Source organism: Triticum aestivum, chromosome 7A (assembly GCF_018294505.1).
Source record: "Triticum aestivum cultivar Chinese Spring chromosome 7A, IWGSC CS RefSeq v2.1, whole genome shotgun sequence".
In the NCBI taxonomy this organism is placed as follows: domain Eukaryota; kingdom Viridiplantae; phylum Streptophyta; class Magnoliopsida; order Poales; family Poaceae; genus Triticum; species Triticum aestivum.
This window is the reverse complement of record NC_057812.1, coordinates 112,144,851-112,216,939: the sequence shown is the minus strand read 5'-3', so window position 1 is coordinate 112,216,939 and position 72,089 is coordinate 112,144,851. Positions and strand designations below refer to the sequence as shown.

Genomic DNA, 72,089 nt, shown 5'->3' with positions numbered 1-72,089 from the left:
TTGAATAATTGCTTTGCTGCTGTTTTATTCACCTCATATTATTTAAACATTTTATAAAGGTGTGGTTTCTCCACCATAATTATCTATGCAATATTTGGTTCACTCCGAACATTTTAGTTTTAATATTGGAAAACGTCTATTGTTTGCTTGATTTTGAATTAGAATTTGAATCGGTTCCGAACTAACACGAGATTAGCGACAGTAATCGAAGTGACGTGGCATCATTAGCAAAGAATTACTGTAGCTTAAATATCCGGGCGTCACAATTCTCCTCCACTACAAGAAATCTCGTCCCGAGATTTAAGAGGGGAGGTAAGGGCGAAGGGATTTGGTTGCGAAATTCTAACGAGTCTTCTCGGTCTTGGTTGCACTTCTCGAAGAGATCGATCCATTACATTGATGTCTTCATTACTCTGCTTCCAGCCATCATGATGAAGTTGTCGCCCTACCTTCAGGATCTTCACCGTACTTATGAAAGGGTGAGAAGGGAAAACTCTATGGGGACGGATTCTAACAAGATCGAGCATCAGACGATTAACTCAGGGGAAGAAGCATAAGTATCTCTCGAATTGAAACTTAAGAAGATATCGAGAGCAAAGTAAGAAGATACCATGAGAAGTTTCAAATGAATAGGCAATGGTTCGATGCCTAATCAGAAGGTGAAAGGGTTACAGGGCAATGCGAATAAGTATGGCGTTTGATACCAGAATAGATCACTAGGAAGGTGGCCCGTGAATTACATACATAGCCATGTGTGAGGATTGACTTTAGAAACAGGGGTGTATAGGAGAGTCGGTTTCGATCCTGTGGAACTGTGGGTTATGGGCCCACCATGTGGGTTAAAAGTAGGAAGGGCGTTGACATCTTGCATGGTCATGTAGGCAAGGCATGTCAGAGGTTAGTCTGTCGGTTATGTCGACAACAACATCGGTACCAAGGGCGAGGGACGAAGAGAACCATTTCTTGCTCTTTGAAATGAGGCGGGCCAATAGGCAAAGTTCTCGTCCATCGGTGGTTACCAGGATGTCATCAACAATAGTAACAGGGCCTTGCTGACAGAATTGTACACCGAGGGGTTTACATATGCAGGAGAATATTACTGCTTAGATTATATAGACCTCAAGAAAGGTTAAACCAAGCAATGGAAAGGAAAATACGATTATCAGATCTAAACAGGACAATGGAACACATATTTCAACGGTATATCCTCCCAAGGACAAGCAGAGCATGATATCCATGACAGGATAGAAAGTAGAAAACTCTTTAGGTACGGGAGAGAATTTTCATGCCATTACCCATACAGCGGTGTTTGGATAATTGATAAAGGGAATTTAGCATTGTGCTTCAAATGCTCTTATTGAAATCGGAGTACCACAGACATGCTCGAGATAGCAATAACATGGTCATTGGGTAAAGATCAGACTTTGGATACACAAAGGATCCATCGGGAACAACTTATAGAGTAAGTCTTACAATTTCCTCATGGAAGAATAGATAACCTTGCTAAAAGAAAACTATAACAATAGGTCCTTCGGCCAGGTGTGCTAGGATGAAATCACCTTATCGGTTCGTGTAAAGACCAATGTTATAACTCTTGGAAATATGTCCCAACCATCACATCTGACCGAGATTCAGATCTGATTGGTGTCAAACTACCTCAGACTCAGGATGCATGAGAAGAAAAGGTGCAACACAATTTGACGAGATGACATTGTGAGATTCTTAGAAATGATCTATGGAGTGATTTCCGTTAACAAGAGTTCATCATTAATCCAAGGAGAGGACAAGGAGGTGTCTGGTGAACTCACGGCAATTCATCGAGGTTTCCACAAGATGGATTTCCACAATTAAGTGAACAAGGAGATAACATTTGTCATATTAGATGACATAAGGAGGTATGCTTGAGGAAAACATACACAATTAAACATTTGTTGAAAGGTGCACCCGAATTATGGGGTTATGTAGCATGATCAATGTTAGAACGGTGGTTCAGCAACCGATAGTCTAAGAATGAAATTTCGATCATTAACTTCAAAGCAATAGGGTTGCTAGAAGTGTAGAATCCATACCCCACCATTCACTTGTGGGTACCCCGGTTGGAATCAACACGAGGACCAAGAAAGAATGGTGATGGTGAGAAGTATCATTATAGCAAGAATTCTTAAGAGGTGGAGCAATCCTCACAACCTTCTTGACATTAAATATGGTAATACTCCACGGTAGAACATATCATAAGTCGGATAGCAAGGAACTCAAGGTACAACACACATCAGGAACAAGTTTTGTGTTGGAGGGAATACAATAATGTTGTCAATGATAACCCAAATCATCAAGGGCAAAGGATGCTATTTCTCATCAAGAATTCAATTGATATCCTGGAAACACTCAGAATGTTGATGATGATCACGACACTTTTGTGGAGAGGTTTCATGAAGATGTAATCAACCAGCGACGACATCAATTCAAAGGAATGATGAAGCGAAAGGTTATTGGAACCATGGGTACGGCACAACTCGAAATCAAGCTTGTTGTTCAAGGCAAAATGATATGATGAGGAAAATCGACGTAAGCTTAGCTCATTGTCAAATAATTGTGCTACGGGAAGAAGGACCGGGTAGCACAGTTAAAATTTAACATGGTAATGATATAGCCGATCAGGCTAGGAGTGACTTGAAGGATTATTAAACTCATAAGCAATGGAGATTAACTTATTGAGTCGGAGTGCGGAATTGATTCACTTGTCGGTGTCCTTGAGGGGTTTTAACAACTCAGAACCCGTTGGAAAAATGGAATCGATGAGAATAATAGTTGATGAAGAACTCATAAGAAGTTATGTAGTTCCGTGTTATTCTCGAGACACCAGAGGGTAATACTCGAAGGTAGATCAGAATAAGGATTGGACAGGTATAATGAACTGTAGAAGACAAGTACTTTAACTTGTCCAAGAAATGGATCAAAGGAAGAAATTTTGGTCGAAACCACATCCAAGGATACAAGATGATCTTGTAACAAGGGGATAATTATTTTAAGAGAAGCTTTCATGATCAGGTATACATCGTGTCCATGGGCATGAACACAGGGTTCAAGGTCGACTCCCACTTGTTCAACGCATAACCTTTCATGCACCTCTTGTATTTTGAAAATGACATTAGTTGTTGAAAGTTTTACCTGGTGCAATACCAGATAAGTATGACTCGTGAAAACTTCTGAGTTCACACAGTTTAGAGAAGGCATATGCTCAACCCATAAGGGCTTCTTAGAAACATATACCACAAGTTTCAAGAGTAAATATCACAAGCTCGAAAAGTAGAGCAATGTTGAGAAAGTAGATGATACCATTTACCAAAGGCATTATGTATCCGACGGAAGGATCACAAGGTTACTGAATATGAAGGACGTTGTCGGATAAAATCCATTAAAGGATCTGCCGGTCCATAACAGAGTTGACGTGAGCATCAGCACACAACCAGAGGAAGTAACAATGCAAAGGCATTGGATTATGGAAACAACAGACTAATGCAGAGCTCAAATGCAAAGGAATTATGATTTTCAAATCAAGGGATCAGAAGCAATGTTCTGATTAGGGATGGATAAGTTGAATAGCCTTAGGGGTACAAATCGACGGCAATTGGATTTGTTGAGAACCAGCTCATGTTTAAAATGACGTCTGAGCCGGAAAGATAATTTAAAAGGATCAACTGATGATTGCGTGCATTCACACTCATGTTGAATCAAAGGGATCAAAATGACGGCGCCTAAGGATACTAACGAATATTGCCAGACATATGGAAAGCATCCATCATGCAAGCAGACAAGTATTGTAGAGCAATAAGCTACTAAGGATTTTTGGAGGATCGAATAGTATTTCGATGACCATTGTGAAACACATGAACAACTGGGGGATGAGCGGATACTCGATAAGTGCGACAATTATCCATAGGGGTATTCAGGTGACAAAGAACAGTAAGGCAGTAAGCTCAAAGGATTATCGAAACAACGACGAGTATTTCAGGGTATCTTGTAATAACAAGACCAACTGGGAATAAAAGTAAGAACGACAGGTGTAAGTATTTATCCATAGGGATTTTTCAATGGTAGGGAATTGCAAAAGCAATGGCACAAAGTTTCAGGAGAACATCGGAGAGTATTATCAGAATCTTCTGTTAAAGCAGTCGATCATCTGTAATGAAGGGCTCTCCGGGAGAAGTGATAACGAGATCCTAATGTTAGATTTTAGCAAAATTCATTTAACCCGAATAGGAGAGATGTCAGAGTCCCAGAGTATAGGTTGGGAAACAAAGATCCTACTACCACCCAATGGCGACGTGGGCCCATGGGCCGCACAGCCATGTTAGTAAAACATTTTTCATCGACTAGACTCAACTTCGGCCAAGGAGTGTGGAAGGGGGATTCCTACAGGCAGTCGGCTCTGATACCAACTTGTGACGCCCCCGATTTAATCGTACACTAATCATACACGCAAATGTGTATGATCAAGATCAGGGACTCACGGGAAGATATCACAACACAACTCTACAAATAAAATAAGTCATACAAGCATCATATTACAAGCCAGGGGCCTCGAAGGCTCGAATACAAGAGCTCGATCATACATGAGTTAGCGGAAGCAACAATATCTGAGTACAGACATAAGTTAAACAAGTTTGCCTTAAGAAGGCTAGCACAAACTGGGATACAGATCGAAAGAGGCGCAGGCCTCCTGCCTGGGATCCTCCTAACTACTCTTGGTCGTCGTCAGCGGCCTGCACGTAGTAGTAGGCACCTCCAGTGTAGTAGTCATCGTTGACGGCGGCGTCTGGCTCCTGGACTCCAGCATCTGGTTGCGACAACCAGAAAGAAAGGAAAGAGGGAAAAAGGGGGGAGAAAGCAACCGTGAGTACTCATCCAAAGTACTCGCAAGCAAGGAACTACACTACATATGCATGGGTATATGTGTAAGGAGGCCATATCGGTGGACTGAACTGCAGAATGCCAGAATAAGAGGGGGATAGCTAGTCCTATCGAAGACTACGCTTCTGGCAGCCTCCGTCTTGCAGCATGTAGAAGAGAGTAGATTGAAGTCCTCCAAGTAGCATCTCCAAGTAGCATCTCCGGTAGCATCGCATAGCATAATCCTACCCGGCGATCCTCCCCTCGTCGCCCTGTGGAAAAGCGATCACCGGGTTGTCTGTGGAACTTGGAAGGGTGTGTTTTATTAAGTATCCGGTTTTAGTTGTCATAAGGTCAAGGTACAACTCCAAGTCGTCCTGTTACCGAAGATCACGGCTATTCGAATAGATTAACTTCCCTGCAGGGGTGCACCAACTTACCCAACACGCTTGATCCAATTTGGCCGGACACACTTTCCTGGGTCATGCCCGGCCGCGGAAGATCAACACGTCGCAGCCCCACCTAGGCACAACAGAGAGGTCAGCACGCCGGTCTAAACCTAAGCGCACAGGGGTCTGGGCCCATCGCCCTTAGCACACCTGCACGTTGCGTAGGCGGCCGGAAGCAGACCTAGCACCTCATACAAGGAGTGCGTTACGCAGTCCAATCCGGCGCGCGCCGCTCAGTCGCTGACGTCTAGAAGGCTTCGGCTGATACCACGACGCCGGGATACCCATAACTACTCCCACGTAGATGGTTAGTGCGTATAGGCTCGTAGCCGACTCAGATCAAATACCAAGATCTCGTTAAGCGTGTTAAGTATCCGCGAACGCCGAACAGGGCCAGGCCCACCTGTCTCCTAGGTGGTCTCAACCTGCCCTGTCGCTCCGCCACAAAGTAACAGTCGGGGGCCGTCGGGAACCCAGGCCCACCTCTACCGGGATGGAGCCACCTGTCCTTTCAGCCCCCTCATCAGAATCACTTGCGGGTACTCATCGAGCTGACCCGACTTTAGTCACCATCTGTATAGTATGTATGTATGTATAGTATATACCCGTGATCACCTCCCGAGTGATCACGGCCCAATAGTATAGCAAGGCAGACTGACAAGAATGTAGGGCCAATGATGATAAACTAGCATCCTATACTAAGTATTTAGGATTGCAGTTAAGGTATCAACAGAGGTAGCAACAATGTCAGGCTATGCATCAGAATAGGATTAACGGAAAGCAGTAACATGCTACACTACTCTAATGCAAGCAGTATAGAGGAGAATAGGCGATATCTGGTGATCAAGGGGGGGGCTTGCCTGGTTGCTCTGGCAAGAGAGAGGGGTCGTCAACAACGTAGTCGATCGGGGCACCCAGCAGCGGCGCCGGTCTCGGTGTCTACCGGAAAGAAGTAACGGAGGGGGAACACAATAAATAACAGAGCAATTAAAGCATCACAAAGCGTAACATGGCAATACGCGGTGCTAGAGGTGACCTAACGCAGTAGGAGGTGATACCGGTGAAGGGGGGAAACATCCGGGAAAGTATCCCCGGTGTTTCGCGTTTTCGGGCAAAGGAGCCGGAGGGGGAAAGTTGCGAGTTCGATAGGTTAGGGGTGTGTGGCGGACGAACGGGCTGCGTATCCAGAATCGTCTCGTCGTTCTGAGCAACTTTCATGTACAAAGTTTTTCCATCCGAGCTACGGTTTATTTTATATTAATTTTAAAAGATTTAATTCATTTTTAGGATTTATTTAATTATTTAAATTCAACATTATCCAGAACAGTGCACGCTGACGTCAGCAGTCAACAGAGGCGTTGACTGGTCAACTGACGTGTGGGTCCCGTTCGTCATTGACTGATTAGTCTAATTAGGGTTTAATTAAACTATCTACTTAATTAGATTAATTAAACAAGATTAATTAACTTAATTAATTCATTATTTTAATTATTAATTAATTAATTATTCATATATTTATTTATATTTCATTTAAAAAAACGTTTTGGAGTGGGGCCCCATTGTCATAGGGCCACTGGGCCTTAGCGGGTTCGGGTGCTGCGGTTGCCGCGGGTGCGAGCGCAAGAGCGACGACGGGCAGGTGCCCGTTAACGGGCGAACCCGGGCGGCCGCTGCGGGCGCGCGTGCCAGCGCCGGCGAGGCGGGCTGGGCGCCGGCTGCAGGTGAGAGGGGAGGCAGGCCATGGCAGGGCAGGGAGCTAGCGGCAGAGGGCAGCGGGGAGGCGCGGGCGAGCACACGACGATGCGGGGAACAAGGGGCGTGCGCGGGCACAGGAGGGAGGGCGCGTGCTGCCTGGAGCGCGAGCTCCGGCACACGGCCGCGGCGATGCGGGCGATGGCCACGACGGGGAGCACGAGCGGCACGACGAGCAAGACGCGGTGACTACGGCGACGGGCTAGGGACGCACGTGCGAGGGAGACAGAGAGGAGAGGGGAGTTTCGCTCACCCCCGATGCAGGGGTTCGCCGGCGAGGCTCGACGGAGTCCGCCGGGGAGGAGGTCGGGGAGGCGAGCGTCGACGGTAGGCGGCGGGGCGTCCATCCAGCGGCGAGGTGGCGGGGCGTCCATCCAGAGGCGTGGTCGCGGGGCGTCGGAGCCGGCGAGGGAGAGTCGGGGACGGGCAGTCCGACGGGGAGGTACGGCAAACGGGAGGGAGGGCGCCGGGCGGCGTCGGGCAGCGCCAGGCGGGGAGATCGGGTCGATCTCGATCTGGATCACGGGAGGGGAGAGGAACGAGCGAGAGAGAGAGTGGGGGTCGTGGGGTAGTGGGGGGAGAGGGGCTAGGGTTTCTGGCGCCCGAGGGGATTAGTAGCGGGCGCGGTTGGGCCGGCCTGGCGGCCCTGTAGCCTGCTGGGCCGGGGCCCAGCTCGGGGGGGGGGGGGTCTTTGTCTCTTTTATTTTTTTGTTGTTTATTTTCTCTTTTCTTTTATTTATTCTTTTAGTTCTTATTTGTTTTATTTTAGTTTCCAAAAATACAAAAGTGGCACCTAAAATAGTGTTACAATTCATGCCACTGCCACAAACCGTTTAGCACTGAAATAAAAATAGTTTTAAATTGTTTATTGTTTTAAAGCATTTGAATAATTGCTTTGCTGCTGTTTTATTCACCTCATATTATTTAAACATTTTATAAAGGTGTGGTTTCTCCACCATAATTATCTATGCAATATTTGGTTCACACCGAACATTTTAGTTTTAATATTGGAAAACGTCTATTGTTTGCTTGATTTTGAATTAGAATTTGAATCGGTTCCGAACTAACACGAGATTAGCGACAGTAATCGAAGTGACGTGGCATCATTAGCAAAGAATTACTGTAGCTTAAATATCCGGGCGTCACACCGCTGTCCTATGATCCATTCTTGGATCACTCTTGTACCCCTTGACTGACTCATGGCAAGGCACACTTCAGGTGCGGCACACAGGATAGCATACTGTAGAGAGCCTATGACAAAAGCATAGGGGACAACCTTCGTCCGTCCTCTTTCTTCTGCCGGGGTCGAGCTTTAAGTCTTAACTTCATACCTTACAACTCAGGCAAGAACTCCTTCTTTGACTGATCCATCTTGAACACCTTCAAGATCATGTCAAGGTATGTGCTCATTTGAAAGTACCATTAAGCGTTTTGATCTATCCTTATAGATCTTGATGCTCAATGTTCAAGTAGCTTAATCCAGGCTTTCCATTGAAAAACACTTTTCAAATAACTCTGCATGCTTTTCAGAAATTCTACATCATTTCCGATCAACAATATGTTAACAACATATACTCATCGGAAATTCTATAGTGCTCCCACTCACTTCTTTGGAAATACAAGTTTCTCATAAACTTTGTATAAACCCAAAAATCTTTGATCATCATCAAAGCATACATTCCAACTCCGAGATGCTCACTCCAGTCCTTAGAAGGGTTGCTGGAGCTTTGCATACTTATTAGCATCTTTCAGGATTGACAAAACCTTCCGGTTGTATCACATACAACCTTTCCTCAAGAAAATCATTGAGGAAACAATGTTTTGACATCCTATCTGCAAGATTTCATAAATAATGCAGTAATCGCTAATATAAGTCCAACAGACTCTTAGCATCGCTACGAGTGAGAAAGTCTCATCGTAGTCAACTCCTTGAACTTGTCGGAAAACATCTTAACGACAAGTCGAGCTTTCTTAATGGTGATACTTACCATCATTGTCCGTCTTCCTTTTAAAATCCATATGTACCTAACAGCCTTACGACCATCAAGTAGTTCTTCCAAAGTCTACACTTTGTTTTCATATATGGATCCTCTCTCGGATTATATGGCCTCGAGCCATTTTGGAATCCAGGCCCGCCATCGCTTCTCCATAGCTCGTAGGTTCATTGTTGTCTAGCAACATGACTTCCAAGACAGGATTACGTACCACTCTGAAGTAGTACGCATCCTTGTCATCCCACGAGGTTTGGTAGTGACTTGATCTGAAGTTTCATGATCACTATCATAAGCTTCCACTTCAATTGGTGTAGGTGCCACAGGAACAACTCCCTGTGCCCTGCCACACACTAGTTGAAGAGACGGTTCAATAACCTCATCAAGTCTCCACCATCCTCCCACTCAATTCTTTCGAGAGAAACCTTTCCTCGAGAAAGGACCCGATTCCAGAAACAATCCCTATTGCTTTCGGATCTGAGACAGGAGGTATACCCAACTGTTCTGGGTGTCCTATGAAGATGCATTTATCCGCTTTGGGTTCGAGCTTATCAGCCTGAAACTTTTTTCACATAAGCGTCGCAGCCCCAAACTTTTAAGAAATGACAGCTTAGGTTTCTCTAAACCATAGTTCATACGGTGTCATCTCATCGGAATTACGTGGTGCCCCTTTTAAAGTGAATGTGGTTGTCTCTAATGCCTAACCCATAAACTATCATGGTAATTCGATAAGAGACATCATGGTATGCATCATATCCAATAGGGTGCAGTTATGATGTTCGGACACACCATCACACTATGGTGTTCCAGGCTGTATTAGTTGTGAAACAATTTCCACAATGTCTTAATTCTGTGCCAAACTCGTAATTCAGATATTCATCTCTATGATCATATCATAGATATTTTATCCTCTTGTCACGACGATCTTTCAACTTCACCCTGAAATTAATTGAACCTTTCAATAATTCAGACTCATGTTTCATCAAGTAAATATACTCAGTATCTACTCAAATCATCTGTGAAGTAAGAATATAATGATATCCACTACATGCCTCAGCACTCATTGGACTGCGCACATCAAGATGTATTACTTCCAACAAGTTGCTTTGTAGTTCCATTTTACTGAAAACGAGGCTTTCAGTCATCTTGCCCATGTGGTATGATTTGCATGTCTCAAGTGATTCAAAAATCAAGTGAGTCCAAACGGTCCATTTGCATGGAGTTTCTTCATGCATATACACCAATAGACATGGTTCGCATGTCTCAAACTTTTCAAAAACGAGTGAGCCCAAAGATCCATCAACATGGAGCTTCTTCATGCGTTTTATACTGATATGACTTACGTGGTAGTGACACAAGTAGGTGGTACTATCATTACTATCTTATATCTTTTGGCATGAACATGTGTATCACTACGATCGAGATTCAATAAACCATTCATTTTAGGTGCAAGACCATTGAAGGTATTATTCAAATAAACAGAGTAACCATTATTCTCCTTAAATGAATAACCGTATTGCGATAGACATAATCCAATCATGTCTATGCTCAACGCAAACACCAATCTCGATGGTAGAGGGAGCGTGCGATGCTTGATTACATCAAGCTTGGAAAAACTTCCAACACATATTGCCAACTCACCTTTAGCTAGTCTCCGTTTACTCCACAGCCTTTTATTTCGAGTTTACTAACATTTAGCAACCGAACCGGTATCCAATACCATGGTGCTACTAGGAGTACTAGTAAAGTTACCATTAACACAATGTATATCCAATATACTTCTATCGACCTTGCCAGCCTTCTCATCTACCAAGTATCTAGGGTAATTCTGCTGCAGTGGCTGTTCCTCTTATTACAGAAGCACTTAGTCTCGGGTTTGGGTTCAACTTTGGGTTTCTTCACTAGAATAGTAGCTGATTTGCCGTTTCATGAAGTATCCCTTCTTGCCCTTGCCCTTCTTGAAACTAGTGGTTTCACCAACCATCAACAATTGATGCTCCTTCTTGATTTCTACTTTTGTGGTGTCAAACATCGCGAATATCTCAAGGATCATCATATATGTCCCTGATATATTATAATTCATCATGAAGCTCTAGCAGCTTGGTGGTAATGACTTCGGAGAACTATCACTATTTCATCTGGAAGATCAACTCCCACTTGATTCAAGCGATTGTTGTACTCAGACAATCTGAGCACAAGCTCAACAATTGAGCTTTTGTCCCTTAGTTTGCAGGCTAAGAAAATCGTCGGAGGTCTTATACCTCTTGACGTGGGCACGAGCCTGAAATCCCAATTTCAGCCCTTGAAACATCTCATATGTTTCGCGATGTTTCAAAGCGTCTTCGGTACCTCAACTCTAAACCGTTTAACTGAACTATCACGTAGTTATCAAAATGTGTATGTCAGATGTTCGCAACATCCACAGACGACATTCGAGGTTCAGCACACTGAGCGGTGCATTAAGGACATAAGCCTTCTATGAAGCAATGAGGACAATCCTCAGTTTACAGACCTAGTCCGCATAATTGCTACTATCATCTTTCAACTAAATTTTCTCTAGGAACATATCTAAACAGTAGAACTGAAGCGCGAGCTACGACATAATTTGCGAAGACCTTTTGACTATGTTCAGGATAATTAAGTTCATCTCATGAACTCCCACTCAGATAGACATCCCTCTAGTCATCCAAGTGATTACATGATCCGAGTCAACTAGGCCGTGTCCGATCATCACGTGAGATGGACTAGTCAACATCGGTGAACATCTTCATGTTGATTGTATCTTCTATACGACTCATGCTCGACCTTTCAGTCTCTTGTGTTCCGAGGCCATGTATGTGCTAGGCTGGTCAAGTCACCCTAAGTGTTTCGCGTGTGTAAATCTGGCTTACACCCGTTGTATGTGAACGTAAGAATCTATCACACCCGATCATCACGTGGTGCTTCGAAACGACGAACTTTCGCAACGGTGCACAGTTAGGGGGAACACTTTCTTGAAATTTTAATGAGGTATCATCTTATTTACTACCGTCGTTCTAAGCAAATAAGATGCAAAAACATGATAAACATCACATGCAATCAAATAGTGACATGATATGGCCAATATCATATTGCTCCTTTTGATCTCCATCTTCGGGGCTCCATGATCATCAACGTCACCGGCATGACACCATGATCTCCATCATCATGATCTCCATCATCGTGTCTCCATGAAGTTGTCTCGCCAACTTATTACTTCTACTACTATGGCTACCGGTTAGCAATAAAGTAAAGTAATTACATGGCGTTGTTCAATGACACGCAGGTCATACAATAAATAAAGACAACTCCTATGGCTCCTGCCGGTTGTCATACTCATCGACATGCAAGTCGTGATTCCTATTACAAGAACATGATCAATCTCATACATCACATATCATTCATCACATTCTTCTTGGCCATATCACATCACATAGCATACCCTGCAAAAACAAGTTAGACGTCCTCTAATTGTTGTTTGCATGTTTTACGTGGCTGCTATGGGTTTCTAGCAAGAACGTTTCTTACCTACGCAAAAACCACAACGTGATATGCCAATTGCTATTTACCCTTCATAAGGACCCTTTTCATCGAATCCGATCCGACTAAAGTGGGAGAGACAGACACCCGCTAGCCACCTTATGCAACTGTGCATGTCAGTCGGTGGAACCAGTCTCACGTAAGAGTACATGTAAGGTCGGTCCGGGCCGCTTCATCCCACAATGCCGCCGAATCAAGATTGGACTAGTAACGGTAAGCATATTGAACAAAATCAACGCCCACAACTACTTTGTGTTCTACTCGTGCATAGAAACTACGCATAAACCTGGCTCATGATGCCACTGTTGGGGAACGTCGCAGAAATTCAAAATTTTCTACGCATCACCAAGATCAATCTATGGAGTAATCTAGCAACGAGGGGAAGGAGAGTGCATCTACATACCCTTGTAGATCGCTAAGCGGAAGTGTTCAAGTGAACGGGGTTGATGGAGTCGTACTCGTCGTGATCCAAATCACCGATGATCCTAGTGCCGAACGGACGGCACCTCCGTGTTCAACACACGTACAGCCCGGTGACGTCTCCCATGCCTTGATCTATCAAGGAGAGAGGGAGAGGTTGAGGAAGACTACATCCAGCAGCAGCACAGCGGCGTGGTGGTGGTGGAGGAGCGTGCTGACCCAGCAGGGCTTCGCCAAGCACTACGAGAGACGAGGAGAAAGAGAGGTAGGGCTGCACCAACAGGGAGAGCAACTCGTGTGTATTGGGCAGCCCAAACCTCAACTATATATAGGGGAAGGGGAGGGGCTGCGCCCCCACCTAGGGTTACCTCCCTAGGGGCGGCGGCAGCCCCCTAGATCCCATCTAGGGGCGGCCAAGGGGAGGGGAGAGGGGGAGGCGCACCAGGGTGGGCCTCAGGGCCCATCTTCCCTAGGGTTTGCCCCCTTCCCCTCTTCCTTGCGCCTTGGGCCTTGGTGGGGGACGCACCAGCCCACCTGGGACTGGTCCCCTCCCACACTTGGCCCATGCAGCCCTCCGTGGCTTGTGGCCCCACTTGGTGGACCCCTGGGACCCTCCCGGTGGTCCCGGTACGTTACCGATAAAACCCGAAACTTTTCCGGTGACCAAAACAGGACTTACCATATATAAATCTTTACCTCCGGACCATTCCGGAACTCCTCGTGACGTCCGGGATCTCATCCGGGACTCCGAACAACATTCAGTAACCACATACAAACTTCCTTTATAACCCTAGCGTCATCGAACCTTAAGTGTGTAGACCCTACGGGTTCGGGAGACATGCAGACATGACCGAGATGACTCTCCGGTCAATAACCAACAGCGGGATCTGGATACCCATGTTGGCTCCCACATGTTCCACGATGATCTCATCGGATGAACCACGATGTCAAGGACTTAATCAATCCCGTATGCAATTCCCTTTGTCCATCGGTATGATACTTGCCCGAGATTCGATCGTCGGTATCCCGATACCTTGTTCAATCTCGTTACCGGCAAGTCTCTTTACTCGTTCCGTAACACATCATCCCGTGATCAACTTCTTGGTCACATTGTGCACATTATAATGATGTCCTACCGAGTGGGCCCAGAGATACCTCTCCGTTTACACGGAGTGACAAATCCCAGTCTTGATTCGTGCCAACCCAACAGACACTTTCGGAGATACCTGTAGTGTACCTTTATAACCACCCAGTTACGTTGTGACGTTTGGCACACCCAAAGCACTCCTACGGTATCCGGGAGTTGCACAATCTCATGGTCTAAGGAAATGATACTTGACATTAGAAAAGCTTTAGCATACGAACTACATGATCTTGTGCTAGGCTTAGGATTGGGTCTTGTCCATCACATCATTCTCCTAATGACGTGATCCCATTATCAACGACATCCAATGTCCATGGTCAGGAAACCGTAACCATCTATTGATCAACGAGCTAGTCAACTAGAGGCTTACTAGGGACATGGTGTTGTCTATGTATCCACACATGTATCTGAGTTTCCTATCAATACAATTCTAGCATGGATAATAAACGATTATCATGAACAAGGAAATATATAATAATCAATTTATTATTGCCTCTAGGGCATATTTCCAACAGGAAGAAGATGTGGTTGCAATTTTCCGGTACCAGACAAATGGGGCATAGACCATCCCCAGGTCCATAACGCTTACGGGCCTCAGTGCCTGAGGAGAGGCGTCCTCTAACCCATTGCCATAAAAATATACGAATCTTTAGGGGGAGTTTGATCTCCCAGAGCATCGTGAGCTCCACTGGACCAGGAGTAAATGTGCAATGACAACAGTTTGCAACCGTTTGCAGGTCTGAGGTGGGCGGATGTGGCTGCGGAGGAGGACCTCGCGGATGCCGCCGCGGCGGCGGCCGGCGCTCGCCGCCCTCTCCGGCGTTTCGGTGACCGACTGGCTGAGGCCGTCGCCGCTGCTCTCCCAGCTGCTCCCCCGGCCGATGATGCGATCCCCTCTCCCGGCCCCGTCCCCGCTGACCCCCATCGTCCCCCTCCCATCCCCCTCCCCATCCTTTGCAGCGCGGCGACTCCCGCCCATCTGCACCACCTTCCCCACCTCCCCCTGGCGCTGGCAGCGGTGCCAGTTGTCAAGGGCGTGGGGCCCGGTCCTTGAACTGGGGGGTGGCCGGACGGGCCAATCTTGGCACGGCGGCGCTCTTGTGGCGGTGCTCTGCTGGCACTTGTCGGTCCCCGTGGCTGGAATTGGCCCCTCCCTGCTCGGCTCCGGCCGTCGCAGTGCGTGGGGGCCCAAAATTCTGCGCTTTCCGGCCGGTCGCGGCCGTGCCGTGCTCCCCGTCGGCGCCGGCGGCGCTGTGGTCGCGGGTGGAAACCCTTCCCTCCCCCCACGCGCCCCCGCGTGTTGGGCTGGGCCGACGTGGGCCTTGTGGGCCGGCCACGTCGGGGGGTCTCCTTCCCTCTCCCTGGCCTACCTTGGTTGGGCCGGCCCACGCTGGGCCGAGCGGGTCTCTCCTCTCCCCCGGCCCAACCCAGCTCTCCCCTTTAGGATTCTCGCAGGACGCTGGCTCCCCATCCCAGCCCCATCCCGCATCCCCCTCGCCGCCACCCCACCTCTCCTTCACGCCCTCCCCTGCATCGCTCTCCCTGCCGACCACCTCTCGTGCTCCGATCCCCGCCCCCATCTGCCAGCCCTCCATGGCCCGCGATGCCGGTGACGGCGAGCCGCGCCCGAAGCGCCGTGTGCCGGGCCGCGATGTGGCCCCTCGGCCGTCGCCGGACGGCTCGCGTCAGGAGGCCGACCTTCGGGAGGCTTTGGTGCGCGGCAAGGACGCTGCACCGTCCGAGGGTGGCGACTGGCGTGTGACCCGCCCCCGGGAGCGTTCCCCCTCTTCTTGGCGTGGTCGCGGCCGGGATCGGGATCGCCCGTCTTCCCGTCGATCACGGTCACCGTCCCGGTCTGGTCGGTCTGAGGCCTCTCCGCCCCGGCGCTATGACCCTCCCTACCGCTAGGCCCAGTTTCCTCCAGCTGGCCCCAACAAATGTGACAACCGCAATGGTCGTGGCGCGTTCACTAAGAATAAGAAGAAGCGCGGAGCGCAATCTCAGCTGGGTGGTCCGGCCTCCTCTGTCACCCACCCGCCCGTTTCGGCCGTCCCTCCGCCTGCTGTGTCGGCGGCTACCTGCTTCAACTGCGGGGTGGCCGGGCACTGCCAGGTCGATTGTACTCAGCCCCTGGCCTACTTCCGCTGCTCGCGGACTGATCATCCCGCCGCGCTCGGCCCCGAGCACCAGCCCATTGGGGCGCTTGGGCTGTTCGGTTACGCGCTTGACAATCTGGGCTTCTTCCAGATGGACCTCCCTGAGACCCGGGCCGCTCCGCCCATGTCTGCTCTCATCTCGGTCTTGGACGGCAAGACGACGTCTCCGGCCATCATCTCCGACGAGCTTCGCCACCTGTTCAACCCGGACTGGGATTGAGAGGTTACCCCGATCTCAGACCGGGAGTTCATGGTGATCTTCCCCGACCCTGTCAGCTTTCGGTATGGCACCCATAGCGCCAGACTCACACTCGCCCTCAACCAGCTCCCAGTCCGCATCTCAGTCCCCTCGGTGCACCCTCTCACCGTGGTCACCCTGTCCACGGCCTGGGTGCAGATTCGTGGGCTCCCCGCTCCTGCCCGCGACGAGGGTGTCCTCCGGGGCTTGTCCCGCCTGCTGGGCAAGTTTGTGGCGGTGGACTATGCCTCTCTGCCCAAGGGCCCGGCTGTGCGGATGCAGATTAAATCCCCCGACCCTTCCAAGCTCAAGACGACGATCCGCATGTTCTTCAACGACGTTGGCTACGACTTGCACGTCTCTGTTGAGGGTGGGACTCCCACTGACCCCCTCAACCCTGAGGCGGGAGGTGGTGCCGCTCCAGGATCCGATGGGGGGGGGGGGGGCTAACGCTCCGGGCTACCCCCGAGATCCCCCTTGCCGCTCTCCCTGCTCTGAGGCCTCTGACGACGACTCGTCCGATCCGGAGGATGATGGGCCAACTGCTGGCTCCTCCCACCCCTCGACCACCCACAGTGTGGGTCTCGGCGCCTCCGATGCCGATCCTGCAGACGATTGTGAGGACATCACGGCGATCGCGGCCATGCTTGACGAGGCCGCCACCCTCCCCCCTGGTGCCACTCTCCCTCCTCCCTTCCTGCCTCCGATGTCCGTGTCTGAGGAGGAGGAGAGCGAGGTCAGCCGGGTAGCATGGAGGTCCGTCCTCCATCCTTCCCGCGGCTGGTGTCCCCGATGCCAGGCCGGGAAGACTTCTTGGTGCCGTCACCTCCGGAGTCTCCCGTGGCTCCGCCCCCTCCCCCGTCTTCCAGGCTCCCCAGGTCTCGGGGCCATCCTTGCTCGGCCTCTACTCCGGTTTCCTCTGCCAGGAAGAGTGCCAGGCTTAGGGCGGCGTCGGGTCTTTCCGGGGCGTCCCCGAACACGGTGGAGAAGGCTTCACGACGTGCCGCTATCTTCAACCTTGACCCAGGTCTGTCTGCCTCCCAAGCCCCTTGCTCTGATTCCGATGATTTCTGTGATGCATCCTTTTCCGTTCTTGCTGGGGTTCCTCTTGGTCACCTTGCCAAGGTAGCGGCTGATTCGGCTATTGTGTTCCGTGGTGAGAAGGGCCCGGCCCTTGAGCAGCTTGCGTCCCTCCAGGCAAAAGAAATCCTGGAGGGCCACCTCGCAGCCACTAGGGCCTGCGAGGCGGCATCAGCTATGGAAGCCCCCACCCCTCCACTTCACCGTCCCCGTGGTCGTGCCCACCCTGAGGCCGACCCTGGTGAGGTTTGTGGCCATACTCGGTCTCGCACTGCTCAATTACGCCGTGCTCTTAGCGCTGCTTCCACTTTTGGGTCCAAGAAGGACCCATTAGGCGAGTGATCATGCGCGCTCTTTTTTGGAACCTGCGGGGCTTTGGTCATGATGTTTGTCGCAGGCAACTCATAGAATACATGCGTGAGGAGGCCATTGATGTGGTGGCGATCCAAGATACAGTGCGCACTGAGTTCTCTCTAGTGGAACTTGAGCGTCTTAGCAGACACCTTTTGGCCTGGCACTGGTTGCCATCTAGTGGGGTGATAGGTCACTCCGGTGGCATCCTTTTAGGTGTGAAGGATGACACCTTCGAGGTGGGCTCCATGGACCGTGGAACCCACTTTGTTAGTATGGAAGTCTAGGAACGTGACGTAAACTTCAAATGGGAGATCATAGTGGTCTATGGTCTGGCCGATCACAGTCGATCTGCCACCTTCTTGGCAGAGCTCCATGCCAAGATCTCCTCCGCGACCCTCCCGGTTGTGGTTGGAGGTGACTTCAATCTCCTTCGATCCGCTGAGGAGAAGAATAACTCTCGGGTGGATTTGGCCGAGATGCGTCGTTTCAATGACTGGGTCGCGGATCTGGGTCTCCGTGAGCTAGACAGGGTCGGGGCGCGTTTTACCTGGACTAATCAACAGGTCTCCCCGACCCTTAGCATGCTTGATCGGGTGTTTGTCTCCCCGGACTGAGAACTTCGATTCCCTTTGGCATCTCTTCAGGTCATTACCTGTATTGGTTCTGACCATGTCCCCCTCCTCCTAGCTTCTATGGATGAACGGCCGCGCCCTCCCCCGCGGTTCCATTTCGAGAACTTCTGGCTTCGATAACTAGGCTTTGTGGAAGCCGTCCAGACTCACTGGGTCTCGGCTCGCGCCGAGCCCCATAGGCAAATGTCTATTCTCGATGAATGGCATCATCTGTCCAAACGATCCCGATAGTTCATGAAGGGATGGGGGGCGAACATTGGAAGAGATCTTCGTATTCAGAAGGCTTCCCTCCTCGAGGAGATCCGGGACCTTGACCTCTGTGCAGATATCGTAGGGATCTCCGTGGAGGAATGGATGCATAGATATAATTTGGAGGACTCCCTTATGGAGATTTACTCCAAGGAGGAAGAGTTTTGGCGCCAACGCGGCTCCATTAACTGGGTGCTATTTGGGGATGCCAACACTGCTTACTTCTAGGCCATCGCTAATGGCCGTAGGCGACGTTGTTCCATCCCTCTCCTTTGGGAGGGTGGACAGTTGTTTCAAGACCCTCAGGCTATCCGCCTGCTAGTTGACGACTTTTACAAGTCTCTATTTCAGGGACGGCAGCGGAATGGTGTCGCCCTGGCCGACCATATCTGGTCACGCGACCAATAGATTTCCCCCGCAGAAAATGTAACCCTGCTAGCCCCCTTCGATGCTGCGAAAGTGGAGACCTTTGTCAAGGCTATGAACCCGATGTCGGCCCCTGGCCCCGATGGCTTGCCGGTTCGCTTTTTCTAGGCCTTCTGGCCGATGGTCAAGGATATCATCCTCGATTTGTTTAGCGAGTTCTCTAGGGGTACCCTAGACATGTCCCGACTTAACTACGGGATTATCTCCTTGATTCCCAAGGTACGGGGAGCGGCGGACATTAGAAAATTCCGTCCCATCATAGTCCTCAATGTGATATTTCGGATCCTCGCTAAAGGGTACGCCACTAGGGCGGCCCTTATTGCTCCCCGGATTCATCACCCGAACCAGTCGGCCTTCACAAAAGGGAGATATATCTTAGATGGGATCCTTGCCCTCCATGAGATTATCCATGAGGTTAAGAGCAAACACCTCCATGCGGTCTTTTTCAAGATCGATTTCCATAAAGCCTATGATACTGTTCACTGGTCCTTCCTTCGGGAAGTGTTGCTGAAACGTGGCTTTGACCCCCACTGGGTAGACCGGGTGATGCAATTAGTTACGAGTGGCCGGGCGACTGTTAACATCAATGGGGAGGTTGGCCCTTACTTCATGACTGGCCAAGGGGTCCGGCAGGGAGACCTAATCTCCCCATTCTTATTCAACCTTGTGGTTGATGCGCTCGCCTCGATTCTGGACTTGGCCAAGCGTGTGGGTCACATTAGAGGGGTTTGCCCTCATTTGGTGACACCTGGGGGTTTGACCCATCTCCAATATGCGGACGACACCATTATGATGGTGGAGGGATCTGATAAGGATATTCAGAACCTCAAATCCCTCCTCCTTTGCTTCCAGGAAATGTTGGGCCTCAAAATAAACTTTGCCAAGAGTGAGGTAATGGTCATGGGATATTCCCAAGGGGAGGCCCAGCGGATTGCCAATCGTTTGAACTGCCACTTGGGTTCCTTCCCGATGACTTATCTTGGCATGCCCCTTAGTGATGCACGACTCCTGGAAAAGGATTTCCGTCCAATAGTCGCCAAGATCCAACCTAGAATGGAGCCTTGGCAAGGGAGATGGCTTTATAAAGCCGCTCGAGTGATTCTAATGAACTCCTCCCTTATTAGCCTACTGATGTATATCATGGGATTCTATAGCCTACATGAATCCCTTCATTAGGAAGTTACCAAACTACTCTCCCGCTTCTTTTGGGCGGGAGAGAACAATAAGCAGAAGTACCATATGGTCAAATGGTCTGAGATCTGCAAACCTAAGGACCAGGGAGGCTTGGGGGTCATCTCCTCCAAGCGTATGAACATTGCCCTCCTGTCCAAACGGCTTTGGCGGATCCAGACTGAGGAGAGCGGCCTGTGGCTTCAGATTATCCGTGGGAAGTACCTTCGCGGGCAACCATTAACGTTTGCCTCTAGGTCTGGAGGCTCCCAATTCTGGCAATCGGTGATGTCTTTGTTACCGGTTCTGCGCATTGGGACCTCCATCCAGATAGGCTCTGGGACTGCCACCCTTTTTTGGCTGGATAGATGGGCAGGACCCCGCCCCTTTGCAGAGCATTTTTACGCTCTATTCTCTATCTGTGTTTGCCCATAGATCTCTGTGGCCGCGGCACTAGAGAACCTAGGCGCGATTGCCTTCCGCCGCACCTTCGGGGCGATTGAACTCTCGCAATGGGATGAATTACTTGAATGCATTGCCCTTCATCCTCCTTCCCTGGAACCGGATTCGCTCTCCTGGCACCTCGAGCCAAGCGGTAGATTTTCGACTAGATCCGTGCATTACTGTGTTATTAATAAAAAAAGAATCAACGGGGATTAGAATTTAGAAGCACGTAACACTTTTGTAGAAGGGGTACATAGGAATAGGATTTCTGGAGAACGACTTGATCGTTTGACATGATTATACAAAACTTTAGGGTTGCACAGAAAAAGTACACAAGCCGCCGCCTCCCAACCCTAGCCACCCCCTCGGCCCCCCTCACCTTCCTTGTTCGACCGCCCGTTTGCGGCATGAGGAGTGGGGACCTATCCGTCTCGTTTAATTTTTCTTAGGTTTTTGCTTCTCCAGCGACATCGACAAGGTGGTGGCAATGATGACGTGTTGTAATGAGGTCTCTCCAATCTCTCCCTATCTCGACGACGATCGATCCGGCGCTGACGAAGGACATGCGAGAGTTTGTGTCCCTAGAACTATTGGTTCTCGTCAGCTCTTGGCAGTTCGTGTGTCTTTCAAGGGTAGCTTTTGGCCAGCTATTGGTGTAGCGACTACGACATCTTCTTCTGTGTTTGTTTTGTGGCTTGACCCAGTTTCTACAACCCTCTCCCCCTTCCACTGCCCATACTCTATGCTTATATGTAGGAAAATCCATTAACTACAAGTGATAATTATGATTGAAACTCTAGCAAGCATCCGCAAATGCCAAATATATATTAAGGTAAAACCCAACCATAGCATTAAGATTTGATGTACCCTTAACCCCTTTAGTCCCATATGCAACAACTCACAAACTGGGTTTTATGTTTCTATCACTCCCCTAACCCATCATAATCAAATTTATCACATATTGCTGTTGGGGAACGTAGTATTTCAAAAAATTTACCTACGTTCACGCAAGATCTATCTAGGAGATGCATAGCAACGAGCGGGGAGAGTGTGTCCATGTACCCTCGTAGACCGAAAGCGGAAGCGTTTAGTAATGCAGTTGATGTAATCGAACGTCTTCGCGATCAACCCGATCCAAGCACCGAATGTACGGCACCTCCGTGATCAGCACACGTTCAACTCGATGACGTCCCTCGAACTCTTGATCCATTTGAGGCCGAGGGAGAGTTCCGTCAGCACGACGGCATGATGACAGTGATGATGAAGTTACTGGCACAGGGCTTCGCCTAAGCACTACGACAATATGACCGAGGTGTGTAACTGTGGAGTGGGGCACCGCACACGGCTAAGAGAAGACTTGGTGTGTCTTTGGGGTGCCCCTCCCACGTATATAAAGGAGGGGAGGATAGGTGGCCGGCCCAAGAGGGGGCGCGCCATGGGGGGGTCCTACTTGGACTCCCGGTCCAAGTAGGATTCGCCCCCCTTTCCTATTCCCACTAGGAGAAGGAGGGAAGAAGGAGGAGAAGAGAAGGAAAGGGGGCCGCCCCCAACCCTAGTCCAATTCGGATTGGGCTTGGGGGGTGCGCACCACCACTTGGCCGCTGCCTCCCCTCTCCACTAGGGGCCATGAAGGCCCATTAACTCCCCGGGGGGTTCCGGTAACCCTCGGTACTCCGGAAAATGCCCGAACCTTTCCAAAACCATTCCGGTGTCCAAACACAACCTTCCAATATATCAATCATTATGTCTCGACCATTTCGAGACTCCTCGTCATGTCCGTGATCACATCCGGGACTCCGAACAAACTTCGGTTCATCAAATCACATAACTCATAATACAAATCATCATCGAACGTTAAGCGTGCGGACCCTATGGGTTCAAGAACTATGTAGACATGACCGAGACACATCTCCGGTCAATAACCAATAGCGGAACCTGGATGATCATATTGGCTCCTACATATTCTACGAAGAACTTTATCTGTCAAGTCGCATAGCAACATACGTTATTCCCTTTGTCATCGGTATGTTACTTGCCCGAGATTCGACCGTCGGTATCATCATACCTAGTTCAATCACATTACTGAAAAGTCTCTTTACTCATTCCGTAATGCATCATCCTATGACTAACTCATTAGTCACATTGCTTGCAAGGCTCAGAGTGATGTGCATTAGCGAGAGGGCCTAGAGATACCTCTCTGATACACGGAGTGACAAATCCTAATCTCGATCGATGCCAACTCAATAAACACCATCGGAGACACATGTAGAGCATCTTTATAATCACCCAGTTATGTTGTGACATTTGATAGTACACAAGGTGTTCCTCCGGTATTCGGGAGTTGCATAATCTCATAGTCTGAGGTACATGTATAAGTCATGAAGAAAGCAATAGCAGAAAAACTAAACGATCATTATGCTAAGCTAACGGATTGGTCTTGCCCATCACATCATTCTCGAATGATGTGATCCCGTTTATCAAATGACAACACATGTGTGTGGCTAGGAAACTTAACCATCTTTGATTAATGAGCTAGTCAAGTAGAGGCACACTAGGGACACTCTGTTTGTCTATGTATCCACACATGTACTAAGTTTCCAGTTAATACAATTCTAGCATGAATAATAAACATTTATGATGATATAAGGAAATATAAATAACAACTTTATTATTGCCTCTAGGGCATATTTCCTTCAGTCTCCCACTTGCACTAGATTCAGTAATCTAGTTCATATCACCATGTGATTTAACACCAATAATTCACATCGCCATGTGACCAACACCCAAAGGGTTTACTAGAGTCAATAATATAGTTCACATCGCCATGTGATTTAACACCTAAAGAGTACTAAGGTGTGATCATATTTTGCTTGTGAGAGAAGTTTAGTCAACGGGTCTGCCACATTCAGATCCGTATGTATTTTGCAAATTTCCATGTCTACAATGCTCTGCACGGAGCTACTCTAGCTAATTGCTCCCACTTTCAATATGTATCCAGATTGAAACTTAGAGTTATCCGGATCAGTGTCAAAGCTTGCATCAACGTAACCCTTTACGACGAACTTTTTGTCACCTCCATAACCGAGAGACATATCCTTATTCCACTAAAGGATAACTTTGACCGTTGTCCAGTGATCCACGCCTGGATCACTATTGTACCCTCTTGCCAAACTCATGGTGAGGTACACAATAGGTTTGGTACACAACATAGCATACTTTATAGAACCTATGACCGAGGCATAGGGAATGACTATTCATTCTCTTTCTATTTTCTGTCGTGCTCAAGTTTTGAGTCTTTACTCAACTTCACACCTTGCAACACAGGCAAGAACTCCTTCTTTGACTGTTCCATTTTGAACTACTTCAAAATCTTGCCAAGGTATGTACTCATTGAAAAAGACTTATCAAGCGTCTTGATCTACCTCTATAGATCTTGATGCTCAATATGTAAGCAGCTTCACCGAGGTTTTTCTTTGAAAAACTCCTTTCAAACACTCCTTTATGCTTTCTAGAAAATTCAGTATCATTTACGATCAACAATATGTCATCCACATATAATATCAGAAATGCTACAAAGCTCCCACTCACTTTCTTGTAAATACATGCTTCTCCAAAAGTCTGTATAAAACCATATGCTTTGATCACACTATCAAAGCGTATATTCTAACTCCGAGAGGCTTGCACTCGTCCATAAATGGATCGCTGGAGCTTGCACACTTTGTTAGCACCTTTTGGATCGATAAAACCTTTTGGTTGCATCATATACAACTCTTCTTTGAGATATCCATTAAGGAATGCAGTTTTGACATCCATTTGTCAAATTTCATAATCATAAAATGCGGCAATTGCTAACATGATTCGGATAGACTTAAGCATCGCTACGGGTGAGAAGGTCTCATCATAATCAACTCCTTGAACTTGTCGAAAACCTTTCACAACAAGTCGAGCTTTGCAGACAGTAACATTACCATCAGCGTTAGTCTTCTTCTTGAAGATCAATTTATTCTCTATGGCTTGCCGATCATCGGGCAAGTCAACCAAAGTCCACACTTTGTTCTCATACATGGATCCCATCTCAGATTTCATGGCCTCAAGCCATTTCGTGGGATCTGGGCTCATCATCGCTTCCTAATAGTTCGTAGGTTCGTCATGGTCAAGTAACATGACCTCCAGAACAGGATTACCATACCACTCTGGTGCGGATCTTACTCTGGTTGACCTACGAGGTTCGGTAGTAACTTGATCAGAAGTTTCATGATCATCATAATTAGCTTCCTCACTAATTGGTGTAGGAATCATTGGAACTGATTTCTGTGATGAACAACTTTCCATTAAGGGAGAAGGTACGATTACCTCATCAAGTTCTACTTTCCTCCCACTCACTTCTTTCGAGAGAAACTCCTTCTCTAGAAAGGATCCATTCTTAGCAAGGAATATCTTGCCGTCGGATGTGATAGAAGGTGTACCCAACAGTTTTCTTTGGGTATCCTATGAAGATACATTTCTCCGATTTGGGTTCGAGCTTATCAGGTTGAAGCTCTTTCACATAAGCATCGCGGCCCCAAACTTTAAGAAACGACAGTTTGTGTTTCTTGCCAAACCACAGTTCATATGGTGTCGCCTCAACGGATTTAGATGGTGCCCTATTTAATGTGAATGTAGCTGTCTCTAATGCATAACCCCAAAACAATAGTGGTAAATCGGTAAGAGACATCATAGATCGCACCATATCTAATAAAGTATGGTTACGACGTTCAGACACACCATTACTCCATGGTGTTCCAGGTGGCATGAGTTGTGAAACTATTCCACATTGTTTTTAAATGAAGGCCAAACTCGTAACTCAAATTTTTGCCTCCGCGATCAGATCATAGGAACTTTACTTTCTTGTTACGATGATTCTTAACTTCACTCTGAATTTCTTTGAACTTTTCAAATGTTTCAGACTTTTGTTTCATTAAGTAGATATACCCATATCTCCTTAAATCATTTGTGAAGGTCAGAAAATAACGATACCCGGCGCGAGCCTCAACACTCATCGGACCGCATACATCAGTAAGTATTATTTCCAATAAGTCAGTGGCTCGCTCCATTGTTCCGGAGAACGGAGTTTAGTCATCTTGCCCATGAGGCATGGTTCGCAAGCATCAAGTGATTCCAAAAGCCCATCAACATGGATTTTCTTCATGTGCTTTACACCAATATGACCTAAATGGCAGTGCCACAAATAAGTTGCACTATCATTATTAACTTTGCATCTTTTGGCATCAATATTATGTGTACCACTGTGATCGAGATTCAGTAAACCATTTACATTGGATGTAAGACCATAGAAGGTTTTATTCATGTAAACAGAACAATAATTATTCTCTGACTTAAATGAATAACCGTATCACAATAAACATGATCCAATCATATTTATGCTCAACGTAAATACCAAATGACATTTATTTAGTTCCAATACTAATCCCGAACGTAGAGGGAGTATGCGATGGTGATCTTATCAACCTTGGAATCATTTCCAACACACATCATCACCTCGCCGTCAACTAGTCGTTGTTCATTTTGTAACTCCTGTTTTGAGTTACTAATCATAGCAACTGAACCAGTATCAAATACCCAGGGGCTACTATGAACACTAGTAAAGTACACATCAATAACATGTATACCATATATACTTTTGTTCACTTTGCCATCCTTCTTATCCGCCAAGTATTTGTGGCAGTTCCGCTTCTAGTGACCATTTCCTTTGTAGTAGAAGCACTCAGTTTCAGGCTTGGGTCTAGCTTTGGGCTTCTTCATGGGAGTGGCAACTTGCTTGCCATTCTTCTTGAAGTTTTCTTTCTTTCCCTTGCCCTTTTACTTGAAACTAGTGGTCTTGTCAACCATCAACATTTGATGCTTTTCTTGATTTCTACCTTTGCCGATTTCAGCATCACGAAGAGCTCGGGAATCGTTTTCGTCATCCCTTATTATAGTTCATTACAAAGTTACAGTAACTTGGTGATAGTGACTAGAGAACTTTGTCAATCACTATCTTATCTGGAAGATTAACTCTCACTTGATTCAAGCGATAGTAGTACTCAGACATTCTGAGCACATGCTCACTGGTTGAACTTATTCTCCTCCATCTTGTAGGAAAAATACTTGTTAGAGGTCTCATACCTCTCGACTCGGGCATGAGTCTGAAATACCAATTTCAGCTCTTGGAACATCTTATATGCTCCGTGGCGTTCAAAATGTTTTTGAAGTCCCGGTTCTAAGCCGTAAAGCATGGTGCACTAAAATATCAAGTAGTCATCATACCGAGCTTGCCAAACGTTCACAACGTCTCCATCTGCTCCTACAATAGGTCCGTCACCTAGCGGTGCATCAAGGACATAACTCTTATGTGCAGCAACGAGGATAATCCTCAGATCATGGACCCAGTCCGCATCATTGCTACTATCATCTTTCAACTTATTTTTCTCTAGGAACATATCCAAAATAAACGGGGAGCTATAACGTGAGCTATTGATCTACAACATAATTTGCAAATACTATCAGGACTAAGTTCATGATAAATTAAAGTTCAATTAATCATATTAATTAAGAACTCCCACTTAGATAGACATCTCTCTAGTCATCTAAATGATCACATGATCCATATCAACTAAACCATGTCCGATCATCATGTGAGATGGAGTAGTTTCCAATGATGAACATCATTATGTTGATCATATATACTATATGATTCATGTTCGACCTTTCGGTCTCAGTGTTCCGAGGCCATATCTGCATATGCTAGGCTCGTCAAGTTTAACCCGAGTATTCTGCGTGTGCAAAACTGGCTTGCACCCGTTGTATGTGAACGTAGAGCTTATCACACCCGATCATCATGTGGTGTCTCGGCACGACGAACTATAGCAACGGTACATACTTAGGGAGAACACTTGTACCTTGAAATTTAGTGAGAGATCATCTTATAATGTTACCGTCGTACTAAGCAAAATAAGATGCATAAAGGATAAACATCACATGCAATCAAAATAAGTGATATGATATGGCCATCATCACCTTGTACCTTTGATCTCCATCTCCAAAGCACCGTCATGATCACCATCGTCACCGGCTTGACACCTTGATCTCCGTCGTAGCATCGTTGTCGTCTCGCCAACTATTGCTTCTACGACTATCGCTACCGCTTAGTGATAAAGTAAAGCAATTACATGGCGATTGCATTTCATATAATAAAGCGACAACCATAAGGCTCCTGCCAGTTGCCGATAACGGTTACAAAACATGATCATCTCATACAACTATTTATATCTCATCATGTCTTGACCATATAACATCACAACAAGCCCTGCAAAAACAAGTTAGACGTCCTCTACTTTGTTGTTGCAAGTTTTACGTGGCTACTACGGGCTTCTAGCAAGAACCGTTCTTACCTACGCAGCAAAACCACAATGATTTTTCGTCAAGTGTGTTGTTTTAACCTTCAACAAGGACCGGACGTAGTCGAACTCGATTCAACTAAAGTTGGAGAAACATACACCTGCTAGCCACCTATGTGCGAAGCACATCGGTAGAACCAGTCTCATGAATGCGGTCATGTAATGTCGGTCTGGGACGCTTCATCCAACAATACCGCCGAATCAAAGTAAGACATTGCTGGTAAGCAGTATGACTATTATCGTCCACAACTCATTGTGTTCTACTCGTGCATATAATATCTACGCATAGACCTGGATCGGATGCCACTGTTGGGGAACGTAGTATTTCAAAAAATTTACCTACGATCACGCAAGATCTATCTAGGAGATGCATATCAACGAGCGGGGAGAGTGTCCACGTACCCTCGTAGACCGAAAGCGGAAGTGTTTAGTAACACGGTTGATGTAGTCGAACGTCTTTGCGATCCAACCGATCCAAGCACCGAACGTACGGCACCTTCGCAATCAGCACACGTTCAACTCAATGGCGTCCCTCAAACTCTTGATCCAGTTGAGGCCGAGGGCGAGTTCCATCAGCACGACGGCGTGGCGACTGTGATGATGAAGTTACCGGCGCAGGGCTTCGCCTAAGCACTACGACGATATGACCGATGTGTGTAACTGTGGAGAGGGGCGCCACACACGACTAAGAGAAGACTTGGTGTGTCTTTGGGGTTCCTCCCTCCCACGTATATAAAGGGGGGGAGGAGAGGTGGCCGGCCCAAGGGGGGCGTGCCATGGGGGGGGACTCCTACTTGGACTCCCGGTCCAGGTAGGATTCGCCCCCCTTTCCTATTCCCACTAGGAGAAGGAGGGAAGGAGGAGGAGAAGAGAAGGAAAGTGGCCCCCCAACCCTAGTGCAATTCAAATTGGGCTTGGGGGGGCGCCACCATCTGGCCGCTGCCTCCTCTCTCCACTAGGGCCCATGAAGGCCCATTAACTCCTAGGGGGGGGGGGTCCAGTAACCCCCGGTACTCCAGAAAATGCCCGAACCTTTCCGAAACCATTCTGGTGTCCAAACACAACCTTCCAATATATCAATCTTTATGTCTCAACCATTTCAAGACTCCTAATCATGTCCGTGATCACAGCCGGGACTCCGAACAAATTTCGGTTCATCAAATCACATAACTCATAATACAAATCGTCATCGAACGTTAAGCAAGCGGACCCTACGGGTTCGAGAACTATGTAGACATGACCGCGACACATCTCCGGTCAATAACCAATAGCGGAACCTGGATGCTCATATTGGCTCCTACATATTCTACGAAGATCTTTATCGTTCGAACCGCATAACAACATACGTTATTCCCTTTGTCATAGGTATGTTACTTGCCCGAGATTCGATCGTCGGTATCATCATACCTAGTTCAATCTCGTTACCGGCAAGTCTCTTTACTCATTTCGTAATGCATCATCCCATGACTAACTCATTAGTCACATTGCTTGCAAGGCTCATAGTGATGTGCATTACCGAGGGGGCCTAGAGATACCTCTCCGATACACGAAGTGACAAATCCTAATCTCGATCTATGCCAACTCAACAAACACCACCGGAGACACCTACAGAGCATCTTTATAATCACCCAATTAAGTTGTGATGTTTGATAGCACACAAGGTGTTCCTCCGGTATTCGGCAGTTGCATAATCTCATAGTCTGAGGAACATGTATAAGTCATGAAGAAAGCAGTAGCAGAAAAACTAAACGATCATTATGCTAAGCTAACGGATGGGTCTTGTCCATCACATCATTCTTAATGATGTGACCCCGTTTATCAAATGACAACACATGTCTATGGCTAGGAAACTTAACCATCTTTGATTAACGAGCTAGTCAAGTAGATGCACACTAGGGACACTCTGTTTGTCTATGTATCCACACATGTACTAAGTTTCTAGTTAATACAATTCTAGCATGAATAATAAACATTTATCATGATATAAGAAAATATAAATAACAACTTTATTATTGCCTCTAGGGCATATTTCCTTCAATTGCAACACCCTACAACATGAATCACATATTGATACATCTGCAACCACCACTAGAAAATACCTTATAGGTAGATGCTTAGCAGCAGCGGCAGGTAAGTGCCCCACATTGTTGTTAAGTAGCAGTAGCAAGGGTCAAAACCCAATGCCACAAATATAGATTAGTAGTAGCACGGGTGCTTCCATCCTGCGTTGCTGCTAAGTGGGCATCACCGTACTCCTGGGTTGAGCCATAGTTTCAGCGTTGGGCATAAGCCCCACGCTACAACTAACCATGTAGCTTTAGCGAGGGTCATATGGCCCTCGCTGCCACTACCCATACACGGGGCCGGCTGGTGGGCCTCATTTAGCAACAACACTGGTCATACAACCTGCGCTACAGCTACAACACCTAGTAGTAGTGTCGTGATTTTGTCACGGCAGATGCCCTAGTGTAAGGACTTAGGTGTGGAGCCATCGTGACATAGGTTAGCTCGAAGGGGTTGAACGGGACAAAGGACACAAAGGATTTACCCATGTTCGGCCCCTCACAATGAGGTAAAATCCTACGTCCTGCTTCTAGTTGTATTACTTGAGTTTCGATTACAAGGGAGTGAATACGCTTGACCTGGCTATCGATCAATTGTTTCTTGAGTTAACCCGCCGCCGGGTTTCACTTTTATATACACAGGTCGAGGCCCGGCGGCTTACAGAAGTCCAGACTGGATCACATAACGTAACCGACTCTGTCTCTAAATCATCTTCCCTTGTTAGGCAAGCTATCATCAGGCGACTCACACCTTCAGGTCTTGAGTCGTCTCCGGGTTGTAGGCCTTCAGCAGGCCTGCTTGTGAGCCGCCTCCTGTCTTCTCATCTTGTCTTCTTAGACCTTATTGGGCCTTCAATTATGAGTCGCCAATGATATGACCCGGCCCCTCCTGGCTGGGTCATATCACGGGGTTATATCCCCAACAAGTAGCGTGGGCTCGTTCCCTTATGTTAGACAACCTTGATTCCAATATTGCCAAAAACTTTCATATCTCATAAATGTTGGAAATATGCCCTAGAGGCAATAATAAAAGTATTATTATTATATTTCCTTGTTCATGATAATTGTCTTTTATTCATGCTATAACTGTATTATCCGGAAATCGTAATACACATGTGAATACATAGACCACAATATGTCCCTGGTGAGCCTCTAGTTGACTAGCTCGTTATGATCAACGGATAGTCATGGTTTCCTGACTATGGACATTGGATGTCGTAGATAACGGGATCACATCATTAGGAGAATGATGTGATGGACAAGACCCAATCCTAAGCTTAGCACAAAGATCGTGTAGTTCGTTTGCTAGAGCTTTGCCAATGTCAAGTATCTCTTCCTTTGACCATGAGATCGTGTAACTCCTGGATACCGTAGGAGTGCCTTGGGTGTATCAAACGTCACAACGTAACTGGGTGACTATAAAGGTACACTACAGGTATCTCCGAAAGTATCTATTGTTTTATGCGGATCGAGACTGGGATTTGTCACTCCGTGTAAACGGAGAGGTATCTCTGGGCCCACTCGGTAGGACATCATCATATGCGCAATGTGACCAAGGAGTTGATCACGGGATGATGTGTTACGGAACGAGTAAAGTGACTTGCCGGTAACGAGATTGAACAAGGTATCGGTATACCGACGATCGAATCTCGGGCAAGTAAAATACCGCTAGACAAAGGGAATTGAATACGGGATTGATTAAGTCCTTGACATCGTGGTTCATCCGATGAGATCATCGTGGAACATGTGGGAGCCAACATGGGTATCCAGATCCCGCTGTTGGTTATTGACCGGAGAACGTCTCGGTCATGTCTGCATGTCTCCCGAACCCGTAGGGTCTACACACTTAAGGTTCGATGACGCTAGGGTTATAAAGGAAGCTTGTATGTGGTTACCGAATGTTGTTCGGAGTCCCGGATGAGATCCCGGACGTCACGAGGAGTTCCGGAATGGTCCGGAGGTAAAGATTTATATATAGGAAGTCCTGTTTCGGCCATCGGGACAAGTTTCGGGGTCATCGGTATTGTACCGGGACTACCGGAAGGGTCCCGGGGGCCCACCGGGTGGGGCCACCTGCCCCGGGGGGCCACATGGGCTGTAGGGGGTGCGCCTTGGCCTACATGGGCCAAGGGCACCAGCCCCAAGAGGCCCATGCGCCTAGGGAACCCTAGAGGGAAGAGTCCTCGAGGGGGAAGGCACCTCCGAGGTGCCTTGGGGAGGATGGACTCCTCCCCCCCTCTTGGCCGCACCCCTTTCTTGGAGTAGGGGGCAAGGCTGCGCCTCCCCCCTCTCCCTTGCCCCTATATATAGTGGAGGGGTGGGAGGGCATCCATACCTGAGCCTTTGGCGCCTCCCTCCCTCCCGTGACACCTCCTCCTCTCCCGTAGGTGCTTGGCGAAGCCCTGCAGGATTGCCACGCTCCTCCATCACCACCACGCCATTGTGCTGCTGCTGGATGGAGTCTTCCTCAACCTCTCCCTCTCTCCTTGCTGGATCAAGGCGTGGGAGACGTCACCGGGCTGTACGTGTGTTGAACGCGGAGGTGCCGTCCGTTCGGCACTTGATCATCGGTGATCTGAATCACGACGAGTACGACTCCATCAACCCCGTTCACTTGAACGCTTCCGCTTAGCTATCTACAAGGGTGTGTAGATGCACTCTCCTTCTACTCGTTGCTGGTCTCTCCATAGATAGATCTTGGTGATACGCGTAGGAAAATTTTGAATTTCTGCTACGTTCCCCAACAGTGGCATCATGAGCTAGGTCTATTGCGTAGATTCTTTGCACGAGTAGAACACAAAGTAGTTGTGGGCGTTGATGTTGTTCAATATGCTTACCGTTACTAGTCCAATCTTGTTTCGACGGTATTGTGGGATGAAGCGGCCCGGACCGACCTTACACGTACTCTTACGTGAGACAGGTTCCACCGATTGACATGCACTTGGTGCATAAGGTGGCTAGCGGGTGCCAGTCTCTCCCACTTTAGTCGGAACGGATTCGATGAAAAGGGTCCTTATGAAGGGTAAATAGCAATTGGCATATCACGTTGTGGTCTTGCGTAGGTAAGAAACGTTCTTGCTAGAAACCCATAGCAGCCACGTAAAACATGCAACAACAATTAGAGGACGTCTAACTTGTTTTTGCAGGGTATGCTATGTGATGTGATATGGCCAAAAGGATGTGATGAATGATATATGTGATGTATGAGATTGATCATGTTCTTGTAATAGGATTCATGACTTGCATGTCGATGAGTATGACAACCGGCAGGAGCCATAGGAGTTGTCTTTATTTTTTGTATGACCTGCGTGTCATTGAAGAACGCCATGTAAACTACTTTACTTTATTGCTAAACGCGTTAGTCATAGAAGTAGAAGTAGTCGTTGGCGTGACAACTTCATGAAGACACGATGATGGAGATCATGATGATGGAGATCATGGTGTCAAGCCGGTGACAAGATGATCATGGAGCCCCGAAGATGAAGATCAAAGGAGCTATATGATATTGGCCATATCATGTCACTACTCTATTTGATTGCATGTGATGTTTATCATGTTTATGCATCTTGTTTACGTAGAACGACGGTAGTAAATAAGATGATCCCTTACAAAATTTCAAGAAGTGTTCTCCCCTAACTGTGCACCGTTGCTACAGTTCGTCGCTTCTAAGCACCACGTGATGATCGGGTGTGATGGATTCTTACGTTCACATACAACGGGTGTAAGACAGTTTTACACAGCGAAAACACTTAGGGTTAACTTGACGAGCCTAGCATGTACAGACATGGCCTCGGAACACGGAGACCGAAAGGTCGAGCATGAGTCGTATAGTAGATACGATCAACATGAAGATGTTCACCGACGTTAACTAGTCCGTCTCACGTGATGATCGGACACGGCCTAGTTGACTCGGATCATGTGATCACTTAGATGACCAGAGGGATGTCTATCTGAGTGGGAGTTCATAAGATGAACTTAATTATCCTGAACATAGTCAAAAGACCTTTTGCAAATTATGTCGTAGCTCGCGCTATAGTTCTACTATTTAGATATGTTCCTAGAGAAAATTATAGTTGAAAGTTGATAGTAGCGATTATGTGATCAGTAGAAAGCTTATGTCCTTAATGCACCGCTCAGTGTGCTGAACCCCAAACGTCGTTTGTGGATGTTGTGAACATCGGACATACACGTCTTGATAACTACGTGATAGTTCAGTTAAACGGTTTAGAGTTGAGGCACGAAAGACGTTTTCGAAACATCGCGAAACATATGAGATGCTTCGAGGGCTGAAATTGGGATTTCAGGCTCGTGCCCATGTCAAGAGGTATAAGACCTCCGACGATTTTCTTAGCCTGCAAACTAAGGGAGAAAAGCTCAATCGTTGAGCTTGTGCTCAGATTGTCTGAGTACAACAATCACTTGAATCAAGTGGGAGTTGATCTTCCAGATGAAATAGTGATAGTTTCTCCGAAGTCATTACCACCAAGCTGCTAGAGCTTCGTGATGAACTATAATATATCAGGGACATATATGATGATCCTTGAAATATTCGCGTTGTTTGACACCGCGAAAGTAGAAATCAAAAGGGAGCATCAATCGTTGATGGTTAGTAAAACCACTAGTTTCAAGAAGGGCAAGGGCAAGAAGGGATACTTCATGAAACGGCAAATCAGCTGCTGCACCAGTGAAGAAACCCGAGGTTGAACCCAAACCCGAGACTAAGTGCTTCTGTGATAAGGGGAATAGCCGCTGGAGCAGAATTACCCTAGATACTTGGTAGATAAGAAGGCTGGCAAGGTCGATAGAAGTATATTGGATATACATTATGTTAATGTGTACTTTACTAGTACTCCTAGTAGCACCAGGGTATTAGATACCGGTTCGGTTGCTAAGTGTTAGTAACTCGAAATAAAAGCTACGGAAGGAAAACGGAGACTAGCTAAAGGTGAGCTGACGATATATGTTGGAAGTGTTTCCAAGTTTGATGTGATCAAACATCGCACGCTCCCTCTACCATCAAGATTAGTATTAAACCTGAATGGTTTATTGAATCTCGATCGTAGTGATACACATTTTCGTGCCAAAAGATATAAGATAGTAATGATAGTACCGCTTACTTGTGGCACTGCCATGTAAGTCATAATGGTATAAAACGCATGAAGAAGCTCCATGTTGATGGATCTTTGGGCTCACTCATTTTTGAAAAGTTTGAGACATGCGAACCATGTCTATTGGTATATATGCATGAAGAAACTCCATGCAAATGGATCGTTTAGACTCACTTGATTTTGAATCACTTGAGATATGCAAATCATACCACATAGGCAAGATGACTGAAAAGCCTCGGTTTCAGTAAGATGGAACAAGATAGCAACTCGTTGGAAGTAACACATTTTGATGTGTGCAGTCCAATGAGTGCTGAGGCATGCAGTGAATATCGTTATGATCTTACTTCACAGATGATTCGAGTAGATGTTGAGAATATTTACTTGATGAAACACAAGTCTGAATTATTGAATGGTTCAAGTAATTTCAGAGTGAAGTAGAAGATCATTGTGACAAGAGGATAAAATGTCTATGATATGATCATAGAGATGAATATCTGAGTTACGAGTTTTGGCACACAATTAAGACATTGTGGAAATTGTTTCGCAATTAATACCGCCTGGAACACCATAATGTGATGGTGTGTCCGAACATCATAGTTGCACCCTATTGGATATGGTGCGTACCATGATGTCTCTTATCGAATTACCACTATCGTTCATGGGTTAGGCATTAGAGACAACCACATTCACTTTAAATAGGGCACCACGTAATTCCGATGAGATGACACCGCATGAATTATGGTTTAGAGAAACCTAAGTTGTCGTTTCTTAAAGGTTTGGGGCTGCGACGCCTATGTGAAAAAGTTTCAGGATTAAGCTCGAACCCAAAGCGGATAAAATGCATCTTCATAGGAAACCCAAAACAGTTGGGTATACCTCCTAATTCAGATCCGAAAGCAATATGGATTGTTTCTTGAATCGGGTCCTTTCTCGAGGAAAGGTTTCTCTCGAAAGAGTTGAGTGGGAGGATGGTGGAAACTTGATGAGGTTATTGAACCGTCTCTTCAACTAGTGTGTGGCAGGGCACAGGAAGTTGTTCCTGTGGCACCTACACCAATTGAAGTGGAAGCTTATGATATTGATCATGAAACTTCGGATCAAGTCACTACCAAACCTCGTGGGGTGACAAGGATACGTACTACTTAAGAGTGGTACGGTGATCCTGTCTTGAAGGTCATGTTGCTAGACAACAATGAACCTACGAGCTATGGAGAAGCGATGGTGGGCCCGAATTCCGACAAATGGTTAGAAGCCATGAAATCCGAGATAGTATCCATATATCAGAACAAAGCATGGACTTTGATGGACTTGCCCGATGATCGGCAATCCATTGAGATAAATGGATCTTTTAAGAAGAAGACGGACGTGGATGGTAATGTCACCATCTATGAAGCTCGACTTGTGGCGAAAGTGTTTTCCGACAAGTTCAAGGAGTTGACTACGATGAGATTTTCTCACTCGTAGCGATGCTTAAAGTCCGTCGGAATCATGTTAGCATTAGCTGCATTTATGAAATCTGGCAGATGGATGTCAAGACAAGTTTCCTTACTAGTCTTCGTAAGGAAAGGTTGTATGCAATACAATCAGAAAAGTTTTGTCGATCCTAAGGATGCTAAAAGGTATGCTGGCTCCAGCGATCCTTCTAAGGACTGGAGTGAGCATCTCGGAGTTGGAATGTATACTTTGATGATGATCAAAGATTTTGGGTTTGTACAAAGTTTATGAGAAACTTGTATTTCCAAAGAAGTGAGTGGGAGCACTATAAAATTTCTGATGAGTATATGTTGTTGACATATTGATTATCAGAAATGACGTAGAATTTCTGGAAAGCATATAGGGTTATTTGGAAAGTGTTTTTCAATGGAAAACCTGGATTAAGCTACTTGAACATTGAGCATCAAGATCTATGAGGATAGATCAAAATGCTTAATAATACTTTCAAATGAGCACATACCTTGACATGATCTTGAAGGTGTTCAAGATGGACCAGTCAAAGAAGGAGTTCTTGCCTGAGTTGTAAGGTACGAAGTTAAGACTTAAAGCTCGACCACGGCAGAATAGAGAGAAAGGACGAAGGTCGTCCCCTATGCTTAAGACGTAGGCTCTTCAGTATGCTATGCTGTGTACCGCACCTGAAGTGTGCCTTGCCATGAGTCAGTCAAGGGGTACAAGAGTGATCCAAGAATGGCTCACAGGACAGCGGTCAAAGTTATCCTTAGTAACTAGTGGACTAAGGAATTTTCTCGGTTATGGAGGTGGTAAAAGAGTTCGTCGTAAAGGTTACGTCGATGCAAGCTTAACACCTATCCGGATAGCTCTGAGTAGAGATACCGGATACGTATAATGGAGCAAAAATTTAGAATAGCTCCAAGTAGAACAGTTGTTTGGAATAGCTCCAAATAGAGCGTGGTAGCTGCATCTAGGAGATGACATAGAGATTTGTAAAGCACACGGATCTGAAAGGTTCAGACCCGTTTGACTAAAACCTCTCTCACAAGCAACATGATCAAACATAAAACTCATTGAGTGTTAATCACATAGTGATGTGAACTAGACTACTGACTCTAGTAAACTCTTGGGTATTAGTCACATGGCGATGTGACCTGTGAGTGTTAATCACATGGCGATGTGAACTAGATTATTGACTCTAGTGCAAGTGGGAGACTGTTGGAAATATGCCCTAGAGGCAATAATAAAAGTATTATTATTATATTTCCTTGTTCATGATAATTGTCTTTTATTCATGCTATAACTGTATTATCCGGAAATCGTAATACACGTGTGAATACATAGACCACAATATGTCCCTGGTGAGCCTCTAGTTGACTAGCTCGTTATGATCAACGGATAGTCATGGTTTCCTGACTATGGACATTGGATGTCGTAGATAACGGGATCACATCATTAGGAGAATGATGTGATGGACAAGACCCAATCCTAAGCTTAGCACAAAGATCGTGTAGTTCGTTTGCTAGAGCTTTGCCAATGTCAAGTATCTCTTCATTTGACCATGAGATCGTGTAACTCCTGGATACCGTAGGAGTGCCTTGGGTGTATCAAACGTCACAACGTAACTGGGTGACTATAAAGGTACACTACAGGTATCTCCGAAAGTATCTATTGTTTTATGCGGATCGAGACTGGGATTTGTCACTCCGTGTAAACGGAGAGGTATCTCTGGGCCCACTCGGTAGGACATCATCATATGCGCAATGTGACCAAGGAGTTGATCACGGGATGATGTGTTACGGAACGAGTAAAGTGACTTGCCGGTAACGAGATTGAACAAGGTATCGGTATACCAACGATCGAATCTCGGGCAAGTAAAATACCGCTAGACAAAGGGAATTGAATACGGGATTGATTAAGTCCTTGACATCGTGGTTCATCCGATGAGATCATCGTGGAACATGTGAGAGCCAACATGGGTATCCAGATCCCGCTGTTGGTTATTGACCGGAGAACGTCTCGGTCATGTCTGCATGTCTCCCGAACCCGTAGGGTCTACACACTTAAGGTTCGATGACGCTAGGGTTATAAAGGAAGCTTGTATGTGGTTACCGAATGTTGTTCGGAGTCCCGGATGAGATCCCGGACGTCACGAGGAGTTCCGGAATGGTCCGGAGGTAAAGATTTATATATAGGAAGTCCTGTTTCGGCCATCGGGACAAGTTTCGGGGTCATCGGTATTGTACCGGGACTACCGGAAGGGTCCCGGGGGCCCACTGGGTGGGGCCACCTGCCCCGGGGGGCCACATGGGCTGTAGGGGGTGCGCCTTGGCCTACATGGGCCAAGGGCACCAGCCCCAAGAGGCCCATGCGCCTAGGGAACCCTAGAGGGAAGAGTCCTCGAGGGGGAAGGCACCTCCGAGGTGCCTTGGGGAGGATGGACTCCTCCCCCCTCTTGGCCGCACCCCTTTCTTGGAGTAGGGGGCAAGGCTGCGCCTCCCCCCTCTCCCTTGCCCCTATATATAGTGGAGGGGTGGGAGGGCATCCATACCTGAGCCTTTGGCGCCTCCCTCCCTCCCGTGACACCTCCTCCTCTCCCGTAGGTGCTTGGCGAAGCCCTGCAGGATTGCCACGCTCCTCCATCACCACCACGCCATTGTGCTGCTGCTGGATGGAGTCTTCCTCAACCTCTCCCTCTCTCCTTGCTGGATCAAGGCGTGGGAGACGTCACCGGGCTGTACGTGTGTTGAACGCGGAGGTGCCGTCCGTTCGGCACTTGATCATCGGTGATCTGAATCACGACGAGTACGACTCCATCAACCCCGTTCACTTGAACGCTTCCGCTTAGCTATCTACAAGGGTATGTAGATGCACTCTCCTTCTACTCGTTGCTGGTCTCTCCATAGATAGATCTTGGTGATACGCGTAGAAAAATTTTGAATTTCTGCTATGTTCCCCAACAATAAAAGTGATTCCATTAGTTCAAATATGAAACAAAGGGTTTCTTGTGCCGCTGTCGTCATCGCCATCCGAGAAATTTTGGTCCCCGCGCCTCCAGCTGCCATTTTGGCGCTGAGAGGTGGGGGGACCTCGGATCTTCAAAACCTCTTTGTTCTTCGTCAACGCCTAGTGGTAATCATAGTTTGGTGAGAATAAACTTCATCTCATTCTTTGGCAGTGCCATGAGGTTAGAGAGTTTTCTGTCTTCGCAGATTCGATTATTCGGATCTGATGAGTTTATGTTGTTGTGTCAAGTTTTTTTTGTTGGTTTGATTCTTTGTGGAGGTGAAATCTTTCATCGACATCATGCTGAAGATATATTGATTCGACAACCTGCACTTCTAAGGGATCATCCCTGGTCCAAGTACGTTCATCAATCAAAGCTTTCCATCTGTTTAGATGGGCCACTCAAGGCGCTTTCAAAAATCATGCAGGTGAAAGAGTGACAACATCGTTGTTTCAATCTAATTGCAACCTCTTTACCGAAGTGTTTGGAGTATTTTTTTCAAGCAGAGATTACTACCGCGAAGAAGGTGTATACAAGAGACTTCATTGTAATTCTTAGTCATAGGAGTTACTTTGTATTTCCTTGAATCTTAGGTTCAAATCTGTGTACCTGTAATTGTTATGACCAATAAAGTTACATGTGTTTCTAAAAAAATGATCTTAATTGTTTTCCTTTTTGAAAAACTAAAAAAATAATGTATGCTTTCTTCTCATCCATCGCCAGCCAAAAATTTAGAGTTGCTAAAAAAGGCAGAAATAGAGCGAGCATCCTTAATAATCGACCAATGAGAAGAGAGCGTGCATGCATGCATATCCATCTAAACTGGAGAATCATCGCCGAAGCTCGGAGAAGAAGGTGGGAGACCGACCATAACGATGTGCAGGTACCAGCAGGATGACAGGGATCTGGAAGAGGCGCCGTCGAGCTCGCCGCGGCTTGTGGCGGTGTGCGTCGACAGTGGCAGGAACAGCGTGAGCGCGTTAAAGTGGGCCGTCGAGGAGGCGCTCGCGGGGAACAGGAACAGCCAGCCCCAGCCCATCGTCCTCGTCCACGTCAAGAAGCCGGCGCAGCCGCGCGTCAGGGAGATCCTCCTCCCGTTCCGCGTCTTCTGCGCGCGCAAAGGCGTACGTTCCTTCCTTTCATCCACACGCCGGCCGGTGCACGCAGAGAAAAAGAAAACCAATTTGATGTGAAGGTGCATGCAGGTCTTCTGCATGGACGCGGTGCTGGACGACGGCCACGGCGACGTAGCCAGGTCGATCGTCGAGTTCGCGTCGCGCGGCGTCGTCGAAAAGCTCGTCGTCGGCGCCACCGCGAGGGGCCTCTTCCGAAGGTACGTACGTGCGTGCCTCGAATTAAGTCGTCGCCGTGGTGTGTGTTTCTGTCGTCGTCGTCGTTCTCGCGGCCGTAACAGCGGCAGCGTGTGGATCCCCTGCCAGAAGGTTCATGGCGGCCGACGACATCCCGACGGCCATCTCCAAGGGCGCGCCGGACTTCTGCGACGTATACGTGATCGGCGAGGCCGGCAAGGTCTCGTCCGTCCGAGCCTCCACGGACAGGGCTCCGCGCGTGTCCCCGCTTTGGCCGGAGATACGCAGGCTCGCCGAGGCGGCTGAGAATCTCTGGTCGGAGATACGCAACCTCGGCGAGGCGGCCGCGAGTCCACCGGCGGGACGTGACCGGCTGGGGCGCCGATATGGCGGGCCGGTTTCCATGCCCGATATATTGCAAGAGAATCAGGAGCTCCGTCGTGCCAACGAGACTGTAGCACAGCGGCAAGAACTCCACACCCGGATGATTTTGGTGAGTAGGAAGTAAGAACACAATCTATTTGAGAATCTAATAGTCGAGCCGTAATTCGTCCATGCATGATATGTACGAGTAGTAACATTTGTTCTTTGCAGATGCTTTTCGCGGAGTTGGGTAAAGAACCGCCCCGGGAGCTGCTCCTACATAATATTGGAACTCCGAGCAATATGAATCGACAACAAGAGCCTGTTACATTCAACACCCTGGTTTACGAACAGTGATAAACCGTCCCTTGTTCATGTGTCATGTCACATAGCACCATCAAGATTGTCTATGCCAAATGCCACATGAGTATTCAGTTTGTGGTACCATGTATTGAACCATTTGTAATGATCTTGAACAATCTTCGACGAAACAAATACTTCCTCCGTTCCATAGTTTGAACTAAAACCATGACATGTGTTATAGAACGGCGGAAGTACTTTTTCGTTGTCCTAAGTCTTTCAAAAATACTTAAATCCTAGACATGCATCTGGGACCCTAAACTTTTCATACCGAGCAAATTCCGTCTCCTGACCTTATTTTTAGGCTTATGACGTATGATGTGGAATTGTAGTTCCACAGAAATGATAGGCTATTCAACCAAAAAAATATAAAAAAACAGAATTATGATCAAGTAAACAAAAGCTAAAAAGAGATATGAAAAAAACACTCACAAGGAAAGTTAGAAAATAGTTAAGTATTTACAACGAAGTTTTTAATTACATGTAGGGAATTATGCTCCTAGTACAAGAGCTTGGCAGGTGGGTTCACTTTCATAAAAACCATACAAAACCTACAACGCAAGTATAATAATTTGGCTTGGAGGTGCATTTGAGGTACAAATTGCTCTTGTGCCAACACATGGACACCAGCGGGGCAAAGTGCATGCACTGAGCTTCTCAGATTCTTTGCAAAATGGGCACTGTGAGTCTATGAAATTTCGGCCAAACGGCCCCGGGCTTTGTAGACATCTAGTTTAGGTTAATAAAACTGACCTAATCCAGCCATCTCACGTGCTTAGCGTTTCTGGCCATCTATTTTTTTGATTTGGACATTTCTGATCATTAAATTTGTTGTCCTAAGAGGCTGCTGCTCCAGAAAAAATGAAGCACTATGGTTAACTGGGTCACCTCTGCCAGCCCATTTATCTAACCGAACATAGTCCAGGGAAAAAAAACTATTCGGTCGATTCATGGGTGGTCGATATAACCATCAACAAATTACGCATATCGCACAACGCCGCCACACATGGATGATCTCGATCTCTTCACCCGTCGGAGCCCAACACCAACGGCGGCGTTGATGTCCGTGGACCCCGTGGCTGAGCCAACTCCACCCCTTCCCTGTGCCGCCGTCTCATCATGCGCCTTGGTGGGTGCAGGCCACCACGTCCCATGCGCAACTCTTGGGCCACCACTGCAAGCCACCGCTCCCACCGTCGCCTTCCCCGTCGTGTGCACCAGAAGGATGACCTTTGATAACCCACAAGTATAGGGGATCACGACAATCTTTCAGGATAGTATTTCACCCAAATTTATAGATTCGACACAAGGGGAGCCAAAGAATATTTGTAAGTATTAGCAGTTGAGTTGTCAATTCAACCACACCTGAGGAACTAAATATCTACAACAAAGTGTTAGTAGCATAGTAGTATGATAGTTTGATAGCAGTAGCAACAGTAGCAACAGTAACAATAGTAACGGTAATAGTAACGGCAGCAGTTTTGTAGTGGTCGTAACAGCAGCAACAATGAAAGTAACTTAGCAAAGATCAATATGTGAAAAGTGTAGGCATTGGATCAGTGATGGATAATTGTGTTGGATAACATTCATCATGTAACAGTCACAACCTAGAACGATACACAATAGTTCTAATTCATCAATATAATGTAGGCATGTATTCCGTGTATAGTCATACGTGCATATAATAAGAACTTGTATGCCATCTTTTTTCCTACCCTCCAGTGACAGCGGGGTCCATAAGGAAGTCTAAGGGATATTAAGGTCTTGATACGTCTCCAAGGTATCTATAATTTCTGATTGTTCCATGTTGTTTTATTATCGATCTTGAATGTTTTATAATCATTTTATAGTCATTTTATATCATTTTTTGGTACTAACCTATTGACATAGTGTCAAGTGCCAGTTGCTATTTTTCCATGTTTTTACATCGCAGAAAATCAATATCAGACGGAGTCGAAATGCCACAAAACTTTAAGATGAATTTTTATGGACCAAAAGGAAGAAGTTGGGCCCTGGTTGCACCTAGGGGGAGTCCCGAGGAGGGAACAACCCACCAGGGCGTGCCCACCTCAGGTGCCCCCGGACCACCTCTTTGCTCTATAAATACCTAAATATTCCCAAAACCCTAGGGGAGTCGATGAAATATTCATCCAGCCGCCGCAGAGTCCAGAAACACCAGATCCAATCTAGACACCATCTCGGATGGGGTTCACCACCTCCATTGGTGCCTCTCCGATGATGCATGAGGAGTTCTTTGTAGACCTTCGGGTCTGTAGTTAGTAGCTAGATGGTTTCATCTCTCTTTCTTGATTCTCAATACAATGGTCTCTTGGAGATCCATGTGATGTAACTCTTTTGCGGTGTGTTTGTTGGGATCGATGAACTTTGAGTTTATGATCAGATCTATGTTTTTATATCCATGAAAGTATTTGAGTTTCTTTGATCTCTTTTATGCATGACCTCTTATAGTCTCATATTTCTTCTCCGATATTTGAGTTTTGTTTGGCCAACTTGATCTATTTATTTTGCAATGGGAAGAGGTGCCCGGTAGTGGGTTCGATCTTACGATGCTTAATCCCAGTGATAGAAGGGGAACCGACACGTATGTGTCGTTGCTACTAAGGATAAAAAAATGGGATCTATATCTAACACAATGGATAAACGGATCTTGTCTACATCATGTCATCGTTCTTATTGCATTACTCCATTTTTCCATGAACTTAATACACTAGATGCATGCTGGATAGCGGTTGATGTGTGGAGTAATAATAGTAGATGCAGGCAGGAGTTGGTCTACTAATCTTGGACGTGATGCCTATGTAATGATCATTGCCTGGATATCATCATAATTATTTGAGGTTCTATCAATTGCCCAACAGTAATTTGTTCACCCACCGTTTGCTATCTTTCTCTAGAGAAGCCACTAGTGAAACCTACGACCCCTGGGTCTCTTTCTCATATTATTTGCCTTTGCGATCTACTTTTATTTGCTTTTATTTTTAGATCTATTAATTCAAAAACCCAAAAATACCTTCCTGCATTTTATTTCTATTTATTTTATTTGGCGTTCGATCTATCAATTTATTACAACTTATTCCCGTCCGCACGCTATTTCTGGCGCCGTTACCCGAAAGGGATTGACAACCCCTTTAACACGTCGGGTTGCGAGTGGTTGTTATTTGTGTGCAGGGGCTGTTTACCTTGTGTTGCTTGGTTCGCCTGCTGGTTTGATAACCTTGCATTGGTTTCATATCTGAGGGAAATACCTACCGCCGTTGTGCTGCATCATCCCTTCATCTTTGAAGAAATACCGACGTAGCTTCAAGCGACATCAAAAGGAATATTTGGCGCCGTTGCCGGGGAGGATCTTCAACATAATCAGGTTCCTAATCACAAATCTCCACTACAAGAAATATGACAACTTGCGACCATCACTATTGGTCACTAAAAGGTCATTGTTTTTCATTTGCGACCTTTTTATGACCAAAAACAGAAGGTCAAAAGCTGGCGGTCGTAAACTGAAATTAACGACCTTCTCTGTGATAAGGTCGTGGAATTCCATGACAAAAACAAAAGGTTGTTGATTCTATGACCTTCTGTTTTGGTCGCTAGCTCTCTGCCCAGGCCATGTCGGATCCGACGTGGCAAAATTGCGACCAATTGAAAAGGTCATTGATAAGAATCGGCCCGGTCCAGTTTGGTGTTTTAGATGGGCCGAGCCCAACAATTGAGCCTTTTTATATGTATTTTCTTATTAATTTTGGTCAGCTATATGGGCCAAGCCTTACAATTCAGCCTTTTTATTTTCTGGGCCTAGGCCATTTCACAGTTCGTTTCATTAAGCCTTTTGTTACCGGTTTTTCTTAAATGCACAATATTCCAGCCCACTATTGTTTTGGCCATAGCCTTTTTAGACCCGAAATATTACTTGGTCCAGTAGAACGTGTTCGGTCTTTTTCATTCATAGATTTCAATTTTACACATTTCAACATAAAACAATAAATAATTCTTGATTAAATTATTAAATACAGAATCATTTGTTCAAATATTCAGAACATGATATAGATGTTTGCATGTCCAACCGCATATACACGGTGGAAAACTAGCAACATCAACAACATCAAATATTCAAAACATGGTGGAAAACTAGCAACATCAACTAAAACTGCGGTGCGCATCTCGAGGCTTCCTTGATCTTCTGTCATAGCACCAGCATCCTCAGCAACATTAGATCCTGATGTACATCATAAACTATTAGTGAGATACATTGGGAGTTAAATTATTGCCAATAAAAAATATTGAGACAATTATACATACATGCCCAAATGCTTCAGTTCATTAAACACTAAGCAAGACATAGCAAAAATTCCAACAACTTGACAACAACACGTTAATCTGTTGTTCTACACTTCCACTACAACATTCAAGCTCATGTTAGGCACCAACAATGCTAACCTACAGGTACCAGCATGGTATATTGATACAAGTGCATGTCATGCAATGAACGTCACTGTAACACATTCACCTGAAGAAGAGTACTGTACTATTCTACTACCACGACCATCCATTCAACTGACAGCATCTAACAATACTAGTAAGCCCACACGGACTAACATCACAAGGCAGGAGAGAATAAAGGGAATCAAGACCTGATGATGATAGTGTTGACAATGATCTAATTGGAATTATCAAGTAGAGCAAAAGAGCAGTGTGACCATCAAGTCGCAGTCCTGAAGAAAGAAAGAACTAATAGGGTCAACTACTTATTTATTCAGAATTGAGAGTTGAACAATCATCAGAAAACTAAATATACTGCTCAGCCAACTAAATAACACATGATTCAGTCACACAGTATAATTCTGACTATAATATAACAAGAGAACTAAAGATACTACATACTTAGAACTCAACTAATAAGTGAGAATGATCCAATCTGATGCAAACAACTGATTTTATTTGTTGATATTACAAAAGGAAGTGTATAAAACAAACTGCAGCAAACAAGCTTTGATTTGCTGCTCCAAATAGAGGACCTTGGGATTGGGGTGCTGATCACATAAGTAAATAAACAATAGTACATCTCCAAAACCTTAAATATGGCATCAACTTCTCAGATCACAAAGGTAAATGAACAATAGTATATGTCTGAATTTATAGCATCACACACAAGGTCTAAATTTATACTATGTTCCTTTAGTAGCAAGAGCTGGTTCATGTCTAGCTATTGCAGATAACTAGTACATTTTCACACACAAAATAGGATTGCACTATATATTCACAGCATGTACGAATACTTGGATTAATAGACTAATCAACCATCACTTCACAGTACCAAAAAAATGGGGTGGCGCTCACCACTTCGGATGTGCAGCAGCCATGAGGGCTTCTTCCTGTTCCACCTGCAATAGCGACATCGGCAGCGGCGGCGGCAGCTTCTACAGATCTGAGACACAAAACAAAACACAGGTAGGAGGAATCAGAGGGAGGGGTGATGAAGAACATGGCAGGCATTTATATGATGGCAGTACATAACTACATATGAAACAAATAGTAGTCCATACTTGCATCATCATGTGTATAACAAAATCAAGGTGGCCTCTACATACATCACTACTAGAGTAGAGAGCCAAACATAATAATTCTACCAGGATACAATGTAAACGCAGAGTCACACCATTGACAGATTAAGACTTACAACATGTTTGGTGGCTTAGTGGGCAGATGTATGCATGCACAAAAAGGGGGATAATTTTTCAATCAAACTGAAGAGAAACACACATCATTCAGCAACCAGTACAAATCCCTGTAGCTGTAGGTGCATGCATGGTGTAACAATGAGTAATCAATAGCATTTCAGAGTTGTGCAGTTACTAGTGTGTCGTCCTCTGTTTACCACCCCACACATGGGCGTGAGAAAATTGCTAAAAACCACTGATCCTGTGCTAATCTACTTGGAAGATATGGCATATGATGGCAAGCAGTGGATATGAAACAAACACGACTCCACACATGCACATGAAGGCCTACAGCACAAGGGGGTTCGGAGGAGGTGGGAATCATACCTAGCAGCAACTGCTGGCTGGACTCTACCCAGCAACAGCAGTAGGCCTGGCCTGGCCTTGAGGTCCGATGCATCCACATGAGAGGTGATGATAACCCAACGAGGAGCTAAAGGCAGAACAAATATTCTCTCAAGTTCTATCGACCACCGATACAACTCTACGCACGCTTGATGTTCGCTTTACCTAGAACAAGTATAAACTAGAAGTACTTTGTAGGTGTTGTTGGATAGGTTTGCAAGATAATAAAGAGAGCATAAATAAAAAGTAGGGGCTGTTGTAAGTAAAGAAGCAATAAAGTAAATATAGCGAGTGTGGAAAAGTGGTGGTAGGAGTTGTGAAATTGCCCCTAAGCAATTGACTACATTACTAGACCGATAGCAAGTATTATGTGGGAGGGGCCACTGCTAGCATGTCATCCCTGACTTGGAATTCTATGCACTTATGATTGGAACTATTAGCAAGCATCCGCAACTACTAACATTCATTAAGGTAAAACCCAACCATAGCATTAAGATATATTGGACCCCTTCAATCCCATATGCATCAATTTCTATGCTAGGTTGAAGCTTCTGTCACTCTTGCTCTCCAATACATAGTCCTATCAACATACAACTAACCCTACGGTGTGATCTGCACGCGCGCGCTCATATGATGGGCACCAAAGGATAGCAGCATAACCACAAGCAAATTAAATCAATCGTAGCAATTCATCAACCACCGATAGGACAACAAAAATCTACTCAGACATCATAGGGTGGCAACACATCATTGGATAATAATATGAAGCATAAAGCACCATGTTTAAGTAGAGGGTACAACGGGTTGCGGGAGAGTGGACCGCTGTAGATAGAGGGGGGAAGGTGATGGAGATGTTGGTGAAGATGGCGAAGGTGTTGGTGTAGATCACGGTGATGATGATGATGGCCACGACAGCATTCCGGCGCCACCAGAAGAGAAGGGGAGAGGGGGCCCCTTCGTTTTCTTCTTCCTTGACCTCCTCCCTAGATGGGAGAAGGGTTTCCCTTCTGGTCCTTGGCCTCCATGGCATGGTAGGGGCGAGAGCCCCTCCGAGATTGGATCTGTCTCTCTGTCTCTCTCTGTTTCTGCATTCTCAGATTCTTCCCTTTCACCGTTTCTTATATTCCCGGAGATCCGTAACTCCGATTGGGCTGAAATTTTAACACGATCTCTATCCGGATATTAGCTTTCTTGCTACGAAAGAAGGGAACCAACCGCCTTAGGGGTGGCCCACGAGGGTCAGGGGTGCGCCCCCCTGCCTCGTGGCCACCTCGGGCACCGTCTCATGTGGATTTTTCTTCCCCCAAATCATATATGTTCCAAAAAAAATCTCCGTCAGTTTTTATCCCGTTTGGACTTCGTTTGATATGAATATTCTCCGAAACAAAAAACATGCAACAAACAAGAACTGGCACTGGGCACTGGATCAATATGTTAGTCCCAAAAATAGTATAAAAATTTGCCAAAAGTATATGAAAGTTGAATAATATTGGCATGGAACAATCAAAAATTATAGATACGACGGAGACGTATCAGCATCCCCAAGCTTAATTCCTGCTCGTCCTCGAGTAGGTAAATGATAAAAAAGATAATTTTTGATGTGGAATGCTACCTAGCATAATCTTGATCATATGTCTAATCATGGCATGAATATTAAGACACGAGTGATTCAAAGCAATAGCCTATCATTTGACATAAAAACAATAATACTTCAAGCCTACTAATAAAGCAATCATGTCTTTTCAAAATAACATGGCCAAATAAAGTTATCCCTACAAAATCATATAGTTTGTCTATGCTCCATCTTCACCACACAAAATACTCACATCATGCCCAACCCCGATGACAAGCAGAGCAATTGGTCCATACTTTTTAACGCGCTTCAGCATTTTCAACCTTCACGCAATACATGAGCGTGAGCCATGGACATAGCACTATAGGTGGAATAGAATGGTGGTTGTGGAGAAGACAAAAAGGAGAAGATAGTCTCACATCAACTAGGTGTATCAACGGGCTATGGAGATGCCCATCAATAGATATCAATGTGAGTGAGTAGGGATTGCCATGCAACGGATGCACTAGAGCTATAAGTATATGAAAGCTCAAACTAAAACTAAGTGGGTGTGCATCCAACTTGCTTGCTCATGAAGACCTAGGGCATTTGAGGAAGCCCATCGTTGGAATATACAAGCCAAGTTATATAATGAAAATTCCCACTATTATATGAAAGTGATAACTCAAGAGACTCTCTATATGAAGAACATGGTGCTACTTTGAAGCACAAGTGTGGTAACAGGATAGTAACGTTGCCCCTTTCTCTCTTTTTCTCTCATTTTCTTGTTTTTTTCTTCTTTTTTAGTAGGCTTCTTTGGCCTCTCTCTTTTTTTGGGGCTTCTTTGGCCACTTTTATTTTGATAACCTCACATGGGACAATGTTCTAATAATCATGATCATCACACTTTTATTTACTTACAACTCAATATTACAACTCGATATCTAGAACAAAGATATGACTCTATATGAATGCCTCCGGCGGTGTACCAGGATGTGCAATGATCTAGCGTAGCAATGACATCAAAAAATGGACAAGCCATGAAAACATCATGCTAGCTATCTTACGATCATACAAAGCAATATGACAATGAATGCTCAAGTCATGTATATGATGATGATGGAAGTTGCATGGCAATATATCTTGGAATGGCTATGGAAATGCCATGATAGGTAGGTATGGTGGATGTTTTGAGGAAGGTATATGGTGGGTTTATGGTACCGGCGAAAGTTGCGCGGTACTAGAGAGGCTAGCAATTGTGGAAGGGTGAGAGTGCGTATAATCCATGGACTCAACATTAGTCATAAAGAACTCACATACTTATTGCAAAAGTTTATTAGCCCTCGAAGCAAAGTACTACTACGCATGACCCTAGGGGGATAGATTGGTAGGAAAAGACCATCGCTCGTCCCCGACCGCCACTCATAAGGAAGACAATCAATAAATACCTCATGCTCCGACTTCGTTACATAACGGTTCACCATACGTGCATGCTACGGGAATCACAAACCTCAACACAAGTATTACTACTAATCCACAACTACCCACTAGCATTACTCTAATATCCTTTATATCGCAAAACTATTGCAAGGAATCAAACATATCATATTCAGTGATCTACAAGTTTTATGTAGGATTTTATGACTAACCATGTGAATGACCAATTCCTGTCATCTCTCTAAATAGATATAAGTGAAGCAAGAGAGTTTAATTCTTTCTACAAAAGATATGCCCATGCTCTAAAAAATATAAGTGAAGCAAAAGAGCATTCTACAAATGGCGGTTGTCTATGTAAAGAGAAACAGGCAATCCAAACTTCAAATGATATAAGTGAAGCACATGAAGCATTCTATAAAGCCATACTCAAAAGATATAAGTGAAGTGCAAATAGCATTCTATAAATCAACCAAGGACTATCTCATACCAGCATGGTGCATAAAATAAAAATGAAAACTAAATGCAAAAGACGCTCCAAGATTGCACACATTGCATGAACGAAACGAATCCGAAAACATACCGATACTTGTTGAAGAAAGAGGGGATGCCTTCCGGGGCATCCCCAAGCTTAGACGCTTGAGTCTCCTTGAATATTTACTTAGGGTGCCTCGGGCATCCCCAAGCTTGAGATCTTGCCTCTCTTCCTTCTTCTCACATCGAGACCTTCTCGATCATCGAACACTTCATCCACACAAAACTTCAACAGAAAACTCGGTAAGATCCGTTAGTATAATAAAGCAAATCACTACTCTAAATACTGTTGCAAACCAATTCATATTTTGTTTTTGCACTGTGTCTACTGTAGTATAACTTTTTCATGGCTTAATCCACTAATATAAATTGATAGTTTCATCAAAACAAGCAAACTATGCATCAAAAAGAGAATCTATCTAAAACAGAACAGTCTGTAATAATCTGAACATTCACCATACTTCTGATACTTTAAAAATTCTTCCAAAATTAGGAAAACTAAAAATTTTGTATAGGAAGACAGTGCAAAAAGAATCAGAACCATTTGAAGTTCCAGCTAAAAATGTAAAATCGCGCACTACAGCCAAAGTTTCTGTCCTGCACCGTACAAACCATCAAGCAAATGTAAACATCCTAAAGGCAAACCTTGGCACATTATTTTTATAATAAAATGGAATTGTAAAAGGGGATAATTAACAAAGTCTCCATGAGCATGAACAAAGTTCAAGGCTAGCTCCCACTTCAACAATGCTTGTCTTTCTCACTTTCGCTTTCCTTTTTGAAAAAGTTTTGGGTTCCCCTCTTTATTTTTGTTGTTTTTAAACTATATAAAAGCACTCAACAGAAATAAATGACTCTTTAAAACTTCCGGGTTGTCTCCCTGGCAGCGCTTTCTTTAAAGCCATTAAGCTAGGCATATAGTGCTCAAGTAGTGAATCCACCCAGATCCCAAGGTATATCAAAGCCAATTTTAATTAACAATGATTTGTAATTTAGTAGTGAGCACAAAGTAACATATATAACGTAATGACGAAGTCTAACTCTCTTCCTATGCATCGGCATGTCATAAAAGAACAATTCATGCACACAAATTAAAGGCCAATGCATAGTATAAACAATTTCTTGCAATTTTATCATATTGGAAACATAGAGAGGTGGAGATATAGTTCCTCTCTCATAATAATTGCAAGTAGGAGCAGCAAGCACATGCATAGTATATTCATCAAAATCATCATGTGCAACGGTAAAAGGCAACCCATCAATATAATCCTTAATAAGTGCAAACTTCTCCGATATAGTGTAGTTGGGAGAATTCAAGAAGATAATAGGACTATCATGCGTGGGTGCAATAGCAACAATTTCATGTTTAGCATAAGGAACTATAGAAAGTTCATCTCCATAAGCATAATTCATATTGGCATCTTGGCCACAAGCATAGCAAGCATCATCAAAAAGGGATATTTCAAAAGAATCAACGGGATCATAGCATTCATCCTTTGGTAAGCACAAAGGGAAATTAAACAATGTATGATTTGAAGAGTTACTCTCATTAGAAGGTGGGCACAGGTAGCTAATCCGCTCTTCCTCCTTTTGTTCTTCGCTCTCCTCCTCATCTTTTTCATCCAATGAGCTCATAGTTTCATCAATTTCTTCTTCCATAGACTCCTGCAAAATATTAGTCTCTTCTTGGACAGCAGAGACTTTTTCAATAAGCGCATTAATATAGGAATTATTCATAATTATCATAGCAATATTTTAAGATATCTAAATTTTCAAGCCTATAAACATCATCATCATAAGCTTCATGCTTTTCAAACAAAGATTCAATTTCATAAGCACCCTTAAAAGCAACAAATTATTCTATTTGTTCCACATCATAGTAATCATATATACCATTAGCATAAGAAGTTAAGGTTTCATTATCATTAAATTCACATGAAAAGGGAAGATTTGGACCCTTCACCTTAGAGCAACAAGTATAATCATATCTCAAGCATAGTTGCCTAGCATACCAATTCAACATATGAATCTGATCCCATAATAGTTTCCCTTTTTGTGTAAAGCGGTAATCCCTAAAGTACGAATAAGTTTTGGATTGAGATTTCACATAAGCATTGCACAATGATCCGCATTAGGCGGGGCACGTTGATCCAACGTTACTCCCATTACATAACTGAATGGGGTTTTCTTAGGATTATTAAAGTAGTACATAATATTTTTCACATAACCAACATCGAGGGTTTTAGGAGGTTCCCCATCTCCATGAGTAGCAAGTACACCTAATTTTTTTTGGTATTTCGTGTTCCATATCCATAACTAAAGATAGAGAACAACTAAGAACAGAAAATAAAAATTACTTAGTGATAAAGCAAACCAGCACACACGAGAATATTCACCCACGCTATTGCTCCCCGGCAACGGCGCCAGAAAAAGGTCTTGATAACCCGCAAGTATAGGGGATCACAACAGTTTTTGATAAGTAAGAGTGTCGAACCCAACGAGGAGGTAAAGTCAGAACAAATATTCCCTCAAGTTATATCGACCACCGATACAACTCTACGCATGCTTGATGTTCGCTTTACCTAGAACAAGTATGAAACTAGAAGTACTTTGTAGGTGTTGTTGGATAGGTTTGCAAGATAATAAAGAGAGCGTAAATAAAAAGTAGGGGCTGTTGTAAGTAAAGAAGCAATAAAGTAAATATAGCAAGTGTGGAAAAGTGGTGGTAGGAGTTGTGAAATTGCCCCTAAGCAATTGACTACTTTACTAGACCGATAGCAAGTATTATGTGGGAGAGGCCACTGCTAGCATGTCATCCCTAACTTGGAATTCTATGCACTTATGATTGGAACTATTAGCAAGCATCCGCAACTACTAACGTTCATTAAGGTAAAACCCAACCATAGCATTAAGATATATTGGTCCCCCTTCAATCCCGTATGCATCAATTTCTATGCTAGGTTGAAGCTTCTATCACTCTTGCCCTCCAATACATAGTCCTATCAACATACAACTAACCCTATGGTGTGATCCACGCGCGCGCTCATATGATGGGCACCAAAGGACAACAACATAACCACAAGCAAATTAAATCAATCATAGCAATTCATCAACCACCGATAGGACAACGAAAATCTACTCAGACATCATAGGATGGCAACACTTCATTGGATAATAATATGAAGAATAAAGCACCATATTCAAGTAGAGGGCACATCGGGTTGCGGGAGAGTGGACCATTGTAGATAGAGGGCGGAAGGTGATGGAGATGTTGGTGAAGATGGCGAAGGTGTTGGTGTAGATCGCGGTGATGATGATGATGATGGCCACGACAGCGTTCCGGCGCCACCGGAAGAGAAGGGGAGAGGGGGGCCCTTCGTCTTCTTCTTCCTTGACCTCCTCCCTAGATGGGAGAAGGGTTTCCCCTTTGGTCCTTGGCCTCCATGGCATGGGAGGGGCGAGAGCCCCTCCGAGATTGGACCTGTCTCTCTGTCTCTCCCTGTTTCCGCGTTCTCAGATTCTTTCCTTTCACCGTTTCTTATATTCCCGGAGTGTAACATCCCAAATTTTCAATTTGAAATGTTATACATTAGAGCATCATGCATATCATATTTTAATTTTTGCATTTTGATTGATCCTAGAAATTTTACGCAACTAAATGACCCATGGAGAGAGTTGGGGATTTCGTTATTTTCATATTTGAGTTTTCTCAAATTTTGAGAATAGGATCATTTGATTTTATTTATTTTATAATCAATTATTTCTATTACAAAAATATGAGAGAGGGAATAAAATGACTTTCCCAAAATAAAGAAATACTGAGGATTTAATAATAAAATCAAATAAGATTTTATTTCGGAGTTTTTTGGTGTTTTATTTGAATTTAGGATAAAAGTGTGTTTTTCAAAATTGCATTTAGGGCCCAAATAAATGTTCATCTTGTGCGGCTTGATTTTAGAAGCCCGTGAAAATTTATTTCATAATTTTTGGAGTCCGTTTAGTATTTCTTTTTATTTTTCTTCTGAGCGGAATAATTAAAAAAACGAACCGACCTACGGGCCGTGTCCGACTAGGACTCCGGCCCGAGGGGGGGCTCTATAAGCCGGGGCAGCCCACCCCGAGGGAAACCCTAGCCAGCCCCAGCCCAGCCGCCGCCGCCGCCGGATCCCGCTGCCGAGGTTCGTCGCGCCTCGTTTTCCGTGCCGAAAAAAAGAAAAAAAAGAAAAAATAATATTCGGCGTTCGTCATTTTTTCTTTTTCTCGGATTAAATCCGCGATTTTTCTGATCGCGATTCCTGACCCGATTTTCGTTTTAGTATAACTTTTCGCTCGTTTATCGGAATCAGGCGATTCAAGCGCCTAGGGATTCGTCTCGAAACCCTCTATCCGAGTAACCAACTTAAACAAGGTTTTGCTACTGTAAAATTTGCCCTAGATCTAGATTACTAGAACGAAGTGTTTTCTTTTGCCGTTTGACTTTCGTTACTTTGTTTGATTTGATTCTTTTTGCCAACCGGAGTTCTTAAGTTGAACCTTCTGGTTAGATCTCTTATTTGAGTTTTACCTATGCATTAGATGAGTACTTATTGTATGCTTGTTTGTTTGTTTGCGATAGAGTATCCGGAGTGCGCCGCCTGTTACTTCGAATCGTTAGGTTTCGCGGATCATCAGCAAGGCAAGTAACACTTTGATCATACCTTTTCTACTGCCCAGTTTTATTGCATTAGATCAATCCTCACACATTGCATGATTAGGATCTAATTAAATTGTGGGATGGGAAGTAGATGAGGTAGTACCTATTATCTGTTTATCAAACCTTTGGGAGTTATGTCTACGTTTGCTTATTATGTCATGCTATGCTAGTAGACGTGGATTGGGAGAGTGAAATCCATGACAGATGTGAGATTGTTAATTAAAGGTTTATCTAAGGTGGCAACTTAAACACACATTTGGGTGGATTGAGGCACCTGGGTATTCCAGGACTTGCCTGTTTTCTTTTGGACCGCCACCCAGGCTCAAAGGGATCATGAGACTATTCATACTAGAAACTTCCGTGTGCAGCCACAAGCTATTATGGGCTCTAGCATAGTTGACTAAGTTGTGCGAACTCTTACAGTGGTAGACTAGCAGATGTAGGGGATGTAGGTGGTACGGTCTACCCGATCGTAAGGTGCTAGCGCTTCTGAAAGACTATGTCTCGGTCATCCGTCTTCTCAAACACCATGTAGTGCGAGAAACCAAACGGAGGCGATCGAGTCTTGTGGGGAAAAGTGCGCAAACCTCTGCAGAGTGTAATAAACTAATCATGGTTAGCCGTGTCCCCGGTTATGGACATCTTGAGTATCTAGTACCTGGATTATCATGTGAATCTCAACATGTTACTCTAAATTAATTTTGTTGGGTTATGTTTAATGATGATGCTTAATTGGGATTGAGAATGCTGTCAACCATTCTCAATGTTTAACAACCACCATGATAGTAATTAAATTTATTCCTTTGAAGTAGGGAAAAATTGGCTTTACGCAAAACTGTAACCATAGAGCTTTCCACCAGCCAAATATGCATATAGTATAGCTGTTTCATTCCATTACTCTCTATGTGTTACCTTGCCAGCATATTCCATGTGCTGACCCGTTTTCGGGCTGCAACGTTAATGTTGCAGACTTTTCAGACGACGATTAAGGAGTTTTTAGGTCGTGGTTCTATACTCAGTGATGCCGTTGGAGTTGATGGACTCACTTATCTTCCAAGCCTTCCGCTGTTATCGTTATTAGATGGCCTTAAGCCATATTTATTGTAATAAGTTCTCTTTTGAGACACTCGATGTAATAAGTGTGTGATTGCTACTCTGCTATAAATCCTCCGAGTACTGTGTGGTGTCAGCATTACTGATCCAGGGATGACACCGGAGCACAGAGATCAGACTGTTTGAGGTCTGGTCGCTACAGAGATGGTATCAGAGCACACGCTGACTGTAGGACACGACCACTAAGCACAAGACCTAGATCACTATTCACTCTCTTCTCTTCTGACCTCTCATCTTTTCTACTCTTTAGGATGGCGGATGCAAGGAACAAGTTCACACAACCGGATGAAGATACACCCTTTGGACGACACTTGAAGGAAGTCACTAGATACCTGAACATAGGAGTACCAAGCTTCACGGGAACCTACAACGCCACTTTACCTGAAGAAGAGCGCTGGATGATTCAAGTTCAAGTTCCAGGAAGGACGTTCATGCCAGTCACTGAGCCCATAGAGTTTTCTTTTGATGCACCAACTTGGAGTCTAGGAAAGAGCATGGCAGCTCACATCGCCATGGGACGCATTGGAGAAGTCTACCGCAAGGATCTCAAGGATACTATCTACCAGATTTGTGGGCGCCGAGATGAGCACTGGGAGATGATCAGCACCAGGAAGGATAGGTCAATTGCAGCTTTTATCCAGGAGTTAAACCAGCACATTCGATGACAGGAGAGCCAGATGTGCGCCGACATGATAGATCTGAAGAAGGCTAAGACTAGAATCAAGGAACTGGAGGAAGAACTCAAGGCTACACGTGAAGATTATGAAGAGGAAATTGAAGTATTGGTGGAGAAGAATGACGACCTGATCAAGAAGATTGGAATATTTATGGGAGGCCCTACGCCAGTAGAGGAAGACGAAGAACCCACGGAGATTAGCCCGGAAGACTACATCATCATCGACGGCACCGACTCAGAAGCAGATAGTAGAGATGATGACTATGTTGATGAAGCTGGAGCAGATATCATGGAGTCTGCAACCGAAGAATATTTCTAGTAGACCACCTTATTAGTAGTAGTAGTCCACCATGTAAATATAGTAGTCCGAGCACTTTTGCGATAGATAGATCGATTGTATGCCCTTGTTTGATTGATTGAAGTGAATTGTTTGTTTTGCCTCCGGTGCATATGGGTAGTGTTTTCTCTTTAGACCCCCTCTATTCTTATATCTCATCTTTTCTAAACCCTCAGATGCCTCCGAGACGTGAACCCGGATTTGCCTTTCCACCGGAGCTCACCCAGTTGATCCAACAGCAGAACACGTTGATGCAGTTGCTAGTCCAGAATCAGAATCAGGGGAACAACAACAACAACCCACCACCACCACCTGTTGACCACTTAGCCCGTTTTCTTAGGCTGAATCCGCCGGTGTTTTCCAGTAGCACCGAGCCGATAGTAGCAGATGATTGGCTCTGCAAGACAGCTAGGGAGTTGACCACAGCCGAATGCACAGATGCAGAGAAGGTGAAGTTTGCCGCACATCAGCTAGAAGGACCCGCAACATCATGTGGGAGAATTTCACAACCACTTTCCCCATTGACACTGTCACATGGGACCAGTTTCAGCAGGCTTTTCGTACTGCCCATGTTTCAGTAGGAGCTATGGCCATGAAGAAGCGTGAGTTTCGCAACTTGCGCCAAGGAGGAAGGACAGTTGGCCAGTATGTGGAGGACTTTAGTAAGTTAGCACGTTATGCCCCAGATGATGTCACTACGAATGCAGCTAAGCAGGAGAAGTTTCTAGAAGGATTGAATGATGAGCTGAGCATGCAGTTGATGGTAGCAACCTTCAACAACTACCAGGAGTTGGTAGATCGTGCTCTTATGATTGAAGGGAAGCAGCAGCAAATTGAGAATCGCAAGAGGAAGTATGGACAAGGAAAATATACTTCAGGAGCTCAGCAGAAGCCACGTTTTACCCCTAGACCGGGAGGACATTTTCAGCATACCCATGGAGGAGGTAGCTCGCACAATCACAATGGCACCAAGAATGGTAATGGCAATGGAGGAAGCAACGGCTAGAACCGCACCAACCCCTCAACCCCAGCCAAGAAGGACTTAAGCCAAGTCACTTGCTTTAAGTGTTCAAAGACCGGACATTATGCCAATGAATGTCCTGAATTGCAAAATGGAAATAGCAATGGAAGTTCTGGGAAGAAGTTGAACCCTTTTAACATGGGACAGGTGAACCACGTTAGCGTGGAGGAGGTTGAAGCTCAGCCCGATGCAGTAATAGGTAAGTTTTTGGTTAAGTCATTTACTGCACTCATTCTTTTTGATACTGGCGCATCACATTCATACATCTCAAGGGGATTTGTGGATAAGTATAACCTACCAACCCAAGCCCTTAGGTCACCCATGTTAGTAACCTCGCCCGGAGCAGAGTATGTGGCTAGTCTATGGTGTGATCGGTTACCATTAAGGATTGGTAACTATGTTTTTCCCTCAGACCTAATAGTATTGGAATCTCAAGGATTGGATGTGATATTAGGCATGGATTGGTTATCAAAGTATGAAGGGAATATTGAGTGTGCTAGTAAGTCAATTTTGCTTACCACACCAGAAGGGAGAAGGATCAAGTATGTATCCCGGCATGTGCCAAAGAGGACTCAAGTAAATTGCCTAACAGGAGTTGTGCAGGAGGAAGTACCAGTGGTAAGGGATTTTCCTGATGTATTTCCAGAGGAGTTGCCAGGCATGCCACCGGATAGAGATATTGAGTTTTTGATTGAGCTATTGCCAGGCACAGGGCCAATATCAAAGAGACCATATAGGATGCCAGCAAAGGATTTGGTGGAAATTAAGAAGCAGATTAAGGAGTTACTGGATAAAGGATATATTCGCCCAAGTTCTTCGCCTTGGGGATCGCCAGTACTTCTAGTGGAGAAGAAGGATGGATCGTTAAGGATGGTTGTTGATTATCGAGGATTGAATGAAGTAACGATCAAGAACAAGTACCCACTACCAATGATCAATGATCTGTTTGATCGATTGCAAGGAGCTAAGGTATTTTCCAAGGTCGATCTGCGATCAGGATACCACCAGCTGAAGATTCGAGAACAGGATATTCCGAAGACAGCTTTTACCACCAGGTATGGGCTGTATGAGTATACCGTTATGTCATTTGGTCTGACTAACGCACCTGCCTATTTTATGAACATGATGAACAAAGTGTTTATGGAGTTTTTGGATAAGTTCGTCGTAGTGTTCATTGATGATATCCTGGTTTATTCGAAGAATGAAGAGGAGCATAAGGAGCATTTGCGTTTGGTACTTGGAAAGCTCAGAGAACATCAATTATATGCCAAGTTCAGCAAATGTGAGTTTTGGTTGAAGGAAGTAGGATTCCTCGGACATGTTATATCTGGAGAAGGTATAGCAGTAGATCCCGCTAAAGTTGAAACCGTGACCAAGTGGGAAGCCCCAACAACAGTTGGAGAGATCCGGAGTTTTCTTGGACTCGCAGGATACTACCGGAGATTTATTGAGAATTTCTCAAAGATTGCGAAGCCTATGACTGAGTTGTTGAAGAAGGATACCAAGTTCATATGGACAGAGGAATGTGAGGCTAGTTTCCAGGAGTTGAAGAAACGCTTAGTTACCTCACCAGTGTTGATTTTGCCAGACCAGACCAAGGATTATGAGGTGTATTGCGACGCTTCACGTCGAGGACTTGGAGCAGTGCTTATGCAGGAAGGGAGAGTTGTTTCATATGCCTCAAGACAACTGAAGCCTCATGAGTTGAATTATGCTACGCATGATTTGGAGTTAGCAGCCGTAGTGCATGCTTTGAAAACATGGAGACATTTCCTCATTGGAAATCATTGTGAGGTGTACACGGATCATAAGAGTTTGAAGTACATTTTCACACAGAAGGAGTTAAATCTCAGACAAAGGAGATGGTTGGAGCTTATCAAGGATTATGATATGAAATTGCATTATCATCCTGGAAAGGCTAATGTAGTAGCAGACGCATTAAGCCGCAAGAGCCATGTCAATACGTTAATGACGGGAGAAATACCAAGGGAGTTAGCCGAAAATCTTCGTGAACTATGTTTGGAAATAGTTCCGAGAGGCTATGTAGCAGCATTGGAGATTCAGTCAACTTTGATGGATAGAATCAGAGAAGCTCAGAAAGCTGACAAAGAGATTGCCGCTATAAAGGAGAAACTGAGCAAAGGAAAAGCTAAAGGATTTCGTGAGGATGAGCACGACACCCTATGGTTTGAAGACCGTATTTACGTGCCCAATGACCCGGAGATCAGGAAGTTGATTTTGCAAGAGGCACACGACTCACCGTATTCAATTCACCCAGGAAATACCAAGATGTATTTGGATTTGAAGGATATTTTCTGGTGGACCGGAATGAAGAAGGATATTGCGGAGTATGTAGCAGTTTGTGATGTATGTCAGAGAGTAAAGGCAGAGCATCAGAAGCCAGCAGGATTGTTACAACCATTGCCGATACCCGAATGGAAGTGGGATAAGCTAGGCATGGATTTTATCACGGGATTGCCCAGGACTCGTTCAGGCTATGACTCGATTTGGGTTGTAGTCGATCGATTGACGAAAGTAGCTCATTTCATCCCAGTAAAGACCACTTACACCAGTGCTAAGTTGGCAAAGATATACATGACCAGGATCGTATGTCTGCATGGAGTTCCAAGGAGTATCGTATCAGATAGAGGAACCCAGTTTACCTCAAAGTTCTGGAAGCAGTTGCACGAAACTTTGGGAACCAGGCTAGAATTCAGTACATCGTTTCATCCACAGACATATGGACAGACCGAGAGAGTCAATCAGATTTTGGAGGATATGCTGAGAGCTTGTGCGCTAGATTACGGATCTAGTTGGGACGATAATTTGCCATATGCAGAGTTCTCTTACAACAACAGTTATCAAACCAGTTTAAAGATGGCCCCTTTCGAAGCTTTGTACGGAAGGAGGTGCAGGACACCGTTGTCGTGGGACGAAGTTGGAGACCGCCAGTTGTTTGGACCTGACTTGATTAAAGAGTCTGAACAGAAGGTGAAGTTGATTCGCGATAGGCTCAAGGTAGCCCAGTCCAGACAGAAGAGTTATGCGGATTCTAAACGCAAGGAGACAGTTTACGAAGTTGGGGATAGAGCTTATCTTCGAGTATCTCCACTTCGAGGAACAAAGCGTTTTGGAGTAAAAGGGAAGTTAGCGCCACGATTTGTAGGACCCTATCGAGTTTTGGAGCGTATGGGAGAAGTGGCCTACAAGTTGGAATTGCCTGAAGGATTGTCAGGAGTTCATGATGTGTTCCACGTTTCCCAGTTGAAGAAGTGTCACGCGGAGATGGCTGACATACCGTTGAGAGACACAGTGCCTTTGGAAACTATTCAGTTGGATAACGATTTGACCTACGAGGAGAAACCAGTCAAGATTCTCGAGTTTGCCAACCGAGTTACTCGCAGCAAGGTTATCAAGTTTTGCAAAGTTCAGTGGAGCCACCACACGGAGGATGAAGCCACCTGGGAGCGAGAGGAAGATTTGCTCAAAGACCACCCTCACCTATTTTCTAGCCAACCCGAATCTCGAGGGCGAGATTCATCTTAAGGGGGTAGGTTTGTAACATCCCAAATTTTCAATTTGGAATGTTATACATAAGAGCATCATGCATATCATATTTTATTTTTGCATTTTGGTTGATCCTAGAAATTCTACGCAACTCAATGACCCACGGAGAGAGTTGGGGATTTCGTTATTTTCATATTTGAGTTTTCTCAAATTTTGAGAATAGGATAATTTGATTTTATTTATTTTATCATCAATTATTTCTATTACAAAAATATGAGAGAGGGAATAAAATGACTTTCCCAAAATAAAGAAATATTGAGGATTTAATAATAAAATCAAATAAGATTTTATTTCAGAGTTTTTCAGTGTTTTATTTGAATTTAGGAAAAAAGTGCGTTTTTCAAAATTGCATTTAGGGCCCAAATAAATGTTCACCTTGTGCGACTTTATTTTAGAAGCCCGTGAAAATTTATTTCGGAATTTTTGGAGTCTGTTTAGTATTTCTTTCTATTTTTCTTCCGAGCAGAATAATTAAAAAAAAAGAACCGACCTACGGGCCGTGTCCGACTAGGACTCCGGCCCGAGGGGGGGCTTTATAAGCCGGGGCAGCCCACCCCGAGGGAAACCCTAGCCAGCCCCAGCCCAGCCGCCGCCGCCACCCTAGCCGCCGCTGCCGCCAACGCCCGCCGCCGCCGCCGGATCCCGCCGCCGAGGTTCGTCGCGCCTCGTTTTCCGTGCCGAAAAAAAGAAAGAAAAAAATATTCGGCGTTCGTCGTTTTTTCTTTTTCTCGGATTAAATCCGCGATTTTTCTGATCGCGATTCCTGACCCGATTTTCGTTTTAGTATAACTTTTCGCTCGTTTATCGGAATCAGGCGATTCAAGCGCCTAGGGATTCGTCTCGAAACCCTCTATCCGTTTAACCAACTTAAACAAGCTTTTGCTACTGTAAAATTTGCCCTAGATCCAGATTACTAGAACGAAGTGTTTTCTTTCGCCGTTTGACTTTCGTTGCTTCGTTCGATTTGATTCTTTTTGCCAACCGGAGTTCTTAAGTTGAACCTTCTGGTTAGATCTCTTATTTGAGTTTTACCTGTGCATTAGATGAGTACTTATTGTATGCTTGTTTGTTTGTTTGCGATAGAGTACCCGGAGTGCGCCGCCTGTTACTTCGAATCGTTAGGTTTCGCGGATCATCAGCAAGGCAAGTAACACTTTGATCATACCTTTCTACTACCCAGTTTTATTGCATTAGATCAATCCTCACACATTGCATGATTAGGATCTAATTAAATTGTGGGATGGGAAGTAGATGAGGTAGTACCTATTACCTGTTATTATCAAACCTTTGGGAGTTACTTCTACGTTTGCTTATTATGCCATGCTATGCTAGTAGACGTGGATTGGGTGAGTGATATCCATGACAGATGTGAGATTGTTAATTAATGGTTTATCTAAGGTGGCAACTTAAACACACATCTGGGTGGATTGAGGCACCTGGGTATTCCAGGACTTGCCTGTTTTCTTTTGGACCGCCACCCAGGCTCAAAGGGATCATGAGACTATTCATACTAGAAACTTCCGTGTGCAGCCACAAGCTATTATGGGCTCTAGCATAGTTGACTAAGTTGTGCGAACTCTTACAGTGGTAGACTAGCAGATGTAGGGGATGTAGGTGGTACGGTCTACCCGATCGTAAGGTGCTAGCGCTTCTGAAAGACTATGTCTCGGTCATCCATCTTCTCAAACACCCTGTAGTGCGAGAAACCAAACGGAGGCGATCGAGTCTTGTGAGGAAAAGTGCGCAAACCTCTGCAGAGTGTAATAAACTAATCATGGTTAGCCGTGTCCCCGATTATGAACATCTTGAGTATCTAGTACCTGGATTATCATGTGAATCTGAACATGCTACTCTAAATTAATTTTGTTTGGTTATGTTTAATGATGATGCTTAATTAGGATTGAGAATGTTGTTAACCATTCTCAATGTTTAACAACCACCATGATAGTAATTAAATTTATTCCTTTGAAGTAGGGAAAAATTGGCTTTACGCAAAACTGTAACCATAGAGCTTTCCACCAGCCAAATATGCATATAGTATAGCTGTTTCATTCCATTATTCTCTATGTGTTACCTTGCCAGCATATTCCATGTGCTGACCCGTTTTCGGGCTGCAACGTTAATGTTGCAGACTTTTCAGACGACGATTAAGGAGTTTTTAGGTCGTGGTTCTATACTCAGTGATGCCGTTGGAGTTGATGGACTCACTTATCTTCCAAGCCTTCCGCTGTTATCGTGATTAGATGGCCTTAAGCCATATTTATTGTAATAAGTTCTCTTTTGAGACACTCGATGTAATAAGTGTGTGATTGCTACTCTGCTATAAATCCTCCGAGTACTGTGTGGTGTCAGCATTACTGATCCAGGGATGACACCGAAGCACAGAGATCAGACTGTTTGAGGTCTGGTCGCTACACGAAGATCCGTAACTTCCCATTGGGCTGAAATTTTAACATGGTCTCTATCCGGATATTACCTTTCTTGCGGCGAAACAAGGGCACCAACCACCTTACGGGTGGCCCACGAAGGTTAGGGGCACGCCCAGGGGGGCAGGCGCGCCCCCATGCCTCGTGGCCACCTCGGGCACCGTCTCGCGTGGATTTTTCTTCCCCAAAATCATATATATTCCAAAAAAATCTCCGTCAGCTTTTATCCCGTTTGGACTCCGTTTGATATGGATATTCTATGAAACAAAAAACATGCAACAAACAGGAACTGGCACTGGGCACTGGATCAATATGTTAGTCCCAAAAATAGTATAAAAAGTTGCCAAAAGTATATGAAAGTTGAATAATATTGGCATGGAACAATAAAAAATTATAGATACGATGGAGACATATCACGCGACGGTATGAGTACCCCTCCTGGTTCCTGAGTCGGCTTGTTAGGGCTTCGGGGTGGCAGACCAGGCCGCCCCTTGTCGTTGGACGTCGTCGTCCACAGTTCAGCTCTAGCCACTCCATGGAGTCAGGGCAGGGGATGAAGCGCCCATCGCGTCCATGGCGCACCACATCAAATGAATGAGGACTGACTCCTAGAAGAATTAGAGAATGAACGAATGAATGTGAAAGGCATAGCAGCATCATTAGTACAACAAGCTGCATTATCCTACTATTACTAGTACAACAAGATGCAGGTTGGCATAGTTAAGGAAGAAATATTATTCATTATCCTGCTACAACTAGTACAACAGTGTATGTAGTAACACCAGACACATTGCACCTAAAGAATTATTATTCATTCAAGAGACTAAAAATTATACATACATGCCCAAATTCTGGTGCCCACATGCCTCAATGCAGTAAACAATAAGCATGATACATAGTAAAATTTTGACACAACCAGAACTGAGATCACTCACTCCTTCAATGACCCACACTAACTTTTTTACACAACCAGGCAACCAAATACAATACAGGCAGACTAGACTAACTAAGAAATTAACCGCTCCAAAAAGGGCAAGCCACACAACACGTACAGAATTAGTAGTAATTTGTTGGTAGTGACCCAGTTGCCATAGGAGTTCGAGCTTGGAATTGCAGGCTTCCAATTCACGATCCTACCTTGAGAACGACAAGACAAGATACACTACAAAGCAACCTGTTGTCTTTGGAAATCAGACATCACCTTTGCTAGGGAGACATTGAGCCACTGACGCTGTGATCATCTATTCACCAGCGAAACCTAGGTGAAGGAAAACCCAGCAAGAGAAATCAATCAGTAACCTAGGTGTGGAGAGGGTAGAGCTGCAGCTGGAGTAGGTACTGCTTCCATGCCCTGCGGGAGGGAGAGAGGGAGATAATAAGTTACCGGATCCGAAGCTCCTGGTGCTCCTCGGTGCCATCATTGTCGAGGACAAGCGGATCTAGAGGCATTGTTGTCGGAGCGGAGGGGATCCGGTGGCGGCCTTGTCGGAGAGGCGAGGATCCACCGGCGGAGAGGAGCTGATCCGGCAGTGTCCTTGTCATGGAGGAGGATCTCACATGCGCCGCCACCACTGCCGAGGACGTTCATCTCAGCCATGCACAACGAAGAGGTCCACCCCACCACCGAAACCCTAGTGGGAGGAAGTGATGTGGGCGACCACATGAGGCGGAGTAAAGCAAATCAATGCGGTGGTGAAGAAAGAGCGCAGCGAGAGGAAGCTGTGGGTAGGCTTGGCGACGCCGGAGGATGCCGAAATCAAGCGGGATCCGTAGGCGGTTGTGGCAGCAAGGAGTGGTGCATGGGAGAGGGAGAGACGAGCGAAAGAGAGGTCGCCTGAGGTGGGAGGAGGGAGAGATGGATGCGTGGTGGCTCTGCCTAAGGTGGGAGGAGAGGGAGAGGCCACCGGCCGGCGAGGTTTGGATGGTGGCGGCGGTGATGTGGGAGATGAGGGGAGGGATGGGATCGGGGAGAGGAGGGGGATGAGGCGGAGGACTGGATCGGGAGGGGGCGGCAACAAGTAGATGGGGGATCTGAGCTAGGGTCTGGGCTGTGGGTGGGGTATCTCCTTTTCATTTTTTTTCTTTTATTCTATAGATAGATGGATGGATGGACGGATGTGGGATGGAGAGATGGATGGATGGGCGCCATGTCATTGATCTGTGGGAAGAGTTTTGATTGGTTTGGAAAACCAGTGATTTAAGTAGTTTCCAAGTACTAAAAATACATCGATTTTGTGAAGTAGCTATCAAAAATATATTGCAAAAGGGCATCACACAAATTTTCACTAGAGTTAGACCACATTTTATGGATAAGGACCAATTTGTATGCATTTCTGATCTTTCTAGCTATTTCTAATCATTTTCCAAATGGCAAAAATGGTTTCTTTGAGGAACCTACCAAATATTTATTACAAAATTGGACTCCATCAATTTTCTAAAATACTAGTACATATTTAATATATAGTTGACCAAATGGTTGGGTGTCAAAAGCTTTGATCCACCTCTCGTGAAAAAGAAAAAAAATATGTCGATTCAGTTGGAAGCGGGTCAAATTTGAACTGCAGTTGCCTCATAGTTTGCTCTTTACTTTTTTCAAAAATCATTCTAGGTACATGAGTTTCTATTTAATCAGAGAAACATCAAATTTTTTCCAATATTCAACCACTAGCTAGGAACGGTCAAGCCCGCCGTTTTGACCGCATTTTGAAATGGGCATAATAAATTGAAAAAAAATCAAAAAATTGGAAAACCTTCGCATTGTGTCATTATATGTGACCAAGTTTCCAAGAAAAATAATAAACTTGTAATACGGCAATTATTTTTAAAAAGTGTTCTCACAAATGAGCTATCATGCATGAAGATTCATGGCTTTCAAGCCAAACGATCAATCTTATGGCCACATTCATGGCATAGTTTGTTCAAATGATCTCATATTATGCATAAGGGTGCATCTTGGAATTCCAAACAATGTTGCCTAAGGGAGTTTTCATTTTCTTTGCACGGAAAATTCATTTTCCATTTTCTGAGTGCCCGAAATGAGTTTTTTTTGTGAAGGACCTACCATATATTTGTTGCAAAATTAGACCAAATCAATTTTCTAAAATACTAGGCCATATTTAATGCACGATTGACAAAATGGTTGCGTGTCAAAAGCTTTGATCCACTCTGGTGAAAAAGACAAATTTCCGCCGATCTAGTAGGAAGCGGGTCAAATTTGAACTGTAGCCGCCTCATAGTTTGCTATTTATTTTTTTCAAAAATCATTTCTAGGTACATAAATATCTATTTCACCAGAGAAACATCAAAAAATTTCCAAGATTCAACCACTAGCTAGGAACGGTCAAGCCCGCCGTTTTGACCGCATTTTGAAACGGGCATAAAAAATTCAAAAAATCAAAAAATTGGAAAACCTTCGCATTGTGTCATTATATGTGACCAAGTTTCCAGAAAAAATAATAAACTTGTAATACGGGAATTATTTTAAAAAAGTATTCTCAGAAATGAGCTATCATGCGTGAAGATTCATGGCCACATTCAAGCCAAATGATCAATCTTATGGCCACATTCATGGCATAGTTTGTTCAAATGATCTCATATTATGCATAAGGGTGCATCTTGGAATTCCAAACAATGTTGCCTAAGGGAGTTTTCATTTTCTTTGCACGGAAAATTCATCTTCCATTTTCCGAGTGCCCAAAATGAGTTTTTTTGTGAAGGACCTACCACATATTTGTTGCAAAATTGGACCAAATAAATTTTCTAAAATACTAGACCATATTTAATGCACAATTGACAAAATGGTTGGGTGTCAAAAGCTTTGGTCCATCTCTGGTGAAAAAGACAAATTTCCACCGATTTAGTACGAAGTGGGTCAAATTTGAACTGTAGCTGCCTCATAGTTTGCTATTTATTTTTTCCATAAATCATTTATAGATACATAAGTATCTATTTAATCAGAGAAACATCAAACAATTTCCAAGATTCAACCACTAGCTAGGAACGGTCAAGGCCGCCATTTTGACCACATTTTGAAACAGGCATAAAAAATTCAAAAAAAAATCAAAAAATTGGAAAACCTTCGCATTGTGTCATCATATGTGACCAAGTTTCCAGGAAAAATAATAAACTTGTAATACGACAATTATTTTTAAAAAGTATTCTCAGAAATGAGTTATCATGCGTGAAGATTCATGGCTTTCAAGCCAAATGATCAATCTTATGACCACATTCATGGTATAGTTTGTTCAAATGATCTCATATTGTGCACAAGGGTGCATCTTGGAATTCCAAGCAATGTTGCCTAAGGGAGTTTTCATTTTCTTTGCACGGAAAATTCATTTTCCATTTTTTGAGTGCCCGAAATGAGTTTTTTTTGTGTGAAGGAACTACCAAATAATTGTTGCAAAAACGGACAAAATCAATTTTATAAAATACTGGGTCATGTTTAATGTACAATTGAAAAAATGGTTGGGTGTAAATTTTTTTATCCACCTCTGGTGAAAAAGACAAATTTTCGCCGATTTAGTAGGAAGCGGGTCAAATTTGAACTGCAGCGCCTTATAGTTTGCTCTTTATTTTTTCCAAAAATCATTTCTAGGTACATAAGTATCTATTTAAGCATAAATACATGGTTTGGTGGTGATACGTTGAGGTTTGGACGGTGGCCCAGGGCCCCAACTCCAAAGCGCGTAGACTCGCATGCCCGTCGCGTGGTCACCGCATGACCGTGGTGTTGCCATGCGTTCTGAGAAGCCTAGACATGTCTAGTAGGTTTGGTACTCCCCACACAGATGCTTGGAAGAAAATAACAAAAGAAGAATCTCACGAGGAGACCGAACAATGCTCAAACATGAATTAGCACCCAAGTGTTTGATTAGTGGTATGGGAAATGCACATGGCCAATGGGCCTGAGTTTTGGCCGAGGATGATCATCTACTAAGGACACTATCTTTGAAAAATTGCAGCTCAAATGGAGGAGCCTGGGTGTCACTTGCTTTGCAACGTACCACACTGGACAGAAATATGAATGTTGAAGCCACACTCACATGTATTGTTAGATGGGGCTCAAATTTTGTGGAGAGCTATGATTTGGGAATATATAAGATGTGGGCAAAATTCAGCTTATTAGGATATGCCTAGCTAGTACTTCCTTCACAACAGTTCGAGTTGAACAAAAACTTTGGAAATTTGTCTAGGAAGATTTACCAGGCAAATGGAGTTGAATATTGTCATGAGGCAATGATGTGGATAGTAAAGAATGCCCAATTTTTTTGGGAATTTTGGGAATGACAAAAATATAGGTTGCTTCACAACCTAGGGCAAAAGTTGACACATGGACATGACACATAGGCAAAACTGATGAGGTGGCACCTAGTCATAGCAATCCACCACAACTTACAAGGTTATGACCATCTATATTGGTCGTGATCAACTAGAAATAAGGTAGCAGATCAGTGCTATCTGCTTTATGACCATTTCGTGTAAGGAAATTACGACCTTTATGGCCAAGATGGTCGATATAGTTGAGGGTTTGGAGCCCCCCGAGCAGCTTTTGACCATTTGGTCTCAAATGGTCGTAGATTTATGACCAATTCTTCCAGGGTCACTGACAGAAGGTCGCTAGTTGACATATTTCTTGTAGTTCTCATCTCCTCACAATTTATATTATTAGCTATTTGCCTCTCGTTTTCCTCTCCCCCACTTCACAAAAATTTGTCGTTTTATTCGCCCTCTTTTTCGTTCGCCGTTTTCTCATCAGATCTCATGTTTGCTTGTGTTGCCATGTGCCTCCTATATGCTTGCATCTTCGCTTTCTAAAACTCTATTGATATGGATCCCCATCCACTTGCTAATCTTTTTAAAAGATCCAATCATGAAGAACCAATTGCTAGTGAGTTGAGTGCACTTGATTATCTTTATGAAGTTTTGCTTGAGAATCGTGAATCTGAAAATTGTGATGAAGAAATTTATGAAGTGATTCAGGATAGCTCCTTGAATGAAAACCATGATTGCAATAATTTTACTATAAATTCTATTAATGTCAATTGTGCTAATAATATGCAAAACCCCAAGCTTGGGGATGCTTGTTTTGTCATGTTCGCTACTTATTGCAATGATCATGATTGGGGTGATAATGTTTCTTATGATCTCGAAAATTTATTTAAGCCTCATGATGAATATGTTTGCGATAATATTGAAAGTGGGTTTGGAAGAGTGTCAACTTTAGCTAAAAATAATCCCACATATTTGGAGAGTGTTCAATCTTATGAATTTTTTGATGAAAGTGGGTTTGGAGAGCTCATGACTTTATTTGATGATAATCCCACTATTTTGGAAGAGTGTCAACTCTGCATGCATGTGGATCATAAAGAGAAAATTTTATATGATAGTTATATTACTGAATTTGATTATGATCCTACATATAATTATTATGAGAGAGGAAAATATGGTTGTAGAAATTTTCATGTTATTAAGTTTCCTCTCGTTGTATTGAGATTGTCAATGTTTTATTCCTCTCCTTTGCATATGCTAGATGTTTCTTGTCTTGATAATTTGTTTTGCTATAAAATTCCTATGCATGGGAAGTATGTTAGACTTAAATGTGTTT

At 44.7% G+C, this 72,089-nt stretch overlaps 1 protein-coding gene across 1 annotated transcript; it reads left to right on the top strand.

Annotated features, from left to right (window-relative positions):
• The first annotated feature begins 40,839 nt into the window (after window positions 1–40,839).
• On the top strand, window positions 40,840–42,198 carry LOC123154749 (uncharacterized). Its single transcript, XM_044573394.1, has 4 exons — window positions 40,840–41,140; window positions 41,222–41,349; window positions 41,456–41,819; window positions 41,921–42,198. Exons 1-4 carry the CDS (start codon window positions 40,892–40,894, stop codon window positions 42,044–42,046), a joined length of 867 nt encoding a protein of 288 aa, XP_044429329.1. The 5' UTR covers window positions 40,840–40,891; the 3' UTR covers window positions 42,047–42,198.
• Window positions 42,199–72,089: the final 29,891 nt, after the last annotated feature.

What these genes read in the sequence shown, in the direction of transcription:
- LOC123154749 (XM_044573394.1), top strand. Translation starts at nt 40,892, where the DNA reads ATGTGCAGGTACCAGCAGGATGACAGGGATCTGGAAGAGGCGCCGTCG. An exon ending in TCTTCTGCGCGCGCAAAGGC is followed by an intron (nt 41,141 to 41,221) that starts GTACGTTCCTTC and finishes AGGTGCATGCAG; the next exon opens with GTCTTCTGCATGGACGCGGT. An exon ending in GCGAGGGGCCTCTTCCGAAG is followed by an intron (nt 41,350 to 41,455) that starts GTACGTACGTGC and finishes ATCCCCTGCCAG; the next exon opens with AAGGTTCATGGCGGCCGACG.